Source organism: Planococcus citri, chromosome 3 (assembly GCF_950023065.1).
Source record: "Planococcus citri chromosome 3, ihPlaCitr1.1, whole genome shotgun sequence".
In the NCBI taxonomy this organism is placed as follows: Eukaryota; Metazoa; Arthropoda; class Insecta; order Hemiptera; family Pseudococcidae; genus Planococcus; species Planococcus citri.
In genome coordinates this window covers 43,219,744-43,273,297 of record NC_088679.1, presented here as the reverse complement: position 1 = coordinate 43,273,297, position 53,554 = coordinate 43,219,744, and the positions used below count along the sequence as shown (strand labels likewise).

Here is a 53,554-nt window from a genome sequence, read left to right as displayed (position 1 = left end):
AACGTTACCGTAAAATACCTACCACCATAGTCTAACCATACCTCCCATTTGCGGACAACTAATTTCTAAATTTATTCAAATCATTAAGCGTACAAACTATACAATAAACTACCGATAAAATTTGGCACTAAAATACGTGGTACGCGAACCAAACGTTCTCGTTCGTCTAACATGCGCAAAGTATTAATTAAAACTTGTCTGCCGACTTAAAAAGCAGTAATTTGCGTTAAATGATTCGTGAGATTAAGTAAAAATTATGTGTAAGTACGTCTACCTTCCACGCATCCACGTATACCTTACCTATCTATAATATTTCCCCTCCCCTCGTACCCAGCCAAGCCACTTTTACTCTTATAGATATTAAAGCACAAGCTTAAACTAATTCAAAATATAATATTATGAATACCTACTCGTATAACTATAATGTATACGAACTACGAGGTACGAGCTTATAGTCTTGCGATAAATTTCCGGCCAAAAAAATATACTTAGATAAAAAATTAATTTTACAATCGATTGTGTATACACGTTATCAGACCTTTACGAGATTTCCTTTAATATTTATGCAAAGGATATCGCAGTCATTTCCTTTTGCTTGTGTACCCTTCTCTATTAACGAAACTCGTAAATTATTCGACACAGCTTAGTTCAATATTCGCTACAAGTAATCGCTTTTCAGGGATCAAATACGCGTTCGAGATGATTTTACAACGCGAGGGAGCCTTTAAATGTACGAGAATTATGCTCGAGGGTACGCTCGCTGCACGCGCTTTAAACGTAATATAATAGAGGCTTTTCATTGCTGCCAGAGCGTCTGGTATGTCTTTCCTATATCTATAGGTATCTGTGCTTAGATAGCTATGCATGCCGCTAAGGAACAGTTATACATTGTATGATACGTGATAGGTATCTGTACAACTGACGTGAGTTCTAAGGAAGGTTAAGTAAGTAGGTATCCCTTTAGTGGAATTTGTTTGGAAAAATTTTAAAATTAGATACAATAAAATGTTCACTTAAAAATTAGGTGCCTAGGTAGGTACGACTAGGTACGTATGCAGAATTTGTCGAAGGACTAATTTACAAAAAGAAAAAAAAAATACTTATATGAATCTAAGTAAACTATTTTAAAATTTAGTAGGTACCTACCTAAATGAAAATACTAGAAATGAAGTAGAAAAGTAGAATACGGCGTAGATACCTTTACAAATTAATATGTCAAGTAAGTACTACAGTTGTTTTCATACAATTTGACAATTTTTGAAGAATTCTTCTTTTCGAACATATTTTCAAGGGTAAGTAAATGTAGTGGAGGCAAATTAGCATCATATTTCGAAAATAAAAACATTTTTGGCTACCAAAGATTTTATGATGAAAAATTGTCAAGGGTAGTCCCCTGAATAATTCCTGAGAATTACCACCCCACAGACCCCTTGCTAATTTTTTTTATGGGGGGTTGAAGCCCCCCAAAATGGGTTTTTTGCAGTTTTATCCTCAGGGATTCATTTTACGTCAAAAATAGCTTTATATTTGAGTTCTACGTCAAATTTCCGATCTAGTGACATATCAACTGTCCTTCTACCTCCAAGAGGGGTGGGGCTAGAACCATTCAAATTGGAGGGGTTTTCTAAAAAACACAAAAAAGCTATTGGCACGTACGAGGGGTGAAATGGGCCCCGAGAGTGTTTGGGTTGATACTAGCATGGAAGGTGGGTACCATCGAGAAACTACCGCGTGGAAAATTTCAGATCCGCACCACCTCCCCTTTTTGGGGAACCCCCCTTTTCTGAAATTTTAATAACACTTTTCGCAGCCCCATTTTAACCGATTTTGAAAATTTTTCAGGATGTTATGTATATCTTTAGTAGGTATCCCCACAAAAATTTTCAACCTCCTCCCCTCATATTTACCCCTCAAAATGGTGTAAAAATGTGTCTTAGGGAGAGTTGGGGGGTGAAATGGGAATTTTGGGAAAAATAACCGAGTATTAATGAGTAGGGTGTCGTTTTCTTATGATTCGATACCGCTGAGTACGAATATGACGTCAGAATTTTTGCTACACTCACCTAGCTCTCTCCAGCGCACTTAGCCCCCTCAATTTTTACTATTGTTAAAAAGCATCAAGTTAGTTGAAAAACGGTATTTTGAGGGGTAAATATGAGGTGAGGGGGTTGAAAATTTTTGTGGGGATACCTACTAAGGGTATACATAACATCCTGAAAAATTTTCAAAATCGGTTAAAATGGGGCTGCGAAAAGTGTTATTAAAATTTCAGAAAAGGGGGGTTCCCCAAAAAGGGGAGGTGGTGCGGATCTGAAATTTTCCACGCGGTAGTTTCTCGATGGTACCCACCTTCCATGCTAGTATCAACCAAACACTCTCGGGGCCCATTTCACCCCTCGTACGTGCCAATAGCTTTTTTGTGTTTTTTAGAAAACCCCTCCAATTTGAATGGTTCTAGCCCCACCCCTCTTGGAGGTAGAAGGACAGTTGATATGTCACTAGATCGGAAATTTGACGTAGAACTCAAATATAAAGCTATTTTTGACGTAAAATCAACCCCTGAGGATAAAACTGCAAAAAACCCATTTTGGGGGGCTTCAACCCCCCATAAAAAAATTAGCAAGGGGTCTGTGGGGTGGTAATTCTCAGGAATTATTCAGGGGACTACCCTTGACAATTTTTCATCATAAAATCTTTGGTAGCCAAAAATGTTTTTATTTTTTCTTATTTGCCTCCACTAATGTACATACTACCATATTATATTACCTAATCGAAAACACAAAATGTTTCTCGAGCTTCGTAAAAACAGAAGATACTAGATTGTAGAATTTCTACTTTAAAAAAAGTCTCATGGTGCATTTCTAGAACATGAAAAAAACCATTAAGATTGACATTTTTCAAATGTCTCCTTTCCCCTCCTTTCTTCTCGAAGGAAAATGAATTGGGAACTGTTTCAATGATAATTGATAAAAATACCATATCTGCTGACACTGACTTTTTCTGTTTTTTAATTTTTCACTATAGATCACGAGGACTTGCAGACAATTTCAGCTGCTTAAACGAAAAATTGAGGATCGTATATCTCACAAGGTTTTAAAATTTCAAAATTAGTGTTTCTTCCAAAAATTGCTTGAAAAACCCAAGCCATGGAAATATTAGTGTTTTTGGGGGTCTAAATTTTTCAAAAAATGTTGCCATAATGGAGTGTCGAGAAATAATGTTTTTTTTTTTCGCTCATGCAAAAGATAACATTCAGAACACGGATGGCAGTAAGATTACGACCGAGATGGAAGACTCTCAGAATTGTAGCTAAGTAGGTATGTATCTTCTAATTGTATTATGTATTTTAGGATTTTTGGTCATTTCTTAGACGAACTTGGAGTTTGGATTCAAAAATACAATATTTTTCTCACTTATATCGAAAGTGGTCCACAAAACACACAACATCAAGTTTAAAAAATGAACTAACAATTGGGAATCTTGTCAACTCTTAACCTACAATATGGCTGAAATTTGGCTCACTGAATGTTCATGTCACCTATACCGCAGAATTAAATTTTCAGCAGCCAAAGTTGATTTTTAGAATCTTGGTGAATTTTTGAAAAAGGCTGAAATAGCCTATTTATTCACAAGGTTTTCATAAAAATGGCAAACCACGAGATAAAAATCTGAAATTTAGTTTGAATATAGGTACATACCATAAAGTCAACCTCCTGAATCGTTTGCTATCGTTTTCAAGACGATCTGGAGCCTCCAGCAGAAGTTAGTTTTTCATCAGCAATCCAGCATACTGAAATCGCTCTAGAAAACGCTGTAATTAACTTCGGCAGCTGAAACTTCAATCTTACCACAAGTTCGATATTCTCAATCGATTATGGCGGTTCAATTGCGAATACAAGGTGACGAGTTCACACGTGTATTTTTTTACAAGTTGAATATTCCATATTTAAAAAAAATCCAGTACCGCGTATTTCTGAAGAAAAATGTCCGAAACTTCGTCTATACCCTGAAATTGACCCCCCCCCCCATCGATTGCGACTATTTTCGAATCGATTTGAAGCTTCCAGCAGAAGTTAGTTTTTCTCCAGCTCACTGGAATCGCTCCAGAAAGCGCAGTGTTCAACTTCGGCCGCTGAAAATTTGGTTCTGAGGTGTGAGTGACATTAAAATTTCAGTGAGCCAAATTTCTGCAAAATCGAAGGATGGTGAGTTGACAAGGTTCCCTTTGCAAGTTTAGAAAATGTTATTTCCATTTCGAGTAAGTAAATGGAAGAAAAATTTATTCAATCTCATAAAGTACGAGAAAAAATGCATAAAAAGGTCTGTTTGTACACTTGCAGCAAAATATGAGAACCAAGAACTGACTTTTCATCCATGTGTATAGGGATTGGATAAAAATACGAGTAGGTATATCTATGTTCAAGCGACCTGTTATGAAATTCATCGCCAAAGAACTCAATATTTGAGTGACACCTAACTGCACCATCTCATAGAAAAATACATACCTATACCATATATACTTACGTCCTTATTGGAGATTCCCATGCCTATATGCTTACAGCCCTGCACCCCGCATAGTCATATGAATGAAAACATAAACAAGATACCTTACGCTATGTCCATAATAACAATAATCATAATATCCATACTAATAAATCGAGTAATTAAATTGTACCGCTATTCAGCCCATGCAGCACTGAGTGGTCTAATAATGAAAGTGTGATCTAAAGCTTGCACCATTCACGCGTAATGTTTGAACAAATCAACGGGTATGATAAATTATCGTAATTGTTTATGGACGCGTCTTCGCGTCATAATTTCATACATTATTCCTTCGTATACAGCCTAATTGAAATATTTTTCATATCATCGTGTGTATGAAAAATACACGTATATACCTTATATAGAATACTTATACCTGGTTGTTGTCTTAGATTATTAATGATTCTTGACTGTCATAAGTATACCTGTAGTTTTCTATTCGTCTGCATTCTAGTGGTGTAAATTAGAGTACCTAGTGTACCTGTATATAAGAGAAGGGGAGATGTCTCATAAGGGTGTATACACAATTATGCATAGAAATAAAGTGTTGATCATGAAATCTCTCATAAACGCTTTAAGATTCTCAAGAAATGTATTTCCAAAATCAATGATTAAAAATTTAACTTAGGGTAACTGGGTAACTAGGCCACTTACTTTAGGTATTATGTATCTAATATAGGTACATATGTACCATTGGTAACAAAATTTGTAAATCTTTTACCTACTTCATCTTTTTTTTTTTGAGAATTTCTGTGTTAGTGCCATTCAAGTCAAGCACCCATCTAAATTCAACGAAAATGTTTATTGATTTTTTTTCATCAGCACGCTATTCGCTATTTCAGCTCAATTTCGGTACAAATGCATAGGTACATTTATATGTAGGTACCTATTAAAATTGGAGTGCAGCCAATACTTATCAGTGTTGTAAACGCTTTTCCAAATTGTAATATCAACTTACCGAGTCAAGATATCTAATAGATATGCCTGTGTCTATTATTGCATAAATGGGAAATTGGAAATAACATCAAAAATAAATTGTTCAAAAAGTAGGTAAATAACAAGTCAGAGGCGTATCCAAGGGGGGTTTAAGGGGTCGAGACCCCCCCCCCCCATTAGCGCAGAGTCACTTCACTGCTAAAATTGGACGATTAAAATTTCTCCACTGCACATGCATAGTTAATATTACGACAAACCGTGGGTACAGTAATGAATTAATAGGTAACAATAAGTCAATACCTAGTTATCATATCTTCTGGCTACTTAAATTATCAAACGTTACGTTTTTTGTTTATTTTAGCTATTCCTACGTACTTACCTACTTATTTGAAAATTTTCAGTCTTAAGAAAGAGACTAATTTGCCGACTTTTTTGGAACTTGATAGCACATTTTTGAAATATTTTGCTCTCACTTTGCTCGAGCTGAGTACAGTTTTTTATTCCTAAATTTCTGCACGTGTTCAAGGTAGAGCTACCTAACTCTTGAAAATGTCGAATGAAATTGAATCAGTGGGAACAGAAAGGGACCAAGTCACATTTTTGGAAATTTTTTTTTCACGGATATAGGGGTTTCAAAGTACGGCGGATCGACTGGTGATGTCAGATTTCCGCAAAACTGCCGGGAAAGTGGTATTTGGGCGCAGAAAAAGGGCGGATCCGCATTTATGACTTTTTTGTAAAACTTTTTAAATTCCTTGAAAAATAACTAACATTTTTGAGAAGACCATTTTTTGAAATTTAAGTTAATCTCTGAACTGAAAAATGATGAAAAAATTAACAACTTCGGCAAAAAGTCTTATACCTCAAGGGGTTTTTGGTCAATTTAAACGAGATAGCAGTCTAAATGATGTACTTAGATGTAGAATCAAGCCCCATTTATGCCCGAGCAATTTCAAAAGAAATTTTGTCGATTGGGTGCAGAAAGGGTCTAAGTCCCATTTGTTCAGGCAGCAACAGCGCCGGCGCACGTGAATATTTTTTTTTCTAAACAATGCTAAAAATTGTGTCTTGGGGTCTTCTTTCAATGACCTTAAGCATGTTTACCAAAAATTTTTGATTTTCAAATAAATCAGTTTTTTGTTATTCCTGAAAAGTGCGAAAATGGACTTAGCACCTTTCTGTTCCCACCGATTCAATTACGAAATTGACTTCTTGTAAAATTATAATTACTAATTTTCAAAAACTTCGGCCCTCGCTTCGCTCAGGCCTGTAGGTTTTTCTTTTTCAAAATCAAACTTTATAAAAATCTATTAGGTATTCAAACTCAAAAAAATTTGCATGTAAATCCATAAATAAACTGCTCACATTGAAGAAAAAAATGCTTTTTACTTCTCAAAACACGATATTTCGAGAGCTTTTGCCCTCACTTTGTTTGGGCCTTTTTGCTTTTCTTTTCCAGACCTGAAATTTCTAAAAAAAATCATTCAAAATCTGAAATTCTGAAGCATAGGTAAATAATATGAATCTCCTCCTATAAAAAAAACATTGTTCTTTTACGTATCAAAATCATATGTACTTTTCAAAAGCTTTTGCCCTGGCTACTCTCGGGCTAACTGTTTTTTCTCTCATCATGAAAAAAATTGGATCTTTCTCCAACAACCACCCCCCTCCAGATATGCTCTGGATACGCCACTGTATAACAAGTAGGTAAGAGTAGGTATAGTTTAGGGTGGATCACAAAAAAAGTGGAGGTGAAAGAATTACACCATATTCAGTATAGAGACTTTCATTTTGAGTTGAAAGTCACCCTGCAAAATTTTCAGCCTCGGAGGTGTTTTTGGAGGGCAGATATGAGTCCTCGAAAGAAAATTTTTTTTCGAAAAAATCGTGGTTTTAATCTAGCCCTTACCAAACTTGTTTTGGAAGAAATGGTTCAGTCCCAAACGATGTTATATATATATGTATTTTTCAGATTCTGATGTCAACCCAAGGCATTGCCATCAAAATCCCATAGCATTTTTAGGGTTCCGGCAACTGCTTCTTTTTGGGTAAATTCGTGTTTTGGAATTTTTTTCTTCTCAAATAAGTTATTTATACCTACTTACACATTCGCATTACCTACTTGACCTTGCCAAAACACTGAGAGAAATCATTTTTGAAATCGAGGGAATATTTTGGAATATCAACGGTGGATGCCAATTTTTGAATATTATACTTACTGCCAAATTTCTAAGAACAAAAATAACAACCAAATGCTTTCAAATTTCTGAAATTTTATTCCAAAATATTCCCCTATAGTTTCAGGAACAATAATATAGGTATTTCGATGTTTTGAGAAAATTCTAATTCAATATTTGAGAACAAAATATTTTAAAAATACAATTAGGTACCTATGTAGGACGTAGGTACGATATATGTATTGTATAATACCAACAATGTACGCATGTACCTGGGTATGCTTACGAATTTTCAGCCGTTTAGTAGAACCCTGAAAGTGGTCTTGGATTTTGATGGCAATAATGATCTACAGGTTGAAGTAGAACCTCAGATACTATTTTTTGAGACTGGACTATTTTTCCAAAACAGGCTGGATTAGGGCTATAGAGCAAAAAAAACCAAAATTTTTCCAAAAATGTCCACCCCCCCCTCCAGAACCACCTTCGAAGTTAAAATTCTTCATATGGGTGACTTTCGTAATCAATTCTTAAGGACAGCATTGAATTTTATCAAAAACCTTGGGATTTTTTTTCAGAATCGATCGTAATGTAGGTAGCTAGGTACCTTGTATCCTCCCCCTCTTCCTGCAAAAAGATCCCCACACAACTAAAATGAAGTAAAAAATCCCCTCTACAAAATTGTTATCGCTACCTATACCTACCTATATAGGTAAGTATGTGTTATTTTTTACAATAAAAACGTGGTTGACACTTCCAATATAAAATATAGTGATTTCTAATACATTTTTTTTCTCGGTGTGTACCTATTCAATCATAACATCTAACAAAAAAATTTACCTACACTCAAACATTTACAAATCATATACCAAAGTACTCAAAAGTCGCTAGATATTAGATGCCTCTAAATCTGCTTTAGGTATGAGATGAAGGGGACGAAGAAACTCGAGAAGTACCTAAATACGTGTGAAACATTTCAGCGTCGCTTTAGCGCCAATTAATTTCTACGTTGCGCCATATATTACACACCCATCAATTATCGCGCGATATAACAAGAAAAGGGCATAATATTCACGAATAATTAGAACTGATTTTATAAGTCATCGCATCCGTTTTACAAGTGAAATTCGTTTTTACCTTCGTCAGAGCTTAAATACCTCGTATGGTTTTAATTAAGTAGGCATATTATCGAAAGGGATAGTAGTGCTGGCGTGCGGGGTTGGGGTATAACCATGCAACGTAGCATAGTGTTAATAAATTTACACGAAAGGTCGTCCCATCATCGTGTATACAGACTTACCTACGTAGTTAGTTCCTGTATATAGACCTACATGTAATACGTACCTATAATAAAGGCTATAGGATAACAAATAAGTAAGCCTGTTAAATGTACCTTATTCAGAAGTCTTTATACTACAATAAAAAATAAATAATGCGAAAAATAAAATTGAAGGTATGGTACTTAATGAAATGTACAGGTATAGGTAGGTACCTAGTTTCATTATCACGAACTCGTAATAATCTTCGTTTAATTCAACAGTGAAAATTATACATTTTCATTTTCCCCGAACTCCTTCGAGAGGCTCCGTCACAAGCACCTACCCCAAAAATCGATTTAAAATTACGATCCACCGGTGTGAAAAAATTACTCGAACGATTAATTACCAACTAGCAAATAAGATAAAACGCTGCCCAGCGAAATATGTACCTAATAGTGAGCCAGAAAGAAGAAAAAAGAACGAGAAAATTAAAGCGGAATCCGCGCGCGAAAATAACACCTACAATAACAAACACTTATATAAAACACGTACGCGTAAAAAAAACCTTGTTACGCATTGTTTTCCTTGTGGATAGGGAAAATGCTAATTTGAACGTTCCGTATGAAAAATCGTTGCTTCAAAATGGAGACGTTTGCGGACGGGTAAAAGGGAAAATATTATCGGTCGAATGCTCCTCCTTCGAAAATTGTTTAGTCCGCCCATAGGCGTGCATATGGAGAGTATCTTTCAATGGTAACTGTAGCCAAGTTACAGCAGCAGTTCGTATCAGTTTCAAAAGTAGAACGGTGTGGTATGGATTACCGGTCCACGTTATAACAAATGTAAGTTTGAATTTTCAATTTTCGGTAACGAGTGCGTTTTTTTTTCTGGTTTTCCTTCTACATGCCGGTGTATATAATTATTAAACTCAAAATGATAGTGATTCGTGTCAAAGAATTCGCGAACTTAAACTTTTAATATTCTGTATAGTCTAAATAATCAATTCCTGTAGTATAGTTTTCGAATTGATCGAGTTTGTTCCGCTCGCGCCGATCGATCGCAATTTTTTCATCATAATTTTTTCTTTTCGGCCAATAATCTCATGCTTGAGCCCGCTAGCATGACTATATTTACATACTCAAAACAATTCGCTGTTGAAAGAGCACAGATGAATTCGACCACTTCGCCTCTGGAAGATGCAGACAATCACCGGAAGCTGACGTTGAATTTGGGCCGAAATCAAGACTGCTCCAACAATCGCGGAGCTAACCATATAAATTTCAGCGTAGCTGCCCTTTTGGCCGATACGCGAAATCGCAAAACACCTTCGCCTTTGCCGGAACAACCGGTCGTGTCTTCCGAAGATGATATCCCAGAAAATGACGACGATTTGGAAATGGATTCGGCAGACGATGACGAAAATATCGACGTCGAAGCCGTCAAAAGATCTAGTCCGGAAAATTCGAGAACGCCGCCTCATTCGTTGAATTCATTTTTACAAAATCCCGCTTCCAGCATCATGGCTGCGAGGTTTATGCTCGGATCGCAGCCGGTTACTCCGGTCAGACCTACACCTTTTAGCGCTTTGGCCGCAGCCGCCGCAGCATATTCGGCCGGATTGCAGCATTCGTCTACTTGGCCCTCTGTTCATGGACCCTACAATCCTACGTCTTCGGTTTTTCCATCGTTCACCAATACACTTTCAAACTCGCCAGGTAAGCTTAATTCATATCGATACTTAACAGTGTTTTTTTGATAACTTAACTATTCTCCTGAATAGTCCAACTTACCCATGTTTTTGATAAGTGGGTATTAAGTATCTGTGTATTAGACTCTGGTGTCATTCGTATTCACCTATGTGTCCAAAACTTCCAAAAGTGTTCATAATTTCTGATCAACTTGAAAGTGCTACTTACTGCTACCTACACATTTCATTTTTTCAAAATGTTTTCAACCCTTTTGTTCTGCCATTCAAGTGTAAGCAGAACTACAGTATTCGGTGATATACATATTTACTTACCTACCAAAGAAGCTCTTATGGTCATGTTTGCAGAAGTGTTGAACTGCTGAAAACCGAGAGGAGGAAGGGGAGGTATTTAAATAATTCTGGATCTTCGTGATCAGATATTTTCTGACTAACTAAAAATCCAATTTAAAAGTCCAGTTCAGATGGGAAATTTTTCAAGAACCAATTATTTATTGCCAAAAAAATTTGGTGTAAGTATATGAATTCGTAACGTTGCGTCTCTGAAGAAGTGGCAGGAAGAGGCTCAATCTTGACAGAATTTCAGATTTCGAGTAATTTATTAATTTCATTTCCAATGCTCCAATAACAAAGCCATTGCCTGTTGAATTTTCTATGTGAAATTCATGCTTCTTTGTACATAATTTAAACATGCTGGTTAGAATTTTATATATTGATGGTAAATTGATGGTTTGATGATTAAAACCATGTTGAATTCGTGAGAAGGATGGCAAGGAGAAGTACCTATAACCATTCTCAAAGCTGCAGATTATCTACTTACTTGTCAAATTTGAAGAATATCGAGAATTTGGTGAAGGTTTTTAAAAGTTACCTACATTTCTTTAAAAAAGAGTTTTGGAAAGATTTCCACTGTGAACTGGAAAATTTACTTTCAGCAGTAAAATCGATAATTATTTACGTATAGGTACTCGTAGAGATTTCAAAAATACGTACGTGCGTATAAGGTAAGGTAATGTGCCACTTTTGTGCTACCTAATCGATATCATTTTCAACTCTTCGTGAAAGCTTCATTCCCCCCTCCCCCAATTATCAAACTTTCTATCTATTTTCAATGAAATTTTTGAAAATGTTTCCCTCGGAAAAAATTTTTTTAGCTTTAGAGTCAATTTTTTCAAGTTGTTAGCTTTAAAAAGGCGAGTTGCATCTTTCTTTCACCATCCTTCTCGTTTAACCAGCTGAATAAATTCTTTCCAAATCACTCGTAAAAAAAAACTCAAAAGATTATTAGACAGCGATGGTTGAAAAAAAAATTCCGCAAATTTTCCTGACAGCAAGACAAGACTACTCGTCAGACTGCCAACCGGTCAACTTTAATTGAGAACTTGCTGAAAGGTTCACTAAAAATAATGTTATCCTCATCTGACACCTACCTATTGAAAGAATCAAATTTTGAGTTATCGAACACAATTTTTAAATGTTTAATACCTACCAATCTAAATTCTTGAAATGACAGAAGTATTAGCCAGCATCACACTTTACCTATGTAGTTATTTGATTAATCATCCTGATCCTCAGAAATTTATTCTGTAGGTATCAAATGAATAATTCTGCAACTTTTTCTCAATGAATTTATATTGAATGACGTTACATGGTGTAATCACCCTTTTCTTCAAATTTTAAAAGGAATTCTACGAAATTTCGTTCACACCCGAAATTCCCGGATTTAAGGTTCTGGCCCATATAGATAAGATTACACGCAAGCATTTTCTTCTCAAGTTCGTCGATCAGCTAACAGCTCTCAGTAAGTTACCTAGCTATATAGTTATACTTGATTCGAAAGGCTTTCGGCATTCGGCAAGAACCCACTTGAGACTGTATTCTATCCAAAAAGTTGGCATTTTATGTAACAAATACTTGGTTGACCATTTTATTCACGTGTTTTTCTTTTTGTTTATACGCGACCTTTTCAAAAAGTTTTATTACATTTGTATTATCTAGCAGACCAAAAAACCGCACATCTTTGTCTCCAGTCTCGCCATTAGGTATATTGTTATGCTTACAACTGTTTCCTAGTGGTATTCTTAGTTTTGAATAGACCAGTAAAAAAAAAAGAAAGAAAGAAAACACAAATAAACGACTTCGTACACAATACATACTTAGGGATACATATCTAAATACAAACACCGACACAATGTGCTCTTTCGGCATTTGACTCAAAAGTCTCCTCATAAAAGGATCGTAAATTAATCTCCTGTTGATTGTGGTATATTGCATGCAACCGAGTTTTTTTTTCTTTTTTCTGAGCAATTGAAGTTCAAAAGTGTGAACTAATAACAAAAACGCCCACACAATGTGCACGAATTTCACAAAGTTTTCAGGTTTTCATAGATAATAATATAGTCACCACGCGGCATGCCGGCATGGCTCCTCGAAGGTGTAGACTACAACATAATTAAGCTTAGGTACATGCATCGATTTTCATGTTATCATCTGTTTGCAAATGACCCTTACACAACGAACTAAGTAGGTCTTTACTACAAAGTCATAACTTTCCAAGAAAATAAACCAAATAATTAGCGATTATCCGTTTAGTTTATTATTTGAATTGTACAATTATATTATACTTAGACTTACCTATCTACTTACGTATCAATTATCATAACACCGAAACGTGATTAGGTAGGTAAGGTACCTAAGTTTAATTTTCACGCCTCATTACTCATAAAGTAGATAGGTATCTAAAAGCTCGAAATTCGAATATAGTTTCTTATAACTTATATTATTGAGCGCTCTTATTTGACTTACTTTTCTTAGAATCGATAATATGAGTAATTTTTTCTAGCGCGTAAATCGACCACATATTAAATTTCATTAAATGTTTTGTGTTAAAGTTTTGATAAGAAGCGCCACATGAGTGAAAAATTAACCATGCTGAATTAGCTGGGTACTTTTGAACAAAGTTTAGTTACATACATGTTTCAATTTTATAGACTATTTATTTTACACTCGTATGTGGGAAATTTCGAAATTAGGTGGTACATGGTTACCTACACCTACCTACTAAGAAACAATTTAGATATGGAATTGAGAATAATCGATAAGTATTTTTCTTCTGATGAATTAATTTTGATCAAAGGAGGTCTCATTGTTTATAGTTGCTTGATGGGAATGAATGAAAGGGTCTAGGGGCTGTTTGATGGTCTACACATTTTTTTTCAAGATTCCGAAATACTTATGTACGAGTATAATTAGGCCTAATTAGTTGTGGTACCTGTTTTCAGAAATTTAATAAAGCTAAATCAGAGAGGTAAAGGGTGGAAGTAAGCGAGATGTTATGAGAAGTATGCGGAAAATATCCTTTTTCAGTGAATTTACCTACTCTAATCATCTACTTACGAGTACTGGGTGGCCCAAAAGTCTGTGACCGGTTGCGTTTTTGGTGGTTCACATATGCCTCTGTATGTTCTCCTTCAATAAGAAAAATTATGCAACCACCACTTTCTCGGGGTGTATTGGTTGCATAGTTTTTCTAATTGAAGGAGAACATACGGAGGCATAAATGTGAACCACTAGAAAAAAAAACTGTCAAAGACTTTTGGGCCACCCGTACATCTTCTATAAAAAACAAATAAATTAATTTTACAAATTCTATCTATAACCAAGTTACCTCCTATATACAACTTTTCCCGTTAAGATCACAACTTCTCAGTATTATTTCGAGAGGAAACTTGCCCCTTGCCTCTTGCCTGGTTAGTTATGAGGTGATTTTCTTAATGTCAACTAAACTGATTTATGGACATTCTCCGGGGACAGAGTGAAGTTCCGAAAAAAGAAGGTACATATAGACAGAAAATGATGTGAAATTAATCAATTTTAATATAATGCACCCAAGAAATCATATCTACTTAGGTACTTTAATTCATGCTCATGTTTGATCTGTAGGTTAAGTATATAGTCATCTAAAATATGGAAAAAAAGAAGAGTTAGGTATGTTTGAAGCTCAGAAAAAATAATATTTTCTAATTTCTCAATAGTCTGAATGTAGAACCAAGCTGCATGGAGGAGGTAGCAAAAAATAGCTTTCTTTTCTGCATTTGAACAAATAGTCAATACCTATTTAATCTCACAGATGAAATTTGGGTTGGAGGAGAGAAACTCTTCAAAAATGATGGCTTTTTTGAAAACCTGAGAACACTCGAAATGTTCTTTTTTTCCCCTCCCAATAATTTTTATCACAGAATATTTTTTTTTCAAAGTTGAGTACAAGTATAGCTATACTTATTGGCTTAATTTGAACCAAAAGTTGAGAAGAACGTGTTTTTTTCCAAGTATAATTTACCTATACGATTTACGATGCAATAGGTAGATAAGGTATAAGTAGGTACATTTTTTAATTTCTTTCTTATGATAATAAACAATCAACCAATCACAATTTTAGTTCAAATAAGAAGAGCCAAAAGAGACTCATCAGAGGAAATGGTTTCATCTGATCAGGTCAGGAAATCGGCCGTAGATATCTGAGCAGATCTGAACTGTTGACATGTGCTGATATATGAACAGATCTTTCCTATACTATAGAGAAAGTGATGCGTTCTGACAGGAACGGATTTAACGTACGAGTAATTCACGTCATTAAGCAGACTAAAAATTGCCACCCCCCCCCCCATAATCATGCATTTCAATTTCTTTCGATTCAGAATGAACCATGGACCACAAAGACTTTTCAAAAAATATCATTGATTGTTTCAAATTGATTCTTTACATTTTTGAAAAAACAAAAAAACATCTGTATACGTAAAGAAATTTTGATGGGTGATTCAATTTGACAAAATCATCCAAAGAAATTTTTCAAACTGCTGCTTTTTCAATTTAAAATTTTTACTGCTGAAAAATTTTGAAAAAATAACTAGTTTGGAGAAAATCTTTGAATATGTAAGTATTTGAAAACAATTTTCGAGAAATTTTTAAAATTTTGTTTGGCATATGAAATTTTTGATTTTCCAAACTATAACTGGATGTTAGGTTTGAACCGCCGTGAAGCTTTCCAATGGATTTTTAAATTTATGGTTTTGTACAAAATTTCCTTGAAGAGGCTCTAATGAAGTTTGAGGCACTCACTCGTACCAGTTTTATTCGCGTTCCTTTGCATTAATTTAGGAACAATTTTCCAAAATACCTACATGAATATCTTTCTCTTCTGACAATCGAGTAGGTAATTTTGAAAAAAAAAGTTTCTTTATTCAAGCAGGTAGAAGTAGATTTTGGAAAATTGTTCCTGAATCAATTTATTTAGAAGAGTTCACAAATCTTCATCAAGAATGCATTTTGATACAAATATGTAACTTTTTATTTTTTGGCAAATGAATGAACATAAAAAATTAGCTCAAAAACTGCCGCCCTCTAAAATCTGCCACACGTAGGTACATACGAGTAGCTGCCTTTAATTGCCTGTACGTAAATCCATCCTTGCTCGGATCAGTTTACATGCACATATTTGATCAGATTTGATTTGATGAAATCAGATTCCTACATATCCTGGATTAATTTAATCTGATAATATCTGATTAGATTCTGTCATTTCTCCCTGGGTGAACATGAATAGGTACCATATATCTATATACGAGATATATTTCTAATTTAATTTTTCTCCAAAAATCCTGCTGAATAAATTATGATATCTTCCTTAATTTTGAAACTTCAACCTACGCATTATTAAAAACAAATCCCCCGATTCAATCATTACTAGCCCATAATGTCTCAGAAGACAAATTGCAAATACTTTTTCGTTTCGCTGAAGTACCTACTGATAAAAAAAAAAGGTTCAAACACCTACAAATTCTACGCAATTGTAATTTAACTGAATTCTCAAATATTAAACTGAAGGTTAATCTTAATTTTCATTATAATATGTTAATTATCACGGGTAATTACTAATAGCGCAACCGGCCCACCACCGCCACGTTTGGTAAATCGAAATTAAAATTCATTACGAAATGAGAATAGTATAAAGAGCAAAGCTCATTACTAATTAATGCAAATTCGAGAATGATTCAATCTGATTTTTGTTTCATTATCAGAAAAACTTGGAAAAAGTTTATAAAATTATATCTGAGTCAGAAAATCCACAATATTATGGAAAATCCACAATATTATGCTAGGCACCTACCTACCTACCTACCTATACTTATTCTTTCTTTCCAATAATGAAATAAGAAGAAATTGAGTTGACAAGTAAGTAGGTATCTGATATAACATAATCGTAAATCCCGAAACTGTATCTTACACCTTCTTTGAATCTTTGTACACTCAAATCGAATATTTGATTTTTATTATTGTTTATTTACCTAGACTATCATCATTATAGTAACAGTCAAGTAGGTACAAAAAGCCACACAGTTGTATGCTTGTGTAGTAGTACATACATAAGCACACGCAACTATGATTATCTATACCTACATTGTATTGTGAATTAGAGATAGGTAATCAAGGTATTGATTTCATAATTCACTCAAAGTCAATAAAAAATAGGCATGCATTTACTTATGTACATGAATACTTTCTGTCTCAGCAAATACACCTACTTTGTGAGTAGGTAATCCAACGAGTAACATTTATAGAAACTTACGTAGAATTTTTCTCTTCATTTCGCCTTTCCTGATCTTCTCTGAAATGTACGCTAAAGAATGTTGGTATCTTTATTGTTGTACATTACCACACACGCAACTGGTTACATATATGATGTATTTTTCTCTCACATGATTCAGTGGTTCGGCAAATTTTCAAACACTAGGTAAACCATAATGTCAGCAAATTGGTGTTTTTTTGATACCTATACTTTTATGAGATAGCAACGTCAAGAATATAAACACATCGTCACATTAATTATAATTACATAAACGACGCAAACTTATCAACTAAGAAGTAAAATATATAGGCATTAGGCAGTCTAAATACCGAGATGTGTTAAACGTTGTACGCTAAATAAACATTACATGGGAAAACTTTGTATTCTAGCCAATCGCAATGATAAATAGTGTCGGCTTTTTGTGAATTACAGGGCTTCAGCTTACAAAATATTCAAAACTAAAGTATTTTGTTTGAGAAAATAATTAACGAGTAACGAAAATTATTTACGTCAGCTAATTAGCTTAGCTCTAGAGCTATGTGACTTTATATTAGTTTGCATTTCGCGTGCATAAGTTCCTATCATGGATTAAACAGGAGCTGATTGATATTCGAAGATGGGTACCTAATACCTTATGCAAATATACCTACCTACCTGAACAACAATGTAGACTTGTCGATGTACCTCATTAACACCTCTGTGTGTTTTTTTTACCTCTCTTTCAATACTGAGCCGCCTTGCGAAGTTAACATCGGACATCTTCATATAGGTGATTGGTGATACTTCATTTTGGTAAAATTTTCCGACTAGGAATGGACAAATTTTCAAATTTAACAAAGTGGCGTCAAAAGATTCATGACTTCATGAGTTAACATTACGTAACAGAGAAAACAACAAAAAACATATAAGTACACTTACCTACTTAGGTACCTAAGTAAAAATGCATAAAATTGCATAATTAAATTTAAATGAGCATTGCAAATGGTAGTTTTATTGCCAAGAAGAGAAGAGGAAAGAAAGGATGAATTTTACTAAACACGAGAAAATCTGCATTAGAAATTCGACGAGATATTTCATTTTACAAATAAGTACCTAGTAGCCTCTCCCCTACCCTCCTTTAAATAATGAAAAAAGTAATAAATAATTTTTCGCATTAATCGTTGACACTCTGAAAAAAAGGACGATGAAGACCGAGAAGTTTGAATAGGCTTCTCTACTTACGTCACTTAACTCGCTGATGCATTGCATATAGGTACCTATAGGTGTGTGTACTGTGTACCTACGTTGGATAATTTAATGAAAAATTTTTTCACGCGCATTTACATATTCAATAGTTTCAATTGCTACTTTCATAATTGAGCATTTTTAATTTACATACTATGTACCTCATTTCGCGTCTTATGATTGTTAATTAATCATCATCGATGACAGTAATTAGAACGAAATTAAAATTTACAAAAAGGAGGGTCAGGGTATCGGAGTACATTGTATGACCCATAAGAGCGCACATCCTGGTATTGTCTTCTTTCCTGAATACGCAAACAGTTGGCTTTGGCATAATTAGCCAACGTAACTAATTGAAAAGAACCAAACCACGATGTCAATTGAATATTTAAATTTTATTTTCTTCATACTTATTTTAATCCGACTTGCGCCATTAGGAAGAGGATGAGAAGAGGGTATACTTAGTTATAAAGTCATATATCTGCCGAGTCTTTTCAAAAACTTTTGTAAGTATAGACTACAAAATTGCGAAACATTTTTACGCGTTATTAATTATCTGTGGGCGTTTTGCTTTTATTTTATACTTACTCTACAATGTAGCGCCAAATTAAACTTGACGTAGGAGCAAGTGCATTTTTCATATTTTAAAATCACTTCTGAGTCACTTGTTGACGGACTAATGTTCGCGAATGATTAAAAAAATTTTAAAAGTAGATACCTATAAAAACCAAAACCGATTTTTACCACACGAAATTAGCGAAATCTCATTGTATAGGTAATACCTACCTATATCTATGACTTTTTGATCAACTTGAAAATTGAAGGAGGTACAAACAGATCTTTTGTTTGAAGGGGGGAGGGGGGTATCGCAGCTGGAAAAATGAATTTTTCTTTCTCAATGCGCAATTGCTTAAAAAGCAGATGAGCGAAACATTTTCGGTTTTGATTTTGGAATACAAGAAATTACCTGCAGGCAGCTAGCCAGCTACCTATACCACTTTTCTGTCGCTCAATTTCAGATTTGAGGTTTTCAATTTAATGATAGTCTGACATTTTTTAAACATTGCTAAACCACAATTTTTTTCTTTTGAGAAAAAATGTTAAAAATCACCTGCCTTGCTACTCATAATTTTATGCAAATTTGGCATTTTTTCCTCTCCACATTTTTTATTTGTTCTTTAAAATTCGTATCCAAACATTTTCTTGCGATTTTTCTGTTGAAATTGGCAGGTTTCCTGTGTAAGTATAGGCAGGTGTATGACCCAAAAATTTCAATACTGAGAGCATTTTCATACACGTATTTACTCGTGAATAACTCTGTTTTGTGCCTTAAAAAATTACACTACTGTGAGAACCTCTTGCTCAACATACACTGTTTGGCCAGAAGACTCAAAAATTTTTCATTTTGTTTGGGATCTTCTATTCGAACCTAAAAGTCTGAAACGTTTTCCAATTTTCGTCAAATTCAAGATGTTCTTATCCCAATCCATCTTTTTACACTTTTCCACAGATTGAGGCTGGAATTTCAAATCTTGATCTTAGTTACAATTCATGTTTCTGTCCTGTGATAATATAAGTTTCATTTCTGTCATCTGGATTCAGTTTTGTAGTTCTTTCTTACTCTCTAAATTTGAAACAGTGAAATTTCACTGCTTAGCAGTCACGACATTTTGGCTTCTTAAAAGCAGTAGTTTTTTACTGCAAAACAGTGAAAAATTTACTGAATTGATCAGTAAAAATGATTTATACAGACCAATTCAGTAGATTTTTCATTGTTTTGCAGTAAAAAACTACTGCTTTTAAGAAGCCAAAATGTCGTGACTGCTAAGCAGTAAAATTTCATTGTTTCAAATTTAGAAAGTACAAATTTCTAGTACAGATAGGTAGATATTTAATTGATCTGCCTTGAAACCGAATTTTTTAACAATACTGGATTTAAAATTTACTGGCCATTGTTTGTACCTAAACTAATTTTTTCATTTTAATAAGGCCATTTCGCTATTCCATTCGCAAATTATGCCCGTTCGTATTCTTATTTTTAAGTATAATTTTTTGAAAAATTATTCAATTAAAAAATGACCTAGGTGAGCAAGCACTACATTTTGACGTCATAGCCTTTGTAGAAAATTAGCTAATCGAAATTTCAATAAGCAGAAAACCTCTGGAATCCGAATATATATAACTTACTTTAAATACATAAATAGAATTAGCATTTACACTCATATAATTTTTTTTGTTGTTGTTAAAGTGTTTTGTATAATACGGTACCGACGCCGCAAATTAAATGCGTTTTAATTTTAATTAAAACGTTATTTCCGGCAGTCAATGACAGCTTTGTATATCATCTTACGATGTACACCTGTTTTATAACAATCGTTAATAATTATTCATTAGGAAAAACAAACACGAATTACACGTCTTACGGTTTAAATCAACGATCGTAATTAAAAATACTGAAATATTAAGCATTTTTAACTGGCCGGAAAAATTAAAGAAATTTAATTAAAGCAAATCGTCGTCAACATGGGTTAAAAATAAGGCCACAACGTCCAATTTGCAATTTACTTTTTTAATTGAATCACCCTACATGAGTATTTCCGGACCGCCCTCTAAGAAGTGTGTAATTTTACACACCCTCGATAACCATAACGCAATCCGGATAAAATGCTTTTACTCGAAGAAATCGACCATAGCATGAGATAATTTCTCGCATTTCACTCGTGACTTTTCCCCTATGTATTTTTTCCCCCGTTAAATGTTTGCTCAGCTTGTCTTGTTTATAGTATAAGTGGTTATGATCGAGTAACTTCTTACATGTACGTATATTGGTTTCAAGCTTCACAAAAATACAGGGTATCATATGTATATACTCAACGAGTATTCGGTATTGGGAATAGAGGAAGTAGTCAAACAAATTTTTGAATAAATGATTTCTATGACAATTCTTGTGTTAAATAAAAGAGGTTCTTTTACAAAATCGCTCATTTTCAAAATTTGGGTATCGTAAATAAAAGAGAATTTTTTTTGAGCTTTTAAAAATTGGCCTGTTGTGTCCAGAAAATTTCGTTTTGATGTTTTCATTTTTAACTACCATACTTACTATTTTTTCAGGGTGTTTCGAAAATGTTGACTTTTCAGGTTTTTTTTTTCAAGTAGGTACCTATACATATCTTTCAAATTTGAATTTGTAGACAAATACAATGCATTGGTATAAATTTTTAAAATTTTTTCCATCATTGTTTGCTTCTTTCTTACACTAATCTTTTTGTTCTGTTACTCGTGTAGTTACATTTAATCAATGTATCGTGTAATTAGAGCTTCTTAAAGTATACCTTGGCAAATATTTGATGTGTATAAATAAAAATATGGTAGGTACTTATTACGAACCGATATCGAAATCATTTACTTAGATGATAAAAGAAAATAAGGCATTCATATATTGGTACTCATAAATTCACAAAAATTGTTGCTCTTGTTTATAAGCAGTCTAATATTACAAGACTCGATGCAATCAAAGGAAATATGCGAAAGAATAATGCTCTCAAATGACGATTACAAATTGGAATTTGTTTTATCAACGAATAAAAGTCAATGACTAAAAAAAAATTCATTACATTCTTGGGAACTCCGAGTGATGTATTTCCGTTTTTCTCAACTGCTCACGCAGAAAGTTTTTATCACATCTTGTATTTTTTTTTTTTGGCACTCAGACCTATAGGTACCTATACCTATTTGGAATAATATTAGTTTTTATTGGCGTCTCTTGGGTTACCTCAGTTTCATAATAATGATCAATTTTATAATTTTATAATCCAAACACCTTTATAACCTCTTTTATTTAACTTACGATCGCGTCAAGAATTAAAAAACAATAGGATAATGTGATGGCGCTGGCGTATTTGTATCATCAACAGGTTATTACACAATAATTACTGCTATTAAGTTTGAAATATCATATTATAATTAGTCGATCCAATTACCACATTTAAAACTGATAATTTCAGAATTATTGAACCGGTTTCAATAGCAAGTGATATTGCTATGGTATACCTACATATAAAACATGATTTTCATTTGTTTATTTATTTAATTTTATATATAGAATATACTTGTTTCGTTTCACGTAAAGAACAACTTAATTATACGCGCGCCTTATCGTATAGCAAACCTCTTAATGCAATTATAAAAACAGTGATAAGGAACAATGAATAAAATAGAAAGTTATTAACTCGCTTTGCAGTTACCTTATACCTATCAAAACCACACTATAGAGACTATACAGAGTATATACGAAGCCAATTGCAATATGAGTATGAAAGAAATCTGCATTGACAAAAAATTTATGAATGAAATAACTCGCTCGGCTCATTGGGAGAAGCATTAAATCGCTGTGTGAGCTGATCGCGATTAAAACCAGGTCAACGAGCTTGACGAATTTTATTAATTGTTCATCGAGGCACCGGAGCGATCATCGAAGAGTTTGGTTACGATGTAGGTACCTAATTTGGCCAGGTTTTCCCCCCTTATCAATGAATGCCAGCATTCGTAATGTGTTTTATTTGCATTTAATAACCGAACGTTCGGTGGCTGAGGCAAGTTGAGGAAACATTTTTCAAAACTGATACCAATTCAAATCGGATGGTAAAAATGTCTAATTAATTGTTAAATCACGCCACCGTTATCATAATTCTTATCTGGAGCAATTACCTTGGAAGTGAATGACGGAAACGATGAAATTCAGAATCCAATCAACATCGTCGATCAAATTCTTATACGAAGTGCATTAATTCAAACTTGAATAACTTCATTCAGTTGTAGATACCAATGTTTTTTTTTGTTTTTTTTTTTACAGGATTTGTTTAAAAATTAGGAGACTGCGTAATGATTCCCAATTCCTTTTCTGTTTGCAAGTACCTATATATATACCTACCTTATGCAAATAATCTCACATTTACATACTTCTACTGTAGGTATTTACTTGAGAAAAACGGAAAATACTATCTATGATTGAGGATTATGAATTCAGTTGTTTCTGCCAAAAATTGGGGTCTTTTTACCCTCACTTGGTTCTTTGAAAATTCTGCCTCGATATTCCTATGCCTGCTTACCGATCTGAACTTAATGCACTTTATGGACCTCTTCTGTTGATGTAGGTATGAACCTAACAAAAATCTGGTTTTTTTTTTTTCTTTTAAAAGGTGTCCACTAATATTTTTTCTTTGGCATAAAGAACGCCCGTAAAATATAATTCTCAACATTAATTACCTACCTATTAATTATTTTATACAATTTTTGAAGCTAATTCAAAACACGAACCCAAGGTTAGAGAAATTCGTCATTCGACTAATTACAATTAATAGCAGCTCTGGTATGTGTTTTTAGGGTTCTAATTTTTCATTTCATTTCGTACTTTCGATGTTACAAGGAGAATTTTCATTACAACTAATAAACTAAGCACTTGCGCGTTTATAGCAAATTATTCCAAGAATTCATTAGACATACGAGTTACCAAATAAACAAAATTTTTCCAACCACGTATATTTCAGTGTAAATTAAATCACAAATGAAATCCCAACACCTCGAATAAATGTTGACTGAGCTGCTATAAAACATAAATCACTTCGCATCAAATACCTAACAATTCAGCAAAACAAAAAAAAAACAGCCAAGCACAATGAACAATACATTGGCAATACATCCAACAAATCCGTCATTCATTTTCACAAGCAAGTTAACGATTAAGCTATAGGGCCAGTGACATTCGCTTTTTATAAAGTGACAATTTGTTTTATTCCTCGGTACCTAAATTTTTCAACTCTGGTAGCCAAAAAATTGAGTACAAAACATGTTAATTCGCCGGTTAAAATATTATTTATAACTTTGTTCCGCGGCCGGCGATAGTTGTACACGATATATTGTTCGAAAAAAAAAACGAATCTTCGTAATTACAATGATTAATTACCGAACTATTAGAGTAAAACGTTACAGGGAGAAAAAAAGACAGCAAAATGTCAAACATATATTTTAACAAGCCCATTAATACGTTATTAAATATGCCGAGTGTAGTTATAAAATAAGCTACTACGAGTATAGTAGTCATCTATACTGTAACTGTAACAACGTTCGCGAGAGTCGGTAGCATGGTAAGGCGGCTTTTTTGAAACGAGCACCGGTAATAATATTATTATTTTAAGCGTCTACTGCAGTATTCAAGGCAGAGAGGGAGAGATGGAGAGAGCAGGGAGAAAAAAAGTTGAATTATTGCGCATTTGTAGATTACGGGGCTCGTGTGGATGAGCATTGGTGTCTAGAAGCAAAACGGCCACAGAACGAAGTGTAGCACCTTGTTTTTTAATGGAGCTAAATGGTTTAGCTATTTGTGTAATAGCTGCGCTAAAGCAAATGTGACAGTCATTTTAACTTATTGCTTATATTTCTTTCCGGCATGTAAACTAAGCAAAGGTCGGTGTGGATGTATTTGTTGTGCGCTAAAATCTGTACTATCTGTATAGTTTGCTGTACTTTCTGTTTTTTCTTCTCCCATCAGAATATGAAAACTTGATTAGGTAGGCTATATGAATTCAACTAGCTATATCTATCAACGTTTAACATTGTATGGTTCATGTACATATGTGATGTTAAATAGACAATAATTACACCTACCAACCAGGAAATTCAGCAAACAAAAAAAAAACAACTAATTTTCTCTAATTTCTGTACCTACAGCTTCAAATTCACGAATTTTGGTCGAGTAGATATATATTCGTGGAGGGGTAGAGACGCTGAGTCAGGGTGAAGGGGAGAAGAATGTACCTATAGGTTTCTCATTTTTCTTTCGATTTTGATGAAGAGGAATATCAGAATCATCTCTATACTTTAATTGAGCCAAATTCTTCTTCACAAAATTTTGTGAAAACCCCACATTTTTTAAATTTTTTCTGTATTTTCAAATTCATCTTTTTCAAAAAAAGTGAAACCTTTATAATTAAAATACATTTCGATTTACCTAAGTATAACCTGAAAATGACCAATATGTTGGACTGAACCCTGAAGGAAAATGAAACTACAATAGGTAGGTATAAATTTTTGAGATCTGATTCTAAGGACACCTCAAATAATTAGTGTACGTTTTTTGATCAAAATATTTGTGAGGAAAAAACTTCAAAAAAATCGACAATTTTCTATCCTTGAAGAAATTTACACGAGTGGCTTTGCTTCGTCTAAAACCAAAAACCCCCGAAATCTGAAATTCACTATTTCGATTCGTTTATACATACTTAAGAGCCTCCAGCGCGATTTTCGATTCCTCTAGAATTTTGGAATTTCTCCAAAAGGCGTGGAAATGCATTTGGATTGCTAAAAATCGAGTTGTTGCTCAGATATTGTAAAACCATTTAACGAGTTATCCACTTTTTGCCCAATTGTCAGGCAGGTATTTCAAAGGAGTGCAGATCAAAAACACCCTGGAGGTGTCCGCCATATGAAAATAGCTCAAATGAGCATAAATGTTTTAAACAGGTTGAGAATAAACCACAATTAGATTTTCAGCTGTCTAAATTAATTTCCACGCTTTCTGGAGACATTTTAAAATCTCGGAGAAATCGAAAATTGCGCTGGAGCTTCCAGAATTATGTACCAGGAATGATGATATCCGGTTCGAAGAGGTCGATATCTATTACTTTATAGTTTCAGGACCAATTTTTATTGCTTTTTCTGAATAAGTAAATACACTTTTTTTTTTTGTTGAAAAAAAATATTAATAGGTAGCTCAAATCATAATTATCTTCCAAAAATGGTCAATTTTGAATTTCAAAAAAATCGTAAGAAATCAATTTTTGGGCAGCTGAAATTTAATTTGGTGGTTTCAGAAATTCAGACCATGCTTTTTCCGAGAATCGCCAGTCCGGTTCAAATTGGAAGCAAACACATAAAGATATTCTTTTGTGATGTAAAAAAAGACGCATAATGCCGCGAAGGTCTTAGCTGAAAATAAATCTAAAAATATGAAGTCAGTACCTACCTATTCTTGTAAGAAACATAATGTTAATCCAAACTCCGCTGCTTAAAAAGGACATTCCAATCATCAGCTCGCAAGACTTCCGAAGTCATAGAACAACAACTCACTCACTCACATTCACATAGATGCCTCAATTTGTCAAAAAACCCCTTCCCCCTCTTATTGTGCCAACAAAGTTTTATGTAACGTACCTACCTGAGGTAGGTAGGTATACTTATTTGGAACCAAACTAACAGATATGTACTCATTTAAAATCAATACTGCGTAAGTAGGTATATAGAGGTACCTTACAGTGTATGTTTGCTGAGAGAAAAAAAAAGCCAATTCGTGAGCCAATCTCTCACCTTATAAGTTTCCCATTTCAATTTGTAATGCGTTTTTTTCACGCGATCACCCTTCGCCTCGCAGCAGGCCATTCGAAAGTTATACGAACGGAAATAAAGTAGCTCGGTGACGTTTCTATAGCGATAATTAAAATTTACACTAGTTTAAGAATCTATTAGAAAACGCAAACGCCTGGCCCAAGTTACTCGTACATAGCCTATGTGTATAAAAGCGTCAGACACCGCAAACGGTATATAATCTTATAAACGTTGAAATGTTAACAATTAATCGTATAATTGAAACAATTCGAGTTTTTAGCCAATTAAAGTACCCAGACACATAGACGTAAGAATGTTAAACATATAAAGAGAACGCGCGCGGGTATCAACAGTCGCGCATACTAAGTTCCAAAGTATATTTATGGAAAATTAGTATCAAAAGTGTATCCCAAATAAGAATTCACGTAACACAAAAGTAAAAAGAAGAAGACAGACGATGATGAATGCGCCGAATAATGAAGGAACACAACAGATACCAGGAGGAACTCCAATTAAGCAGTGACAGTTCAAGATAAATTGCATCTAAAACGAGCGTTAAGTCTTCTTAATCGGCCGCTATGATAGCATCCCAAACCCGTGCCAAAAACTAACAGAATTACAATCGGTTCTATTGTCTAGTTACCGCTATGTGAGCCTTACAGTAGAGAAGCAATAGCGTGTTTTTAAATTGAAAATCGTATATACCTTTACCTTCCGTGTGTATCCTTTCTTATCTATCCTATGCTTTTTCTATTTTTTCTCCTTCAGCATCTCAGCTTCTTCTCATACCTATAATATTTATACGAGCATTAGGCTATATTTTTCTAACGCAAACTACAAACATTCATATTTAGACTCTCAGACATTACTACATACTTAGGTATTTTTTATTTGGCAATACGAGATAGGTATTAAATTAATCGTTCATCATTATTGATATTTGTATTAGAGGCATTCTATCTTACAATTTCGCAAATTCAATATAAATAGGTAATTAGGGCTATCTTTAAATGAAGCTATACTCATAATTTATGGAAATGTTGTTCATTAAAGTGATATTCGTCGATTAAAATATGTACCTAAGTATAACTTGAAATAACAGCCGGGTTCAAAGCTAAAAAGGGCCTGACTCAGTTAAGTTTAAAAATTGCCAGTGCATCAAAATTTGGTACCTAACTATCAATAATCAAGTGTAATTTTAAAAAGAGTGGAAAGAACTGAAGCATAGAGATGATCTTGGATCAAAATTCATTTTTTTTGAGTGGAGGAAAAGAGAATCTTGAAAAATGTAAAAATTAGAACTATAGTCCATAGATAGGTATATGTTCTTGATGGTAGCAGGATTCTAGAAAAAATAGGGTGAGGAAGAGGGTCGAGGAACAAAAATGGGAGATCATTTTTACAGTCCTCTTACTCGTATCTCACCTCAAATTTAATTAAAAATGGGACCAAGTGTCCAGAAGCAAATTCGAAAACTTTTGAGCGTTTTTTCTATATTACTATACCTAATTGAAAAATTCGTGATGTTGAATTTTGAGCACAATATAGAACAGCTCATTTAAAATTATGATTAATACAAACACACATCACACATTTGAACTATGAGCATTTCTCAGCATTTCAACAAGAAAGTAAAAAAGCATCGTAATAGTGAGCCCATAATTGCCTGTGACCTACTCTTGTTCTATATCACACATCATTTTAATATGTAAACTTATCAATGATAAGAATTAAAAACAACAAATGAAAAATTATTATTAAATCATCATATTTATTCATAAGAATATAATCTGGAAACCTTCAAGAGCCTAGTATATCAATAATTTCATCATTATATATAGGTAGGTACATCTAATGGTACCTATAGCTCATAGACGCGTCGACGAATATGCATTAATCTAACACAGCTTAACACCAAAAATCAATAAAGCCGATTCCGCGTTGTTTCTAAATACTTAATTTATAACGAATGGGTTTGTTCTTGAACCGAGATTTAAGATAAATTCCTCTTGAAATCCGTCAGCGGTCGTTTCAATTTGTTCTGAAATTACGAAAAGTCAATTAGACTACTCTCCGATTAGTTAAGGTTATCGAGAATTCACTTTCAAGTTTAAATTTGATACATATCTATTGGCGAGATAATCCCATTTAACCCGACGTTTTTAATGACATTTATATTGGAGTGAAAATCAAACTCGAATCATCCATTTTATTGTGATTTCTTAAAATGATTAATCACTTAGCAAAAAAATGGATATACGATCGACGATAATTAAGTTGTTTGAAATAAAACTCTATTCTGATATAGTGTATAAAAATACTTTGATTAGATGTGATTGATCAAATAGTCATTACAATCATGTTAGCTAGGTGTAGGTACCTACTCTCTAAATTTGAAACAGTGAAATTTCACTGTTTCAAATTTAGAGAATATGCTTGTAGACTTATGCAATCTTGTACATTGTGAGATGAAATTTGATCGATTTGGTGGTGTAAATTGGATCCAATTTGCACTCGGTGTAATACCTTGAATGTGTAAAGGCCAAAAGAGCATTTAAAAAGCAGATATTAAGAAGTTGTCAAAACGGGGATGAAGTAAACCTAAATTGATAGGTAGGTACCCATTTTGAATGAATGGATGGATGGATGGATGGATGGATGGATGGACTGAAAAAAAAACTCCACAAATTATTACAATAAAAATTTAGCCCAAAATTCAACTCATTATAGTGAATACCCAGGCTAATATCCGAGCACTTAACGATTACTTAAGTATGCACTAATAATATGAATTATGCTTTTAATTTGAATTTCAAATTTATCACGCTTCAATTCAATAACTGATATCTAACATACGCAATCAGAACAAAATGATTAATTTGATCTCTTGTTTCGATGTTGATAACTTTATAATTTCAACTCGTATAATTATTTCTACAAATAAAGACCAAGTATCGAGTTGATCGTTGATCCTACAGTTCATTTTACGCACAAATCAAGATACCTATAAGTAACAACCTAAACACAAGGGGAAAAAACTGGAATAAAAGCGATCTGAATTTTTTTTATTGACCAAGGTTTTAATCAAAAAATGCTGCTGAGTAATTGAGCAGATCTAGTCTAAAAAAAATAAAAAATAAAAAAAAATTCTCCATTTCATAAGCCCCTAATGTATGTATAGGTACCTATTCCAATGTTTTTAGATTTTCAACTTCCCTTTGATAAATTTTGAGCTTGAAAAATTTTTAGCAGAAGAATTTTGGGATTCCAAAAATAGAAAATTGAATAAGTGCCTATTTACTACTTCAGCCTTTTGACGATTCTAAAATTTTTAAGAAAAAAATCTTACCTATGCAGGTACCGTATTTACCGAATATACCCAACTTTTTCCAGTTATAAGTGCTGTCATAAATTCTGTTTATTCATCTTCCTACTTGAGAAATTTCTGATTTCGATCTAGTCTCTGCAAACCTATATAATCTTACCTACCAGTTCCGAAGGAATTAGGTATAAATTATATGCGACCCATCCGCCTGCATCCCTTTGATTTTAATTGCAATCTAACTGCCTTCAATTCATTTTCATTCAATCCTTCATTGTGAAATTTGGCAACGCTTTGCGAATAGAAATAAACAACAAACCGTACTTACAATCGAATTGAAAAAACTTTTTTTTACCACCATCGTACACACGAACTCTTCTAATGCTAATTCGAATGCATACAACATAGAAAAACGTTTTGAACCCAACCTTTTGGTTCCCCTAAACGTGTACAAACGAAGGGTGGAAAATCAAAGTGGCTTTTGCATCTACTGGTGTATTTTCGTTTCACATTACCATCTTGTACACGTCCGGATTTCGTGGGAAACCCTATAACAAATGCTCAATTATACGCGATTTCAAAGTTGCAAAATTTATTTACATTGCAATTAAAAAACTTTTCTTGCCAATTCACAAAACGCCACACGCTTCACCATGCCTCTATAACTATACATATAAATAATACGCAATCTGGCACCGTGCAAATTAATCGAATTCATTCATATTTTTTAAAATTTACTTTGTTGCTTCCATGTATGTTAATTTATACGAAATTGCTTTTATATCATTTATTATACCTATGTATAGTCATACTTATGTACCACAGAGGTATTCGCGTACTTCGAGTTCGAGTAGCGCTATAAAGGTTTAGATTCCGTTTTCTACCTTCTTGACACCCCACTTCCAGGTTTTGGATCTGATAAAATACCTATAAGAAACCTGTTTCAATAATTAAATTTTCTTTAATTAAACGCTTTAAACGCTACTAATTAGGAGAGGTAATTACATAATCAAATTAATTCAAAGACGTATTCAGCATTGCAGTTCTCTGTGTAATAATGATAACTTGTATTACCTCTGCCTATTTAAATTAGGTATTTACGCCTTGCCTACAGAAATTACACTGCGGTTTACTCGCCTGCATCGTTATTGTAGGTGTAACTTACCAGATCGGTCTAGTTTATAATAGGTGGATTATTCTGTTTCTTTTTTTTTATTTTTTTATTAAGGTTATACTAAACGCTCCTTGTATGTATGACGTATATTTGTCAAACTGATTGAATTTTTTTTAATTAAACGCGCCAATTGTTAGCCTACATTATTTGTACGTAGGTACCTACCTACCATTGCCGCCTTCATTTTAGAGCAGTTCAACCCTCTATAATTAATTCGCGACATAAGTAACCACGTAACTACGAGTATCTTATACTTAGCCTGTATATACTTATATATATTGGAAAATCAATTTAATTTTCATTTAAGCAATTCGAAATCGAATATCAATAAATTAAAAATCAATTTATTTTTTCTCGTTACAGATTCGAATAACGGAGATGCACCTAAACTGAAGTGTAATTTAAGAAAACACAAACCAAATAGAAAACCTAGAACACCTTTCACAACGCAACAGTTACTTAGTTTAGAGAAAAAATTTAGAGAAAAGCAATACCTAAGTATAGCCGAGCGAGCTGAATTTTCCAGTTCACTTCATCTCACCGAAACACAGGTACAATAAAGTTTAAACTTTTACCAAGTAATCTATATAGACTATATTCGTACACCTGCGATACTGCAGCTTTACAAAAAGTCCCGGGAAAACGTTACGAGCTATAAACAGAAAAAGAAAGGGTGGTGCTTTGAGAATTAAAATACCTACACTGTAAACATTGATCTTTTGCCACAACTCGAAAGTTCCACGTTGCTACGATATTTTACGAAGAAATGTCAAATTAAAAACTTGTAAATATTTTCTATTCTCATACCGAAGTTACACCAATTTTTCAAGTCTTTAATAGAATGAAATCAACTTAATTAGAATCATCATTTCAAAGGGGGAAATGAGAAAGGATCCGCGTGTACCTATTTAAAAATGAAATAAAAACAAGCGAAATAAATTATGGAAAATTAAAATGCTACTGTCCATTAGTGATTTTCTTTCAAGTATATCATTACAAAATATTTTATATAAGTAATAATGGATGAACGATAATTTAAGCAAAAAATAAAGGTCTTAAACTATTAACCTTTTGGTACTGCGAGGCTTGAACCGATGTGAATGCGAATATAACGAGTCGCGATAAACGTATTTAATAATTTCAAGAGTGCGGGATCGTTTCGAGATAAATACTAATTACTTATTTCTTGCATACATCGGTATTTATTAGAAAAAATTATCTTATCAGTTAAATTAAGGTAATTTGAGCGTATAAATTATTTAAAATTAAAAATGTTTGTATAAAAAAAATTTAATTGGTTTCTCGAGATTACTTTGTAATTATTACGAATATACAAGCAGTGTACTTTATACCTTGGTACACGTATCGTTTATATACTTACGTATAGGTGTAATCGATATGCTCATATCGCGCAATTACTTACATCTTTTATCATGCATAAAAAAAAATCATCCCCAACAAAGCTCGTAGGTACCTAATTACCTGTATGAAAGCATTTTATTATAAATCTATAATATATCTAAGTATAATATTGATTAATTATTTGACGCGGTCAAATCTTCGATAATAAGTAATTGGTATGATAAATTTATATGTGCAGGTTAAAATATGGTTTCAAAACAGAAGAGCAAAAGCGAAACGATTACAAGAAGCTGAAATTGAGAAATTAAAAATGGCCGCAGTTGCGGCAGCCAGACCTCCGCATCCACTTTACGGACCTCCGCATCCGGCCGCTCATTTGCAACACTTTTACCAACCTCATCCGGCAGATACGGCCGCATTATTACACCAACATCACTCATTGAGCGCTCTACTCAATTCCAGGCATCCTATGCCACATCTCATACCGCCAGGTTTATCACCTCCAAGTCAAACAAATCATCCGAATCCTAATGGACCATCTCCTGCGCCGACGAATGTAACGAGATCTCCGTCTCCCAGTTCCGGTTTGTCTTAAATCGTATAGTTCCTTTTTATATATTTTTTAGAATGTATATGTCGTCTTTATGTGTAGTAGTATTTTCGCGAATCTTTGATAACTTTAATCTATTATTTCTCTTCATTTTCCATACCTTATATACCGTTCGTCGATTGTTTTTTTTCTATCTAAACAGAAATCCCTGATTGCACCTATATTTTTTATATTCATATTATTTCTAGTCGTTCAATATGGAGTATCGATGTATGATCTGATTCAGTATCGTATTGAAAATATTGCTTACCTATCAACAAATTTCAAAAAGGTGCCATTTTACCCATTTTATCTACCTAATACCCACGTCATTATACCTATGCCGGCTATGCCTATTGCGCTTAACGAAATTTCAACTAATCCTTGTCAACCAACTCTGTCTAGGTCTATATTTGTATCAACTATTTACTCAAGTTAATCGTTTCAAAAAATTATGAAAATAATATCCTATAGCAATTTTCTCTATTAGTAGGAGCTTGTATCTGCAAATGAGTAAAAGTCCAGTTCAATGTTCAGTTGCTTACTGCTTAGGTACACATGTCAAAATTCAAAAAATCCAACTGTGTGAAGATAATCTCTTATAGGTGTAAGTACGTACTTGATAGATGATCACATCAGTAAAAAAAAAATCACTGGAAATTAAATACCTGGGTCTGGGTCTTCTGATTCGGTCAATGATATCCCTTTCAAGTTGATCTTTAAAGTACCTAGGTATGACCATTTCGTAACAACCAAAATGCAGGAGAAGGTGGGGAGGGGGGAGGTTGAGCATTTCTTTAGAAAAAAAAAAAAAAATGTTTGTTCCAATCGCAAAATTTGGTCAAAAATTGTGCTTCAAGAGTTTACTAATTCAAATTCAAGAGTGATGAGTTCTAAAATTTGAAATTAGATTCTTGGGTAAATAATGTTGATAGATATAACCTTCAGCATAAAAATAATATCTACTGGGTGCGCAATTGAATCGGGTAACATTCGATTCAATTGCGCACCACGTGGGTATAGGTTTTAGGTCTGTCATGTCATCAAAGCAGATATAACTTTCATCTAACTATAGGATCATAATTATTACTACCTACCTACCTATCTTTATCTACAAAATGAAAAATCGAATAGGTACCTATAATATTTGAAACAAAATAGACATAAATGTCACCAATAGTTAATTTATTTAATTGTCAATGAAAAACAAATTGAAAAATGCTGAAACTATATTTAGTGTAATGCGTTTAATTTAAATTTCCTTCTATCTGTTTGGTATCATTTTGAATTTGATATTTCAGTCCGATAATAACTTTTATACTTACAAGCAATAAACTGATAATTTATAAATTTATTTACGCTATAACAAAATTGAAGAATACTTAATTACTGGTATTTTTATTTTTCACTATGTTAGACTCGAACTGATATAATACGATAAAAACAAATTGAATTTTTATTATTTTTTTTTCTGCGTGAAATTGAATAGGTATCAAAGAATGCAAGGGAAACAAGAGTAAAAGTTGAAACATTCGAGCAAACTGTAGGGAGACTTGATACGCAGACTCTTTCGTATTCATCCCTTAGCACTAGGGGAAATTTTTAGAAAAAAATCAAACAAACAAAACGTAGGATTCGGCAAATAACGAAACATCAGCTCCTCCCATTTAAATTCACTGCGACTCTCGCAGCAAATAATCTTTCACCGTTGTTCGCCGAATAAAAATAAAAAAAATAGGTCGTATAATTTTGCAAAATCGACAGATTTTTCAGCGCTTTTCACGCGCAACAGAAAAAAAACGAAACGAAAAACGATAATTTACAGCGCTTGTTTTATTACGAAAATTGTAACAGTATTTTGTGTTATGAGTGGTTACGTAATTGCATTCATATATACTTACTTGAATTATTGCCGGGATTTTCAAGTATTTTATATAATTTCGCCAAAGAACAATTTCTTTTATTAATTTTATTAAAATTGTACAATAATTTATATACGTGTTTGTATTTACTTTGTTTATATGTATGATTTTTTTTTCTGCGGTACATAGTTGTAAAATAGTTTCCTATGTATTCCTTTTTAATATGTGATTTTTGTACTTAGATTTTTTAGACTTTTCAGTGTGATTACTTATTTATTTAAATATAACTATATTCCTATTTTCTCCCCTTTTTATCTATGATTATTATAGATTGTTAGGCCTATATTAAGGACTTCTTTGATTTTGTTGCATTTCAATTTCTAGGCCTATCTACCTTTTTTTTTTCTCAACTTGACGCGTCATCATTATGCTTTTTTTAAAATAGTGTAACATCGAAAACGTGCAATATGCAAAATGTCAATTGATACGTCGAGTAAACTTTTCAATTTTTCTCCCAAAAATTTACTATTACCTATTGTTGAAATTAAGAGATAAAATTAAATTACGTTCCTATAATGTGCGTTGTACACACAATGGGAGTTTCACATACTCTTAGTTACCACACCAAATTCCATACAAGACAAAACAAAAAAAAATTGATAGGAATTTTTCGTTCAAAATTGATTAATATATTTTTTTGTAAGTAACGATTTACATTTTTTTTTGTAAAAATATATGCCATGTTGAAAATATGTTAAACGATTGGTTTTTTTCTTTTATCCTTTTTTTTTACCATTTCAAATTTATTGTGTAAAAATACGTGAAAAAGTTGATATACTTATTTCCAATAAATTGTTTTCTTCATAAAAATGAATTTTTCCTTGAACTACCTGCGTGAGTGTGACGTCGTCAGATTCTCAAATACATGGTTGTTGACAGACAAGACGGAACATATACAAATTTGTACAGTCTAGCATATGAATGCAGTTGCAATTAGATTTCTTGATACGGTATGAGAACTGATATTAAACGTTATATCTGTTTCATCAAATTACATTTTTTTATCCAGCTTCGCATGAAAGTACCTATATAAATGAATAATTCAGCGCATCAAATACTAACATGTCCATTCAGCGAGAAATTATATGGAAATACTTATATAAGTTGAAGTGGAGCACTCGGATTCGTTGCGAATAAATTCTTTTCACCGCGTGAATCATTTTAACAATACTGGAATTTGTAGTGTTATTGCACTTCGAAAATTCCTCGTTGTCAATCATTTGCTTCATCGTGATCTCTCGTTTATTCATCAATCACACGCACGATGACATTACCGTGCGTCGATTCGAAGAAAAAAAAATCACTGTATCCTGAAACCTATACACTTACTTAATTAGTTACTAGGTACATGGATAGGATTTTGATACCGAGTTATTCGAGTTGATTGAAATTTTAAGACAGAATAAGCGAATATCACAGAGCGATGCAGTGATTTTTTTCTTATAGCGGAAGGGAGAAGAGAACAATAAAGCTTCAGTTTCCAACCTATACGATCACGACAATGTTTCTGACTGGATATAAAATTGTATCCATCCTATGGGAGGAGAATGTCATCGTTATGCTTTTAACTGAATGTGTGTTTACCTCAGCCCAAAAATTACAAGCTTTTTGACGAGTAATTATTAGTCAGTATTTCATCGTTGTTCAGAGGAAGGGAGGGAGGGGAGGTAGTGCTTCTAAAAATGTGATTTCAATGATTTTTCGTTATATCGAGCTGTTTTAAACGGATAAACTTGGTGGTGGTAGTGGTGGTGGTGGAGGAGGTACCTAAAGACAAGGGCAATGACCTTGAATTTTTCCAATTTTTTTCTATGCACTTTTACAATGACCTTGTAATTTGATGAATCCACCAAGAAAATTGCAGAAAGTCTAAATCGCTAGTCAGCAATTCCAAACGTGCAAGAATTATTACAAGTGCTTAAGAATTTTAAGAGTGAGCACAAATGGAGAATATTCTTTTTTTTAAAAAAAAAAACAATACCTACTCACCTACCTAAACAGTTCAAATAATAACTAATCGTACCTACCTATTCATTTCCATGGACTAGCATTCATATAGGCCCACAAATAGTCCAAAAAATTGACAATTAATCCATAAGTATTCCTAATTCAATAGTCCGATATTTTTAGACAACACGTAGGTACCACCCTGGCTATACCTACTCGCAAGACCATGCTTATGGATATAAGTACCTCTGTTTATCAAACTTGCGTTTGCAACATTTTCAATTCAAATCGGTACGAAATAAAATAAATAAAAATTCGCAATCGCAATAACAATCGAACAGATATTCTCAGCGCAGAAAAAAAAATCGTTATTTTATTGGCCCGAGTCGTATTATCATAATACGACGTATAGAGAACCCGAAGGAAGGAACCCCTTTTGCAAAACTCAATATATATACGTGATATTGAAATGGCCAATGTATACAGAATACAATTCATACTCCATTGCGAGTTTCATAGCCAGTAAAACTTGAAAAGTTTCCGGCAGGATTAATCCGCAAACTTTGAAAAATCGACGGAATCCAAATAATAAATACGCGTGCGCAGCCAATATGGCGTATTATTGAAGTCGCAGGGGGCCAATTACAATTCTGTTTTTTCCTGAAGGAGATTTCACCAGTGTTATCAAACGCTGAATGGTAAAGCTTTGATTAACAAACGGTATTCACATTTCGGAGGGTTGTCGCGTCAATGGTTACCAAACTTGTGGAATTAGGGATATCGTTGAAGTGCGGTATATTGAGGTGCGAAAAATTAAGGGTGAATTTGTTGTAAGGATTTGGCATTCGGCTCGTCTATTGTATTTGTATGCTTACTTACCTGGATGGTTCTAGTACATACTGAAAAAAAGCTCATGGTAAATTAAATGACGATATAGAGAATCAATCTGAATAAAGAACTGAAAAATTTTAGATTTTTTAAAAAAAAGTTGACGAAAATTTTTCGATAAATATAGGTATCCATCTTACAGCAATATTATTCGCGAATGAAATATGATTTGAATTTTAGGAATCACTTGTTCACCCTGTAATTGATTCTAAAATTTATCCCTTCTCCGGATTATTTCCTAGCGCCATTCAACCATCCTTTCTGAAAACGTTGCTGTATTAAATCCTATTAAAATGGTCTTTATACAAACCTTAATCGAGACTAACTACTTCCCCCATTCGCTACTTATCGCCCTTTTCACCCTTTTCGCTTTTTCTTGAACATTAACTCTTTTATTTTTATTTCAGTAATTTTCTCTTGTTCATCTAAACACTTCGAAACTCTTATTATCACTTATATACTTAGGTACTATAGCTATAGGTAGGTAAGTACCTATTATAGTAGATCTTTGATTGAATTTTCTTTCTTATATATCATCAACCATATTATTTTGCTTAATAAGTGTAAAGTTATTTGGGCGTAATGGTAAGTAAAGCATTTTACTTATATATTGATTTCATTTTTCTCGTTTTTCTTTTTAATCATTTCTTTCGCAAGTTTTCATAATTTTTTGAGGGAAGTTTGAAATGAAGAAAAACGATACTTAAACGAAATTTTCATTTTAAAATTACCTATCTTGAATAAAATGAAACTGCGAAAAGGTGTAAGTATAGATATTTACGCTCTTATACTTCTTGAAATGGTTTTTCAATAACCATTTTACTGTTTGGCCACCATACTGGTGTTGTGCTCTATAAAAGGCGTTTGTCATTTGAATGAATGATGGAAGCGTGTTCCTTCGCTCTGATAAATAAAATTAACTGCTATATTATCAACTTTTACAACACCCCATCGAACCAACGGCTCCCTTTCAATCAAAGGTGTTTTCATTTTCAAGGGCCATCGGCCAGATTCCAGAACACGTATACCTACGTACAGTGTGTCGAGAAAGTCTTTGAAAACCTTTACGATTGATGAAATAGAGAGATGATTTGACCCAAGTTGAATTTCGCGTGAAAGGTATTGTTTTCAATGGTGAAGTGAAAAAAAAAATAATCCATACACACAGCTAGCACAGTTCGTCAGAAAAATCACAAAACGTAAACCTAATTACAAAGCCATTCTTGATCTCTTTCAAAAAAAAAATCAAAAACAACTTCATTTAAATTTGATCAAAGTATAACTTTTCAAAATTTTATTCTGATTTTCACCACACAATAAGGATATTTTAAATTGATTTTTTTTGAACTTTTTAAAATTTTTTTTGCCGCATGGGGTGGTCATGTTTGAAGGGGCAGGCAGAGGTAAAGATGGATGTTTTTACTACTTCGTTTACTTTTTGTTTGGACGAAGATTTTTTGGAAATGAAAAAACAATAGGTATACCTATCTACATTGTTATTATAGAATAGGTACTACATAATATATACATGAAAATTTACTGAATTGGTGATGGAATTTTCCGAGTATGGGGGTAAAAAAAGAAGTTCGAGAAAAGCAAAATATCGATGCCATACCTATTTTTAAATCACGTCATTTTTTCGAGGATTTCTACATATTTTCTTTCAGTGGAGAGGTATCTAACTTTCATATTTTTCCTTGTATCACATCACAACAAGAATTTCAATTCTAATCTCAAAGAATTTTTTTGAAAACATATTTCATAAACTTAGGCTGCTTGTACTACGTATCCACTCGAGTAATTAGTGCCGATTAACTATAGGATCTCAAAATAAAGCTTGAAACGATTTCTCAATATCTAATCAGAAAAATGGAAAATATATTCAGTAAATTTTTAATCTATTATAAGTACCTAAGTAGGTAGGTATGGTTAGATGTTCCTTTAAAGAAAAATAAAATGCGAACATTTCCTAATTCCTGTCGCTGTCTTTGAGTGCCTTCCTGAATTCCTATATTCGAATCACGTTTTTAAATTTCTGAGATTCAGATTTGAACTCGTTGGAAAATTACTTCAATTCTTCGCTAAAAGACACGTGAGCAAAAATTAGGTATTATACAGGTAACTGCACAAAGACTTTCGCGACACACTGTACTACTCATATTCTAATAAACTATACGAGAAAAATTCATCAAACACCCAGGTACATGAATGGCGCTATATTCGAACTCCAGCGCCAACTACAGCTTTATTTTTGCGGTGTGGATTTTGAAGGCGAATAGCGAGCATTTGAAATGAAACGCATCACTCCGAACTCAACGTAGAATGCAATGTAACACTGCATTATAATTCGAAAAGAATTTAGCAATAGGTGTGGGAACGTTTATATTGTGATGGCACAAAAGTTAATAATCTTTCTCTACAGGACATTTTCGAAGAGCTCATACTGCGAACGTTCCATTGTTGATTTCTAACCTTCTTTACATCGAAGGTAAAAGCCTTTGATATAGTTTAAAAGGTAAAATTATCGCTATTTTTCTCTACTCAATAGCACAATAAACTTGAATCTGTCTAATAAAAAAAAAAAGTTATTTTTCTATTCCGGTCGGCTAACCAAACAGAAGTATATCGAATTTGACAAAATACCGACCTTTAATATTTCTCTAGTGGAACATATACATAGATTTCTTTATTTATTACAACGCATAAGAGTGTACAGTATATAGATGTGTAGATCTAGGAGGTAACTACATATCAGGAGTTCATCAAAAATCACGAAAACACCCTCTTCGGTCTTCATGCTTCTTTAGAAACGCGCCCCTATGCCTCTCGCCGTCAACCTGCTTCAGTACACTTACATTATTGTGTATACATATTATAAAGGTCGACTTTTGATTTTTCAAACAATCCTCGATGGCATGATGGCGTGGTTTTGACGTTTTTACACAAAATTCAACGCACACACATGCACAAAACACGGTCAAATGGTCATTGGCCACCAAATAACGCAGTCCAGCAATAACCAGACAATATAATCGAAAAGACATATCAATTTCAAGCATCATTTCATCGATTTCAAATTCCAATGCTAAATTTCTCCAAAGTGTGATATAATTTTCAACTTTTTATCGGCGAAATTCTCAAGTCACGTGAGTTTTTGCTCTTCCCCTCTACCAGCTTCCTTCGATGCAATATAAGTTTAACCCCCAGCAAAAGCCGCAAAACTATATAAACGGATTATAAGAGGATAAAAGTTTTTAAAAACCTGATAATGGTAGGACATACGCGTTAAGCGCAATAGAATCACAGAGATCATCGGACACGACTTAAGGGATAATGATAGCAGATCCCGTCGGGACCTCTGAGTAGCCGTTAACCGATAAAATTGAATTTGTTACAGTCAAGATTAAAGAGGCTCCGTTCCAATAGGGTAAACCGACCATTTATAAAGTGTTTCTCAACACGCCGCCGCCACCCCCGCCACCATTCCGCGTCCAAATAATGTACGGTGAATTTAATGCGAATATTGCGAGCCTGGTGGCCAAGCCAGCGATTTTCTCTACCCCTTGAGCAAAAAATAATACGCGAAAGGTAGCGATATTATAGGCGCGAATATTACGGTTATTACAAAGTCTATGGCTAATAATTTTATGCTACGTTCATTAAAGTGAGGTTAAAAATTACGTTATTTAGATTTCAATTCGTAATCTGTGCAATCATATGAGCTCGGATACTTGGTAAGATTTTAGATCTTTTATGTAATGTGCCTGCCTATACCTCTTTATAAGGCGGAAAAACACTTTCATACAAAGCAAAAAAACGTACAACTTTTCACCACCGACGACTCATGTTGAAGTTATCAAAAAAACACCCCTTATAGATAAGCCCAACACCATGCCTGGATTACTTTTCTGGTTTGTAATCGCGAGAGCCAAGATGAGCGATGTTAAAAGGGGTCTGGAAGGCATCGGTTAACATTCATTCTTTTCATAAATTCTGACAAGAGAATATACGAAATGTCAGACCTAGGATTTAAACGAAACTTCAATAATCAGCTTGGACATTTGAAGAAATCATACTTTTGGCCAAAAGTTTGAAATGAAGGGGAAAATGGGAAGTTAAAAAAAAACTCATTTGGAATAGGTAACTACTTAATTGCGTAAAATTTTAGCTGCTGCAAAATAAGATTGGAAGTCCTACAGGGTCTTTTCTGGTCACATCGCTGAATTACATTTACGTTTGAAGACTCAATTCTGACCTAAGTGAGAAAAATAGTAATTTAATGGGAGGGGGTTCAAATTTTTCAAAAAACGTGATAGTGAAAAATTTAACTTTTTTTGCTCATGTCGAAAGTGGCTCTCAAAAAGCAATGGTAGCTAGAGCATTACCCAGAAAGTGGATGTAACCAATAGACTCCAAGTTTTGGGGTACTTTTTTGAAAAAAATTGCGCTTAAAATATATAAGATACCTAGGTACCTAAATTTTCTTACCTATTCATGTTGATAGTGGCCCTCAAAAAGTGTCAGTGGTTAAAATATGAACCAACTAGAAAGTCGAAAGAAAATTCTCAAGCAGGCACATAAGTATTAGCTGCTCAACAGCTCATTTTCAGATTTTGTGGCATCTTATGTATACCTACAAGGGTAGAGGCAACAAATATGGACCACTTTTTTTTTGGAGGATTGCCACTTGAAAACTATTGGGGCTAGAAACCTCCACAAAGTCTTAAAATGAAGTTCATTTATCCTTCCATTAACACTGTATAAAACTTCAGGGGTGAAGGTCAACTTTAAGTAGGTATGTTTTTTTTATTGTTGAGTGACAAGTGTCAAAATGACAGTTCGAAATTTTGGATGCCTAATATGGATTACTTACCTATAAAATTTTAAAATAAACATACTTTCACATTTTTCAAAATGTCATATTAATTTGTAGAAATGAACAAAAAGACGTATTCTAAGCAGTGCAGGGTAATTTTTAATATTTTTTAAAAATTGTTGAATAACAAGTGTCAAAATGACAGTTCAAAATTTTGGACGCCTAATATGGACCACCTAAAGAATTTTAAAATAAACATATTTTTACCTTTCAAAACATCATATTTATCTGTAGAAATGAATAGAAAAAAAGTATTTCAAGCATTTTACTTTTCAGCGGCTGTAAGAAATGATGAAAATGAGTAAAAAATCAATATCACAGGTGGTCCATATTAGTGCACCCCATTAAAAAAAACTTTGCACCAAAAATTTCTGTTCATACCTCATTTTTAGCAAAAATTGGTCACTCCAGCAGAAACTACTCCCTTTTTTGATATTATAAACGTCAATAACATTCAGAAAATTACACCACATTTATACATACCTATATTCTAATAAAAGTTGAAAAACACGCTAAAAAATTTTTAGTGTCTCAACACATTTTTTTGTAAGTTTCTCGGCGAGTTTTGACTTTACAGTTATAATTTTTGTCTCATTCGTTTTTTTGGTGAAAAATACATCGGAAAACATTTTTTCCTGACAGATTGCGCTAATTACGGGCGCTGGTCCATATTGCGGACTGGTCCATATTGCGGACATGGTCCATAATTGGTGCCCTTACCCCTTACAAGTTTTCAAGGAATTTGGAACAAAGATAAGAATTCCTTGCCTATAGGTAAGTAAGTGTTATAGGAACTAAGAAACGTGATAATATGGTTTGAAATTCAGCATGAAAAAATGTTCATGCGTCGTCCATCATTTAAATGCAAAATTATAAGTAGGTAGGCATTTTAATAACTCAGACACATTTGCCTATCTACTTAATGTTTCGAAAATAATTTTAAAATAAACTCTTATCCATGAAAATTTTCAAATTGCCTTCACACCAAATATTAAATTAAAAAAATACACCTACCTATAAAGTCAACAAAAACCAAAAAAAGTTGAAAATATATAACTTTTTTTCTGCAAACTAAAATGAAACTTTTTACGCGACTGCAAAATCTCTAATTCGGAATATCTCGTATATAAAAAAAATTCACCTAAACAAAAAATTAACGCATAAAAAAAATTTGCAAATCCACTCGCGTTTGTATACAAAAATGAGTATACATAAGCGGGAAAAACGACGCATTTATAAAGGGAACAACAATGAAGATTTAATTGCCTCGTTAGGAAGCGCTGAATACAAAAATGATAAACTTAAAAGGTTACACAACGCGCAGATTCCTGAAAGAAGGTTTATAAACGATATTAACATCTCTTTGCAGACGCTACCCGTTTAATTTGAAACGAGCAATTTACTTTTCTCTAAATATAATTAACCCGTTTTTATGCTTTTTAATTACAGCTTTTCCCTCACTTTTTTCCTTCTCTCTTTCTCTCTCTCTCTTCAACCCTGAAGCAACGTTATTATAATTTTTTGCGAAGGGTGCTTTTAATTTCAACTTTATATTTTCATAAAAACTTGTATTTTTTTTTCAATTTCGCCGCGTTATAAAGAAATTACTTTTTTTCAACCCGAAAATACACAACTCGTAGCCCTATACCGCGCCAAAGAAGTTTCTCCTCGCGACGAAAAAAAAATCAATTTTACACAATTACACACCGTGCTTGAAAAATTTTCAAGCGTTGGCAAAAGCGAAAAATATGGGCACCGAGTTTTTAAAAACAATTACGATTTTCGGCTTAATTTATATTATTTAATCACAGTCTCAGGGGTAATAAAAATGTCATAATTTATTAATAAAAAAAGAAGAGTTAATCCTATCGAGGGATTTTGTTAGATAGCGAACGTCATAATAAAGCAATTAAAAAGGTTACACCCTTCTTTCATAGTTTTACAAGATGATATCATATATTGGAACGTTAAGACCCCCCGTTGCCATACCCCGCGGTTTTCATATTGCGGTTAATAAAAGCAAAAACAAGGCTGCACTCTTTGCCTTTACAATAACTCCCCTAATACTTCTTGCTCTCTCTCTCACTGTATTCAACCAAAAATCGCTTATTATTGTGTACTTTATTAATTTTTTCCCTACTCTCGTTATCTGCTTGGAATATTATAGTTTAATAAATTACAGCGCGTGTTATTTATGATACCTATAGCTTTTTACTAAATAATAATATTTCACTGTACTTTATTAAACTTTAATCTTTTGTTAAAAAGCTTTCTATTTGTTACAAAAGTAGGTATCATTTTTTTTATTTAAAAATAAGTATAACTTATGTATATTGTATAGCTAGGCATTATTATTTTGAATATTGAAAAATAACTATTGGGATGTACTGCTACATTACGAGGAGATACTTACTTATTTTTAGCAGATACCAAGTAAGTAGGTAGCTGAATGAAAACGATCAAAATAATACATTCGTCAGGGTAAGTATAACTGTAACTTTTGAATTGTTCAAGTCATAAAGCATAGATGTTAATAAAATTGCATAGCCTTTTCCCCGAAAACTCTAAAAAGATTGAAACGTTGAAATGGTTTCATTTTGAAATTTAAAATCCAACTATCGTAGGTAAATTTATGTGACACTCTAGACTTGATAGTTTACTTTTTAAAAACCCCATTCCTCTTAAAATGTAAAGGTTGAAAATAGAGTAAGTAGACAATGGTTGAAATTCACAAAAATGAAATAAATTTCGTGTTGGTTAAAAAGAAAGCATCACTTTATTTCGCATAATGAACTATTTTTTATATTTCAAGCGTTATACTTATAATGATGAACAATATTGAATTGAAAAAAAAAATATACCTATATTATGCATGCACTTACTCAAAAGTTTTCCCAAATTTCAAAAATGCAAACCTCAATATTAAACACAAATCCTAGTTGAGCTTTTGGAAGAAAAATATTTGAAAAAAGCATAATACTTAAAATGAATGGACAATTTACTCGTAATTTTCACTTTCATATTAGAAAATTCTTCAAGTCAACGACATTTCAAATTAAAATCGTAAGTAATGTCATCAATTTTTTAATTATTTTTATCAGTTTAATGAGGAGATACGATGGATACTTTTTTTAAAAATAAAGTTTTGGAAAAATCTTGAAATAAGTATTTGTAAGTAATATATGTTAATACCTATGAAATTTCTACTTCATAAACAACCTTACAGAAAACCGATACTAAAAAAAAATCAAACTGAAGAGTTAATAGTTAATTGTCTTGAAATGTGGTTAAAATTGCAGAATTACCAACCGGCGAAAGGATGTTATTGTGTGAAAGGACACCCTGTATGAAATATTACAAATTTAAAATTTGAAACTAAAACTTAAAATCATTTTAATTTTGTGTAGGTAATTTTCGATTTACGATTTTTTAAGTTCAGTTTCAACTAAATAGGTACAGTTCTCATTCACTAAAGATCAATTCCAAAAAAAGTTAGTAGGTATCTGAATTACACTAGATAGGTATACAAACATTATGCACCACTACACGGAAAAATAAATTTATTACAGTTTCTCAATTGGCGTTTACGTATAGTTGCTAAACGTGCAAAATGTATTGCATGTTATTCTTGTAACTCTTGTGACAGCTTAGTTTCCTTTTCCCCTTCTTTTGTTCGTTTTGAAAACCATCCAATGGAAAACTCCTTATTCAAATTTCAGTCAATTGAATCAGTTAATATTGGTGCCATTTTTAAAGCGTAGTATTACCGTTTTATCTACTATTTAGAAAGTGTTCAAATCCAATTTATTTTGCCTCGAGCGTTTTAAAGGGAACATTACTTTAAAAAAGGATATTCTCAATTTCTTTCCTTTATCTACCATCAGCGAATCCCTTTCTGGCGTTTTTTCTATTATTTTTATTCGTCGCGCGTTGGCTTATTGTGTAAAAATAAGCTGAATTTACGTAATTTAAGTTGGTGTAGGTAGGTATAGTATTTTTTTTATGATAGACACTTTTTTTCGCCGGTGAAATGAAATTTCTGCTGTGGTATAATCGATATCGATGACATGATGGTACTATGGAAGCGCATTGCGTCGCGTATTGCATTAATTAATTTCTGTTCACCTAATTGGTCAACTTAATGCCTTTATTATGAAACGAGTATTGGTTTAACAAGTTTTCTTCTGTCTTTTACCTGTTAACATCAGCAAACAAGTTCGATCATTGTGTCGGTATAACAAGTGACTCGTTTCTAATCATGCCACATTCGATTGTTTGAGGATATACGAATACGACAAGCTGGAGTATTTTCTCAACTGTATTCGCCATGTCCGATAGAAATTAATGACTTTTGATCGAGTGTTTTTTCATCGTGTTCGTGATTTGTTTTGAATTAAATGTTTTCAGTAGCGTGAAACGAATTTTTTTCACTCGTACTTGTGTAAATTTAGTGCGGACTGTGTATATGATATAGCTTGGATTCAATTTTAGATAATTTTCAAAAATTTTGAACTCTACTATTATTTATTGAAGGCGAGGGCGAGGAAGGAGGGGAGAGTGTGGCAAACAAATCAAGTTGTACAAATATCACCTAATAATCGTCGTGTGTTGTAGAATGTACATATCAAGTTCAAGTAGGTAATTAGTCCCTATAATTGCCTTTCAATAAGTTTCAATAAAGTTATCAAAATGAATTTTAGTTTGTTGAAAAAAGAGGGGATACTTTTGTAGCCTACTCATGACCTCATGAGTTAATTTCAAAGCAATAACCGTGATATTGACATAGAATGACTTGGAATTCTGATTTTCAAAATATTTCAATGTTTCCAGATGATAAAATGTTGGTTTCAGAGTACCAAAACTAAATCATCTTGATATTATTGGGATGATTTTAATTTTTTGTTTGAATTTCTCTTTGAAAATTGAAACATTAATTATTTGTAGCAATCAATTTCTTAATTTTTTTTTTACTGTGTTCCGATGTTTCAGTTAAACTCCCTCTCCAAATTTTTAAGCTATTTTTAAAAAGATCTGAGAGAGGTTTCTAAAAGGTGTTAGTGAGGTCAACTCTGGTGCACTGGTTTTAGGGATGGCTACAATGACGACGTAGGTATGAGATCAATTTTCCCCTAAAATTACTTCTCACTTGCCTTACAGGATGTTTCCTCTCAACATTATAGGCATCAAGTTTTCATGGCCAGCATCTAAGGTTTTGATCTCACTGGTCCAAATTCTGCGCTTGTACATATTTTGATTCCTCAGACTTATATTCTTACCCCCTTCCATTTTCAAAATCCCATCATTTTTCAGTCTAATATCCTTCTTTAGTGGGCCTGAGAAATCACTCACACGAACTCTCTCCAAGTACATACAAGTTTCTGACTCCTTCTCATTGCTTCATTGGGCTAAATAAATAAGTAGGTACATACATACCTACCCACTTATTAGTCATTTATCCATACATACTGATAATTGATCAATTAGGAAATTATCTATGGAAATTCGCCAGCAGCTCCCACTATAAAATACAGTCATAGTAAAAGGGTGAAAATCCATAAACGAGGATCATTCGAGGTTCATAAACAAAATTATGCCCAAGTTTACCAAAGCCTATTACAATATAGGCACTAAGGTTAACTTTGAACGAGTTAAACACCAATATGATAATAGTATTTCTTGTACCGAAAACCTCCAGGTACCTACCTGGTTTCGTCGAAGTCGAACACGTTTTGAGAGGTTTCTTTGTTTATAATATCTGCTTAGTTTTTGAAATGGTTACCGATATTTGCGTTAACTATTGTAGAATCTACTGCTGCCGACATATCGAGCTACTTTGAATCGTTTAGTTAATATCCCTTCGATTATATATTTATTCAGGTTTACGAGTTCGATGTTAAGCTGTTAAATTTTATTGAACAAACACTACTTCACCTGCCGTTTGAAATCTTTTACAAAGAAAGGCAATTAGATGATTACACATTTCAAAAGACGATTGTTTACTTGGAAATATCGGTAAGTAAACATGCAGATTTTTTGTTTACGACTAAGTACGTTTCGGTCGGTATACTACACAAACTAACCCGGGCAAACAAGAAGGAATAAAGCACGAATGTAGACAAACTACTTACAAAGGAGGAGTAAAATCTATATTTTCCATTCGTACGTGACCGATCGTAGAAAAACAACACATCTTCGATGATAATTAGGTAGATACCTGGTACCTACCTATTCTACCAAAAAAAAAAAAAAAAAAAAATGCTCAACTCGTGATTTGGTAGGTACCTACCTACCTAACGTCTCTTTTCCAAATTTCTGCTCGGATTCGTCCACGTTATATTGAGATCGGAATCAAACGTATGTTGCAGCTTTGCACGTATCATACACAACTTTACAGATGATCGTTAATTTGCGTAACAAAAGATACCCGCCAAAGGGTCGCTTTTCGTTTCTGTGTAATCGCAAGCACGCGTCCAAGTCGCAGATTATATTCTCAATGCGTACGTCGATCTGAGCGATCGCTTCTAACCGTCGACAGGCGCTCCAAGCATAAAATTGTTAATATTCGACGTCGAATTAACTAAACTCCGGTGTTAAAAACAATGTTATTACAATTCATAATCTAATTTATATTCGTCCGAGGCCTTACCCGAAAAGGGTGCGTGTATTACGGCGCGTCAAAATTGCGCCTATATTTGCCTTCGTCGATTTGTATATTAATCACTGGTCGTATAATATGTCGCCTGTACCGTTCGTAGCATGATCTTGGTCGTTTTGTCGTGTGCATGCGATTAAACCATGTGTATTATTTTTTTATTTTTTCGTTTTGTCAAGTTTTAATTGCAGTGGCGACGACGTCACCAAGGTGTAGGTGACGCTAATTTAAAACGTTGGTTACTAATTGTAATTTAACACTGGTTCACGCTAAAATTTTCAAACGCAAAGGGATAATATGTAACATATTATAAGGGAGTTTAATAAAACAAAAAAATACCACACTGAGGCAAATCTAACGTATGGAACTTAGAAAACGAAATATGAGTAATCAAAAACCAAAAGGGGTAAGAAAAGGGCACAAGTACGATAATGCCATCTTAGGCACAGAGAACAAACAGCCGGGGGAGAGGGGCTCGCCTTCCACCCTTACTTGAAAACTTGTCAAAAAATCAGTTAATTTTCAAAAACTATTGATGCTTCCTTAAAAATTTCCAAATTTTAGACTTGGGTGAAATTTATACGAAAAATTTGAAAAATTTAATACAAAAATCAGCAAATTTTATGATTTTGACGAAATTTTGTCAAAATTTTGAAAAATTGTCTAAACGCGTTATTTTGAAGGATATTTTAAAAACTAACTAAATATTTAAAAAATCGTCAAATGTTATTTATGAATCTAAAAATCAGAATTTGATAATGTGAAAATTTAGGAAAATTCATTTCGTTGGAAATTTTGCTGAAGTAAAGCTGATTACCTACGTAAACTAAAAAACTTGATTTTTGTGATATAAATTTAAAAATTCTAACTATGAAATCCTAAAAAGTTTTGTAATGAAAAAATTGAAAGATTTTTTTGTGATAAAAATCCTTGAAAAATTGATTTTTTTATAAGGATTGGGTTTTTGGAGATGTAAATTTGTAATAAAAAATTCATTGGTCTAATCAAAAACAGTACAGTTTAATCAACTCTAAGTAATATGAAACCTCAATACACAAACACCCCCCCCCCAAATACCTAATTAAAAATATTGATTTTTAAAAAAATAAACTTTTTTCATGAAATATGTTGTTTTTTCATTCCTCAAAAGGTATACTTTTCAAAATACGAATTTTCGAAAGCTTTCGCCCTTGCTTCGCTCGGGCCTCCTCTTCGCTTTTTTTTCAAATTTGAAATTTCTGGGGAAAAAAGTCATCATTCAAATTCCAAAATTTTGAAGTGAAAACAATATAATCTCATCAAACAAAAAATATCATTTTTTTAATTCTCAAAATACGAATTTCGAACAGCTTTTGCCCTTGCTTTGTTCCGTTCGCTTGGGCTTGTTTGCTTTTTTTTTTCTCAATAGAAATTTCTATAAAGAACTGTCATTCACATTCTGATTTTAAAACCAAAAAAAAAAATGTCTTGTGTAAATTTTTTACTTCTTTAAATACAAATTTTCAAAAACTTTTGTCTTTGCTTTGCTTGGATAAATTTGTCTCTCTTTTCGAAAATGGCCGGTACACCAAGAATTTTAAATGGAAAATTGATATTTCTATTAGTCATAGAATTCATAAATAAATCGGCAAAATTGTCATTTATACTACTCATATCTCTTACCATATATTTGATGTAAAAAAAACTCGTCATTTTAAACGGAAAAATTGATACCTATTTCTTTCTAGTATGCCAGTCGGAAAATTTTCAGCCCTCGCCCTCCAGCAGAAAGCCTTTTAGTTTCGTCTCTGATCAGAACCACACTTCAAATACGAGTAGTAGGATACGCATCAAGTATACAGCCGAATACGTCAGATAAATAGGCGCCTTGCCTGAACTTTGAGTCTTTTGATTTAAATTTTGAATAAAATTTATGCGTTGAGAAGGCAGTAGCTGTTGGCAAATTTATTATTCGCGACAGTCGATGTACTTATGCCCAGAGAGACGAAGGAAGAAGAAAATTCGCTTTTGAAAATGATTCTTTTACAAGGGCAATGCGTATTTACGTATTACAATATAATTACACAGATAGTTGAAATACACTGTCTTCTTTTTAGTTATTTATAGCTCCCATTTATAGATTCAGCGTTTGTGTTTCGCCGGTGTAAGTATTAGAACGAAAGCGCAACGAGAAATATGGATAGAACAATAAAGTTAAAGATCTTTAAATGGTACCTCGAGGCTGCTATAAATTGCATTATTGTTCGTCGAGCATTTTTATTGTCCTCTTTGATGGTCGGTTTTTTAGTATTTTAATTGCACGATGTTATCGCTTCGGTAGCAGGTTAGTTATGTCAACAAGATTTAGCCTGTAATAAAATGTAATAATTGTGTATAGGTTTTAAGGTTTACTCTTTTTTTGCCTTTTTTTCTCATCAAATGAGAAAATTCAGTAGTAGAATTACGTAGGGTGGTAGTCCGGAAGGCCTATACATTGTTTCTCTCGTGATTTTCTAGGGGATGTTTTTTGTAGGTATCTTAATGGTGTAATTAGAATGACGGTATTCTTAACCCTCTGTATAGTATACGTAGTAGAAAATAAATGCTACGATAAGAAACAATCTCCGCTGCTTACTCGAATGAGATAGGTCGTCACTTTTTGGGTGCGTAATGACAAAACGCGGGCGCGTACCGTTTAAAAACATCGTACCTCGTACCTCGTAAAAATGTTTTAATCAGCCCCTTAGTTGAAGCTATTATGACGTAGCTCCCTATAAATAATTCTTTTTATCAGTAGTTATCATCTTTGACAAAGGCACACAATTATTATCGTCTTTTCGTTGATTTAATATCGCTTAGCTGATGTACCATTTGAGAAATAGCGCCCAAATTAATCTCATAAAGGTACGTCAAATTTTATAAAGGATTACGTATTCGCCAATTATCCATCTTTGCTTTTGTAGATAGGTACCTAAATAATACGTAGGTATCTAAACCTAACAACTGAATAGAGTCTACAGCTCATCGACGACGATTAATTAATGAATTTTATTTCGGGGTGAAATCCTGCTCTGTACGTGGTCCAAAATGTATGGTAGGTATAGACCTATTCTTCTGCGATACCTACCATACTCGTATTTTACTTAAAACATAACATAAAATGACTCGCATACTTAGGCTATAATAAAATAACCTGCCAGTCCATGGAAACTCTTCGGTCATTTGTAATACCTACGTTAATACGGTTAGACCACAACCGCAAACACAAATTGAACATGGCACGAAAAACAATACCTACCTATACGACGACGACAATATTGAGCCTAAAGATGTTTGTATTGTACATAACTGTCTGTATAGGTTTATTTACAATTGTGTCGAGATAGTTGCATGCGTTATGACTTTGACGGCAGTATCCCGTCGGTCTGAGTTGGTTTATAATGTACACCTAGCTCGTGCTGCTGGAGTAAATTTTGTTTTAATATTCTGTATGCGATGGCGAGGCAAGATTGGTGATGGCATACTTTGTTGAACAACATGTTCCACGAACCGATGAGTTAGGTAGGTAATATTTTTAAAAATGACAAAATTACAGCTATTGCCGCGCTAATTACTTTTGATCATAGGGCCCGATTTTCAATAAGGAACGAGGTGATAATTTGAAACAACGCGGTTACGTGGACGTTGCCTGTGGATATGTTAATTTGAATAGTGGTAGCTAAATTTAGAAACAAACTATAAAATTGAATAAGATGTCTGTATAATTTACCAGTGAAAAAAAAAATTATGCGATGGGCAATCATTTCAGTAGAATTTATTTGAATAAAAAATCGTAAATTGTCTTGGCATACCTATAGAACTTGCATGGTTTCAAAAATTTTGACCATGCTTCTTTCTCATTATCAATTGCTCGCGTGATAATCAGGTTTCCCCTGCAGGATGATTGGATCTGGGCTTTTTAAAATTTAGTTTTCTTTTTTACTTTTTCATATACATAAT

The 53,554-nt window shown here is 33.3% G+C and overlaps 1 protein-coding gene across 1 annotated transcript; it reads left to right on the top strand.

The window, feature by feature from the left end:
- The first annotated feature begins 9,665 nt into the window (after positions 1-9,665).
- LOC135838978 (muscle segmentation homeobox-like) lies at positions 9,666-36,023 on the top strand. The gene is made up of 3 exons (XM_065354816.1): positions 9,666-10,626; positions 31,704-31,891; positions 32,941-36,023. The coding sequence occupies exons 1-3, from the start codon at positions 10,014-10,016 to the stop codon at positions 33,295-33,297; spliced, it is 1,158 nt and encodes a 385-aa protein (XP_065210888.1). The 5' UTR covers positions 9,666-10,013; the 3' UTR covers positions 33,298-36,023.
- Positions 36,024-53,554: the final 17,531 nt, after the last annotated feature.

What these genes read in the sequence shown, in the direction of transcription:
- LOC135838978 (XM_065354816.1), top strand. Translation starts at nt 10,014, where the DNA reads ATGCTTGAGCCCGCTAGCATGACTATATTTACATACTCAAAACAATTC. An exon ending in TACACTTTCAAACTCGCCAG is followed by an intron (nt 10,627 to 31,703) that starts GTAAGCTTAATT and finishes TTCTCGTTACAG; the next exon opens with ATTCGAATAACGGAGATGCA. An exon ending in TTCATCTCACCGAAACACAG is followed by an intron (nt 31,892 to 32,940) that starts GTACAATAAAGT and finishes TTATATGTGCAG; the next exon opens with GTTAAAATATGGTTTCAAAA.